At 48.4% G+C, this 72,089-nt stretch overlaps 1 protein-coding gene across 1 annotated transcript; it reads left to right on the top strand.

Annotated features, from left to right (window-relative positions):
• Positions 1–12,411: 12,411 nt before the first annotated feature.
• On the top strand, positions 12,412–59,579 carry MSANTD1 (Myb/SANT DNA binding domain containing 1). The gene is made up of 3 exons (XM_075570251.1): positions 12,412–12,842; positions 50,419–50,691; positions 58,834–59,579. Exons 1-3 carry the CDS (start codon positions 12,589–12,591, stop codon positions 59,072–59,074), a joined length of 768 nt encoding a protein of 255 aa, XP_075426366.1. The 5' UTR covers positions 12,412–12,588; the 3' UTR covers positions 59,075–59,579.
• Positions 59,580–72,089: the final 12,510 nt, after the last annotated feature.

Raw genomic sequence — 72,089 nt, 5'->3', positions numbered from 1 at the left:
CAGGTCGGCAGTCAACAACTCCAGGCAACCGAGAGAGCGCGGTGCCGCTAGAACAGGCTGTGTTTCTACTGTACCTCTTCGGAACATCGTCTCCAGAATTGTCCCTTGAAGCCGGGAAACGGGCGCACCCAGTAAAGGTAGAGGGGCTTCTATTGGGTACTGTCTCTCCTTGCCCCTCTCCTTCAGAAGCTCTCCCAAAGAAGTTTCTGCTTCCAGCCACATTGGAGGGTCCAAACCTTTTCGTAAAGGTTGAAGCTTTCGTCGATTCAGGATCGGGTGGTAATTTCCTGGACCAGAAGTTCGCATTTGAGAATCAAATTCCCATGTGGGCCTCGAGGCCATCGACGGACTACCCCTCCAGCCGGCATTCATCATTTGGGAGTCTATTCCTCTTACCTTGACCCTGACTGATGGTCATAAGGAGGTAATTATCTTTGATGTTTTTCAATCTCCTACTGTGCAAATTATATTAGGATTGCCTTGGCTTCAACTCCACAATCCGCGCATTGATTGGTCTGGCACTCTGCCTCTCCAGTGGCCTTCGTCCACAGATGCCGTTCCAGCAGGGTCTCCCGTGGCTGTGCTTGCCGGTTTGGACTCCGTTCCTTCCAATCTATTGATCCTGCCTGCTGTGTACCATGAGTACTTGGATGTGGTTCAACAAGGTACAAGCGGAAGTTCTTCCTCCTCATCGTCCGTATGATTGTCCTGTCGACCTCATCCCTGGGACTGTCCTGCCGAAGTCCAAGTCTTATCCACTCTCCATCCCGGAGACCGAGGCCATGACTACCTCATTCAGGAAAATTTGGAGAAGGGGTTCATCCGCAATTCTACCTCCCCTGCCGGGGCTGGCTTCTTCTTTGTGAAGAAGAAGGATGGATCACTGAGGCCATGCATTGACTTCCGAGGTCTCAATAAGATCACGGTGAAGAACCGGTATCCTCTCCCGCTCATTTCTGAACTGTTCGACCGTCTTCAAGGGGCCTCTATCTTCTCAAAACTTGACCTAAGGCGTGCCTATAATCTCATTCGTATTAGAGAAGAAGACGAGTGGAAAACAGCATTTAACACACGTTCTGGACACTATGAATATCTTGTTATGCCCTTTGGATTGTGTAACGCTCCTGCCGTGTTTCAGGAGTTCATGAACGACATCTTCCGTGATGTATTGGGAACCTTTGTTATAGTCTACCTAGACGACATCCTTATCTTCTCTACAAATCTGGAGGAACATATTCAACATACCAAACTTGTGCTGTCCAGGCTTCGTTCTAATCGCCTTTATGCCAAAATGGAGAAATGTCTGTTCCACAAGGCTTCTACTGCCTTCCTGGGTTATATCATCTCCAGCCAAGGTTTTTCCATGGACCCAGAGAAGCTGAAGGCGGTCCTCGACTTGCCGCTCCCTAATTCACTCAAGGCCGTGCAACGTTTTCTTGGCTTTGACAATTATTACAGGAAGTTCATCAAAAAAATTTCTTCCATTGCTCTTCCCATCACTGCTTTGACCAAGAAGGGCGCCGACGTCTCATCCTGGTCACCTGAGGCCATCTCCGCCTTTGAGATTCTCAAAAAGGCGTTCGTGTCTGCTCCCATCCTTCGTCATCCGGATACCTCCCTCCCCTTCACTTTGGAGGTCGACGCCTCGTACGTAGGAGCGGGCGCAGTTCTTTCCCAGAGGACCTTCCCCCAAGAGAAACTTCACCCTTGTGGTTTTTTTTCACGGAAGTTCTCAACGGCCGAAAGGAATTATGATGTCGGTAACCGTGAACTTTTGGCCATTAAACTGGCTCTTCAAGGATGGAGACACCTTTTGGAAGGTTCCAAAGAACCAATCGCTATTTTCACTGACCACAAAAATTTGTTATATATTGAGGGGGCTCGTCGCCTGGGTTCCCGCCAAACTCGCTGGTCACTCTTCTTTTCCCGCTTCAACTACACCATCTCATAAATTCCTGGTACCAAAAATGTTAAAGCGGACGCCCTCTCTCATCAGTTCGCCACTGAGACTGAAGCTAAGGAAGTCTCGGAGCCTATTCTTCCTGCCAAGTGCATAATTTCTGCTAACAACTTCGATGTGTTGGACGAGATCAACAAGGATCAGGCCCATATTCCCAGCAGGTTCAGGGTACCAGAAGGACGTCTATACGCAGCTCCACGTTTTCGCCATAAAGTGTTACTTTGGGGTCATTCCTCTAGAGCAGTTGGTCATCCAGGCTTCAAAAGGGCGGCAGATCTCATTAAGCGGACGTTTTGGTGGCCTAAGATGAATCAAGACATTCTTGAATTTACCACCGCCTGTCCTGTATGTGCCCAGAGCAAGACACTCCATCATAAACCTTCCGGACTTCTTTTACCACTCCCCATTCCGGAACAACCCTGGAAGCACATTTCAATGGACTTCATTGTTGAACTGCCCATTTCCCAAGGGATGAACACCATTCTGGTCGTAGTAGACAGGTTCTCTAAACAGGCACACTTTATCCCCCTCAAGGGTCTTCTCAACTCTGCTACACTGGCTGACGTCTTCTCCAGAGAAATTTTCAGGTTACATGGCGTTCCCATTTCAATCGTCTAGGACCGTGGGTCTCAGTACATCTCAAAATTCTGGCGGGCTTTCTCCCAAAGATTGGGTGTATCTCTCTTGTTTTCCTCTGGATACCATCCACAAACCAACGGTCAAACGGAAAGGATGAACTAAACCCTTGAACAGTATTTAAGATGCTTAATTTCAGACTCACAAGATAACTGGGTGTTAGGAATGTGAGCACACAGTGCCTCAGGCGGGTTCACGGCTCTCTCCTTACACTGCTCAGACCCTTCCACTACAACCACGCAAGCCCCCTTCAACTTCAGCACTTACCCTTCGGCATGGTGGGACACTCCACGAGGTACTTCCTCCACGCTCTACGCCGCAGCCGTCGGCGCAGAATCGTCACCCCGCACGCACGTGCACACCCCACGTTGCTTCCTCTCATGCGCACGTCGGACTTACAGTGCACACACAAAAGCCCTTGAACTTATCCCCACAGGCTCCACCCCCAAACACCGCACGGTTACAATCTGGCTCTTGCTGAGTGTCACCTGAACTCTAAGAACAGCATCCAATGCACTGAAGCTCCATGGGCTCCTCCAGGCATGCCCCCTCTCCTGGTTGGCTGTTCCAGCTTTATATACCCTCTCTGTTCTGTGCTTCCTCGCTCGTTATAGTTTTTGTATGGGTGTTTCACAGTGCTTGTTCTTTGATTCTCTCAGTTTTGACGCGGCTTGGCAGACTACCCCCTTTGGCTCTCGACTTCGGATTGTTCCTGTTTACGTACCTTCTGGCTCCCTCCGACCACGGCACTCATCTCGATCCTTCCATACATCTCCTACCCCTGATCTCAGCAACGGCAACAACCATTCTTCTGGGAAAACGGTATCGGCAAGTATTCACGCAATACACCCCATCTGGCCTGGTACCATCTAATACCACAACCTGGACACGTCCCTCGCTCTATCGGTGTGTGTATTCATACCTGCCACCTCAGTTCTAGGGACAGGTCTGGTCTGCGGGCAACTCCGGCGTAACACTGGCTGGATCTTCTGCCATGGGCCGAATTCGCCATAAATTCCCTGAAGAACGAGTCTACTCAGGAGTCACCCTTCTTTATGAACTTTGGTTTTCATCCCACTAGTCTTCGTCTCTCACCTTCCCCTTCAGGTGTTCCTGCAGCTGACTCTCATATCACCAACTTACAAGAATCCTGGAAGAAGATCCTCAAGACCTTACAGACTGCGGTTGCCAAACAAAAAACCAAGGCAGACCGTCACCGTCAAAAGGGTCCTTCCTTCAAGCCTGGCGATCTGGTGTGGCTGTCCTCCAAAAATATTAAGCTAAAGACTCCATCACCCAAATTATCTCCTAGATTCTTGGGACCATTAAAAATTTTGGAGAAAGTGAATCCGGTAGCCTATCGTCTCGATTTACCTCCCACAATGAAGGTTCCGTCCGTGTTCCATGTGTCCCTCCTTAAAAGCTATATCCCCAGTCGTCATTTTTCTAACCCCTCTCGGAAACCCAAGCCAGTGTCCACCTTGGGAAACAGGAGTACAAATACAGTCCATCGACTCTCACTGGTCTAAAAATAGACTGCAGTTTTTGGTACACTGGAAGGGCTACGGCCCTGAGGAACGTTCCTGGGTACCTGCACGTGACATCCATGCCCCAAGACTACTTTCACAGTTCCACCAGAAATTCCCCCTCAAGCCGTGGTTGGATCATTCGGAGATTGATCCTCAATTGGGGGATACTGTGACGACTCAGGGGATTCCTTCCCCTCCTTGTCCCTCTCTCCCATCTCCTGTCACTTCCTCTGCTCCTTCCCACTCCTCTCCTTTGCCTTCTACCTCTCTCCCATTGCCACAGTGCATCCCCCGCAGGTCTCGCATACCCACGTGGTCCCCGACCCCCTGCTATGATGCTCCCCGCTCCCTAACTCCCGCGGTGCCCGCGTTACCTTCCCCAGCTGTTTCCTCCACTCCTTTACCTTCTTCCAGCATGGTAACCGCGGCACGGCGCTCCACGCGCCTGGTGACGCGGCCGGTGCGTGCGCCCTCGCAACTCACGGAGGGCGCGCGCACACTCCTCCTCTGGGTGCCGTGAACCGTCTGTCCCCTCCTCTCGGTCCCTCCGGGATGTCTCCTTGGTGCAGCCGGTGCGTGCATCTCCTCTGCCCATGGAGGGCGTACGCGCACGCCTCTCCTCTGAGCTATGTTCCCCTGCTGTTTGTCCCCCTCACTCATTGCGGGCCATCTCTGTGCTGCAGCCTGTGGGCGCGCACCCCAACCTTACAGAGGGTGCGCGCACACGCTCCTCTTATCCAGGTTGTCATGTCTCCGCCTCCCAAACCCTGCAGGCCATTCCCCTGACTGCCCCTTCTATCTCCTCCTCTTCTCTCCCTGACCTATCCCTATTGTCTCCCACTTCGCTCTCTACTCCTCCCCTCTTTCCTATTGGTGTTCCCTCCTTTATTACCCCTGTCTGTCCACTTCTTCCTCGCTCTGCATAGTTCCTGTTTCCCTGTGTGTACCTGACCTATGCTGTGCTCCCTCTGTGTCTCTGCTGTTTCCTGCTCCTGTGTTATCTTGGATTTCCCTGGCTTTGACCCCTGCTTGTCCTGGACTACTCTGCTCTCTGGTACCCCTGTGAACCTTGCTACGTATACTACTTCGCTTACCTCTGGCTTCCTAGGACCTGGCTTGTACTCTGACGATTCTACCCTCTGGACTCCTGGACATTGGCACACGGACACGACTATTCTTACGGACATCCCCAAGCATTGCAAGTATCATACTAACTCTCTTCCAACAGGCCCAGCAACGCTATACCACACTCCGGGCTTGCTCCCACTGCTGTGGGTGTGTGGTGTCATACCATTCCCACCTCAATTCTGGGGTCCTGCCAGGTCTGCGGGCATACAGGCGTGACACACTGGCCTCCTCCGTCTGCCCACTCTGGCCTCCATCATCGCCCACTCTGGCCTCCTGAATCCACCCACTCTGGCCTCCTCCATATGCCCACTCTGGCCTCCTGAATCCACCCACTCTGGCCCCCTCCATACGCCCACACTGGCCCCTTCATAAGCCCACTCTGGCATCCTCCATACGTCCACTCCGGCCCCCTCCATATGCCCACTCTGGCCTCCTCCATCTGCACACTCTGGCCCCCTCCATACGCCCACTTTGGCTTTCTCCATACACCCCCTCTGGCCTCCTGCATCCACCTACTCTGGCTTGCTCCATATGCCCACTCTAGCCTCCTCCATATGCCCACTCTGGCCCCCACCATACGCCCATTCTGGCCCCCTTCATACGCCCATTCTGACCCCTCCAAATGCCCACTCTGGCCACTTCCCTATGCCCACTCTGGCCCCCTCCATACGTAAACTCTGGCCTCCTCCATACGCCCACTCTGGCCCCCTCCATACAACCACAATGGCCTCCTCCATCTGCCCACTCTGGCCTCCAACATCTGCCCACTCTGGCCCCCTCCATACGCCCACTCTGGCCCCCTCCATACACCTACTCTGGCCCCCTCGATATGCCCAATTTTGCCCCCCCATACGCCCTTCTGGCCCCTCAATATGCCCATTGTGGCCTCCTCCATACATCCACTCTGGCCCCTTCCATACACCCACTCTGGCCCCTTCCATGCACCCACTGTGGCTCCCTCTATATGCCCACTCTGGCCCCCTCCATATGCCAACTCTGGCCCCCTCCATAAGCCAACTCTGGCCTCCTCCATATGCCCACTCTGGCCCCCCCCCATACGCCAATTTTGGCCCTTCATATGCCCACTGTGGCCTGCTCCATACATCCACACTGGCCCCTTCCATACACCCACTCTGGCCCCTTCCATACACCCACTCTGGCCCCCTCCATATGCCCACTCTGGCCCCCTCCATACGCCAATTCTGGCCCCCTCCATACGCCAAATCTGGCCTCCTCCATATGCCAACTCTGGCCTCCTCCATACACCAACTCTGGCCTCCTCCATACGTCAACTCTGGCCTCCTCCATACGTCAACTCTGGCCCCCTCCATACGCCAACTCTGGCCTCCTCCATACACCCACTCTGCCCACTTCCATACGCCCACTCCAGCATCTCCAATATGCCCATTCCAGCCCCCTCCATACGTCTACTCCAACCCCCTCCATACACCCAGTCTCGCCCCCTCCATATTCTCACTCCGGCCTCCTCCATATGATCACTCCAGCCCACTCCTTACGCCCATTCCAGCCAACTCCATATGATACTTTGACCACCTCCATTCGCCCACTCCGGCCCCCTCCATACGCCCACTCTGGCCCCCTCCATATGCCCACTCTGGCCCCCTCCATACGCCCACTCTGGCTCCCTCCATACGCCCACTCTGGCTCCCTCCATACGTCCACTCGGGCCTCCTACATCCACCAACCCTGGCCTGCTCCATACGCCCACTCTAGCCTCCTCCATACGCCCACTCTGTCCCCCTCCATACGCCCATTCTGACCCCTCCAAATGCCCACTCTGGCCCCCTCCATATGCCCACTCTGGCCCCCTCCATATGCCTACTCTGGCCCCCTCCATACACCCACTCTGGCCCCCTCCATACATCAACTCTGGCCCACTCTGGCCCCTCTATATGCCCACTCTAGCCCCCCCCATATGCCCACTCTGGCCTCCAGCATCCGCCCACTCTGGCCTCCTCCATACACCCACTCTGGCCCCCTCCATACGCCCACCCTGGCCCCCTCCATATGCCCACTCTGGCCCCCTCCATACACCCACTCTAGCCCCCTCCATATGCCCATTCTGGCCCCCTCCATACGTCAACTCTGGCCCCCTCCATACGCCCACTCTGGCCCCCTCTATATGCCCACACTGGCCTCTTCCATATGCCCACACTGGCCTCCTCTATCTGCCCACTCTGGCCTCCAGCATCTGCACACTATGTCCTCCTCCGTATGCCCACTCTGGCCCCCTTCATATGCCCACTCTGCCCCCCCCCCATATGCCTACTCTGGCTTCTCCATACGCCCACTCTGGCCCCCTCTATATGCCCACTCTAGCCCCCTCCATATGCCCACACTAGCCCCCTCCATATGCCCACTCGATCCCCCTCCATATGCCTACTCTGGCCCCCTCCATACGCCCACTCTGGCCCCCTCCATATGACGACTCTGGCCCCCTCCATACTCCCACTCTGGCCCCCTCCATATGCCCATTCTGGCCCCCTCCATATGCCCACTCTGGCCCCCTCCATACGCCCACTCTGGCCCCCTCCATACACCCACTCTGGCCCCCTCCATATGCCCACTCTGGCCCCCTCCATAAGCCCACAATGGCCCCCTCCATACGCCCACTCTGGCCCCCTCCATATGCCCACTTTGGCCCCCTCCATACGCCTACTCTGGCCCCCTCCATATGCCCACTCTGGCCCCCTCCATACGCCCACTCTGGCCCCCTCCATACGCCCACTCTGGCCCCCTCCATACTCCCACTCTGGCCCCCTCCATACGACCACTCTAGCCCCCTCCATATGCCTACTCTGGCCCCCTCCATATGCACACTCTGGCCCCTCCATACGCCCACTCTGGCCCCTCCATATGCCCTCTCTGGCCCCTCCATATGCCCACTCTGGCCCCCTCCATATGCCCACTCTGGCCCCCTCCATACTCCCACTCTGGCCCCCTCCATACTCCCACTCTGGCCCCCTCCATACGCCCACTCTGGTCTCCTCCATACGCCCACTCTGGCCCCCTCCATATGTCAGCTCTGGCCCCCTCCATACGCCCACCCAAGCCCCCTCCATACGCCCACCCTCGCCCCCTCCATACGCCCACTCTGGCCTCCTCCATACGCCCACTCTTGCCTCCTCCATCTGCCCACTCTGGCCTCCAGCATCCGCCCATTCTGGCATCCAGCATCCACACACTCTGACCTCCTCTGTATACCCACCCTGGCCCCCTTCATTTGCGCACTCTGGCCCCCTCCATATGCCTACTCTGGCCCCCTCCATATGCCTACTCTGGCCCCCTCCATACGCCCACTCTGGCCCCTCCATACGCCCACTCTGGCCCCTCCATACGCCCACTCTGGCCCCTCCACATGCCCACTCTGGCCCCTCCATATGCCCACTCTCTCCCCCTCCATACGCCCACTCTGGCCCCCTCCATATGCCCACTCTGGCCCCCTCCATACGCCCACTCTGGCCCCCTCCATATGCCCACTCTGGCCCCCTCCATACGCTCACTCTGGCCTCCTCCATACGCCCACTCTTTCCTCCTCCATACACCCACTCTTTCCTCCTCCATACACCCACACTGGCCTCCTCCATCAGCCCACTCTGGCCTCCAGCATCCGCCCACTCTGGCCTCCAGCATCCGCACACTCTGGCTTCCTCCGTATGCCCACTCTGGCCCCCTTCATTCGCCCACTCTGGCCCCTTCCATATGCCTACTCTGTCCCCCTCCATACACCCACTCTAGCCCCCTCCATATGCCCACTCTAGCCCCCTCCATACGCCTACCCTGGCCCCCTCCATACGCCCACCCTGGCCCCTCCATACGCCCACTCTGGCCCCTCCTTATGCCCACTCTGGCCCCCTCCATATGCCCACTCTGGTCCCCTCCATATGCCCACTCTGGCCCCCTCCATACGCCCACTCTGGCCCGCTCCATACGCCCACTCTGGCCCCCTCCATACGCCCACTCTGGCCCCCTCCATACGCCCACTCTGGCCCCCTCCATACGCCCACTCTGTTCCCCTCCATACGCCCACTCTGGCCCCCTCCATACGCCCACTCTGGCCCCCTCCATACGCCCACTCTGGCCCCCTCCATACGCCCACTCTGGTCCCCTCCATACGCAAACTCTGGCCTCCTCCATATGCCCACTCTAGCTCCCTCCATACGCCCACTCTGGCTCCCTCCATACGCCCAGTCTGGTCCCCTCCATATGCCCACTCCGGCCCCTTCCGTACGCCCATTCCAGCACCCCCGGTACACCCACTACGCCTCCTACATCCACCAACTCTGGCCTCCTCCATATGCCCACTTTGTCCCCCTCCATACGCCAACTCTGGCCCCCTCCATATGCCCACTCTGGCCCCCTCCATACGCCCACTATGGCCCCCTCCATATGCCCACTCTGGCCCCCTCCATACGTCAACTCTGGCCCCCTCCATACGTCAACTCTGGCCCCCTCCATATGTCAACTCTGGCCCCCTCCATATGCCCACTCTGGCCCCCTCCATACGCCCACTCTAGCCCCCTCCATACGCCCACTCTGGCCTCCAGCATCCGCCCACTCTGGCCCCCTCCATACGCCCACTCTGGCCCCCTCCATATGCCCACTCTGGCCCCCTCCGTACACCCACTCTGGCCCCCTCCATACGCCCACTCTGGCCCCGTCCATACGCCCACTCCAGCCCCCTCCATACGCCCACTCCAGCCCCCTCCATACGCCCACTCTGGCCTCCTCCATATGCCCACACTGGCCTCCTCCATATGCCCACACTGGCCTCCTCCATATGCCCACATTTGCCACCTCCATATTCCCACACTGGCCTCCTCCATCTGCCCACTCTGGCCTCCAGCATCCGCCCACTCTTGCCTCCAGCATCCGCACACTCTGGCCTGCTCCTCTGGCCTCCTCTGGCCCCTTCATACACCCACTCTGGCCCCCTCCATACGCCCACTCTAGCCCCCTCCATACGCTCACTCTGGCCCCCTCCATACGCCTACTCTGGCCCCCTCCATACACCCACTCTGGCCCCTCCATAGCCCACTCTGGCCCCTCCATACGCCCACTTTGGCCCCCTCCATATGCCCACTCTGGCCCCCTCCATACGCCCACTCTGTCCTCCTCCATACACCCACCCTGGCCCCCTCCATACGCCCACCCTGGCCCCCTCCATATGCCCACTCTGGCCCCCTCCATACGCCCACTCTGTCCTACTCCATCTGCCCACTCCGGCCTCTTCCGTACGCCCACTCCGGCACCCTCCGGTACGCCCACTCTGGCCCCCTCCGTACGCAAACTCCGACCCCCTCCGTATGTCCATTCCGGCCCCCTCCGTACGTCCACTCCGGCCCCCTCCGTACGCCCACTCTGGCCCCCTCCGTACGCCCACTCTGGTCTTCTCCGTATGCGCACCCCAGCCCCCTCCATACGCCCACTCTGGCCCCTCCATACGCCCACTGTGACACCCTTTATACGCCCACTCTAGCCTCCTCCATATGCCCACTCTGGCCCCCTCCATATGCCCACTCTGGCCCCCTCCATATGCCATTTGAGCCCCCTCCATATGCCATTTGAGCCCCCTCCATATTCCCATTCGGGCCCCTTCCATAGGCACACTCTGACCCCTCCATATGCCCACTCTGACCCACTCCATACGCCCACTCTGACCCCCTCCATACGCCCACTCTGGCCTCCTCCATACACCCACTCTGGCCCCCTCCATACACCCACTCTGGCCCCCTCCATATGCCCACTCTGTCCTACTCCATATGCCCACTCCGGCACCTTCCGTACGCCCACTCCGGCACCCCCGGTACGCCCACTCCTGCCCTCTCCATACGCAAACTCCGACCCCCTCCGTACGCCCACTCCGGCCCCCTCCGTACGCCCACTCTGACCCCCTCTGTATGCCCTCTCTGGCCCCCTCTGTACACCCACTCTGGCCCCCTCCGTACGCCCAATCTGGCCCCCTCCGTACGCCCACTCCGGCCCCCTCCGTACGCCCACTCCGGCCCCCTCCGTACGCCCACTCTGGCCTTCTCCTATGCGCACCCCAGCCCACTCCGGCCCCCTCCATACGCCCACTGTGACACCCTCGATACGCCCACTGTGACACCCTCCATACGCCCACTCTAGCCTCCTCCATATGCCCACACTGGCCCCCTCCATATGCCCACTCTGGCCCCCTCCATATGCCATTTGGGCCCCATTCATATTCCCATTCGGGCCCCTTCCATAGGCACACTCTGACCCCTCCATATGCCCACTCTGACCCCCTCCAAACGCCCACTCCGACCCCCTCCAAACGCCCACTCCGACCCCCTCCATACGCCCATTTTGGCGCTGTAGATCCCTGCTTGGCAATGATTGGTAGCCGTCGAGCAATGAAAAGCCCCAGAATTCTTTGTGACGCATTGATGCCGCCCTCGAGGACCACCAGGGTTAACAAAGTGACACTTTAAAAAGCCATCAACATGGGCTCCTGTTTCTACAATCTAATCATCAGAATCATTTTCTTATTTCACAGCATCATATTGCGATTAAAAAAAATAATTAAAATTTCCCGAACAAAATTAATTGTCTGCCAATTCTGTATAACTCATTCTGCACTAAATATATTATCATTAGAGTGCTTAATTGCAATATTATAATTTTTTTAATGTATTTTTTTATTCCAAAATCAAATTTTAACGTTAAAAAAAACCCCATACAATTTATCCTGTCTGTGTTTCTGCAAGTGTACAATTGCATAAAATACACATTTATAGTATATTTCATTCACATCACTGTGCTTCTGTTGAATACAGACATTAACATTCTGTCTGAGAGGCTTCTTTCTCTGTCCATTTGGACTCTCTACTCTCTAGCTTCTAAGAAAATCTGTTATAAAGAATAACTTAAAAGCTCCTTTAAAAAACCATGACCCCCAAAGACTGTGCAGATCTTTTATTGCAAACCTTTTTTTTTTAAGTGTTTAAAAGCTTTAATATTGAAGGCCTGTCAACGTTGTCCTGATTATTTGGCTTTCAGTTAAAAGGTTTTTGTTGTTGTAGCTTATGCAGTTGCTCTGTTGCTATGGGGATGTGACATCAAAATGACGTTTCCCTGTTTAAAAGCTTTTAACTAAATTCCAGCCTGTCAGATGTAGGCCCCATTTTATGCTCTCAGACTTCAAGCTGTTGCAAAAGGGTTTCATATGTTCTCTTGTCATTCAAATTCTTCAGCCATACACATACGCATTGCCTGGCTGTGTAAGACAGCTCAACTTAAAAACCATTTCTAACGTGTCCTCTTTTAAAAACCCTTTCAGCAGAAATAGCAATGGCTGCAGCTGAAATCCCCAGCTATATCCTTTCTTCTCAGAGCGAAAAGCACAGGAGAGCCAGGAACTGGACGGAGGCAGAAATGAGAGGGCTGATGCTGGTCTGGGAGGAATTCTTTGATGAATTGAAACAAACTAAAAGGAACGCCAAAGTTTATGAGCGAATGGCTAACAAACTGTTCGAGATGACTGGAGAACATCGCCACGGGGAGGAAATAAAGATCAAAATTACAAACATGACGTTCCAGTACAGGTAAGCAAACGAAGCAGTTTTAATGTGTGCCTTTCCTGCTTAACCATTTCATATTCTCCCGGAGCCGCTCGTGTGCTGCAGTTAGTGGTTTGTGTATGGTCTGAGAGGCCTGCTAAAGGCTTTTAAGCAGCTGCATGTGGTTGAAATGCTCCCTGTCTTCAAGGCATTTATTTGATGCCAATCAAATTCTCATCAGCGCCCAAAGGCTACCAAGGTTTAAATAAACGCCGTGGATTTGAGAGTAGGTTGCCATGCCCCAAAGTGCCATAAAATACAGAGGCGTTTATGAACTTAAATCTTATTTGAATAAATATATTTTTGTCCGGTGACATTAAAGTAATCCAAACCTTCGTAAACTGTGCGACGTTTGTATGACGGTCGTAACGTGACTTCGTCCATATGACGTATAGGTTGCTGTTCATTTGACGCATTGCGTCATGTCGAATACCCGATTGACACAATTTCAATTAAAAACAGAATTCTGGGTATTTTTAAGTCCTAACTAATATTAGCAAATATAAATTATTAGTGTAATATGATTTCTAATATCCACACAGGTAGTCCTCGCTTTACGGCGTTTCGCTTTTTGTCGGATGCGGTTTCCGACGGCGCATAATTCAATCTATAAACTCATTATCCGCTGCGGTTTTCGCGCATCCCACGGAAACCGCCACCAATTAACATGGGTCTCAAACGCGGGTTTGTGGGACGCATTGTCGGAAAAGCGAGGACTGCCTGTACTGTGAAAATAATAAATATTGTTAACCCATGTAAAGAAATATCCGTGCTGCGTGATATACATTTAAGTGATACATAGCAACTTAATTTTGTGTTAACAATGTAAACAGGGTTCTTAGGATTTGTGCCAGGTTCCAGTCCGTGGACGGTTGTGACGCATGTTGAACAATTTTTTCGGCACACAGTTTTTTTTTTTTCAGTACACACCATTAACATCTGAGCTTCCCATTTGTTTGCGCCAATATACCTGCCCAAAAAATATTGTTGACGCGTAAGGCAAACAATTTAACCCCTCCGATGCCAGCGGGACCTGCCACCTCCCTGGCCATAGTCCCCTCTGACACTTCATGATCATGTGACCGGTGCTGAGCCATCACATCATTTTGACGTTTTCCTGGTGATGATGGAATGGGAAGGTTGTCCTCCTCCATGAAGATCGCGGTCAGCAGCTCCAATGGAGATCTAGCACAAGAGAACGGGCATATTGCCACGACGTACACGGTACGACCACTGTCTGCCTGTAGCTCATGATAGGCGATAATTTATGATTTCTGTGCAACTATTTTATGCTAACAATTTTATTTGAGACTCCATAGTACTTGTAGGCCCCAGAGTTTTGTGCCACTTAAACATCTGACTGATCACTTAATCCTTCTTTGTTATAATTAATTACTAGATGCAGCAGTATTTAATAGTATAATTACTATTTGTCACGTTGGATTTGAAGGAAGGTGTCGGCCTACTTATTTCATTCTGTATAACATATCCGCTGTGTCCGGTGCTTTGCTACAGGGCATGGGATACCCTTTTAAAAGGAGCAGTGCTCTATTAGTCCGCCCTTTTCTATATGGATAGCAAACATAGGATCCCCAGAGCTGAACCGCATTAATACTAGTTCTGAGGACCCTCTCGTTTCCGAGATACTTACACGAGAAGGTGCTGCGGGTTCCTTCCTGGTATTTAAATATATTTTCAAAAATAGAGATAAGGTTGTGTTAGAAACCAATCTCTAGCAAGAAGCACATTAATGGTGCACACCTAGGCTTGTTTAAAACATAACGTTTAATATACCTACAATTAATATAGATGTAGCCAGGTCTCCCTTTCTATTGCGGGACCCCCCCTCCTCCTCTTACTTGCTGCGGCCGTTCGCGGGGAGGTGTGGGGGCATGTGTGCGAACCGCACGCTGTTCCCTGAAGCGGCCGGTTGCCGGGGACGCACGCGGGCCGTTGTTAGGGCCGCATTGCGCATTGTCTCGCGCATGCGCAGTGAGAGCCAGGCGCCGGGAGGACCCCAAACAGCTCTCGCATGCGCAGGGATGAGCCCGCGAAACCCTAGCCTGCCAGGGAAGGCTCTGAGCAGGGACTACGAGTCCCATGAGCCTCTGCACACCCCACGTGACGCCAGGGAGCCAATAGGGCCTAGGATCTCCCTAGAGGGAGAGAATAGATACATTTTGCGCACTGAGCCCACGCTAGTCAGTTGGAGCTGGGAGCAAGAAGGGGAAGGAAGGGTGTAGGGAGAGAGTGAAGCTCCTGCACCAGGTAAGGTTCCCCAGGTCCCAGACAGGCCCAACTCCCCACCAGGCTAGTGGGTAATTAATAAGGGACGGCCCCAGGTTAGGGACACTGCCCTTAGGTGTGTGTGGTGTGCTGTCTTGTCAGGGTCACGGCTGTCAGTGCTGTGAGGTCTGACAAGAAGGCATCGTGTGTTTGTGCAGCACGTTTGCTGCAAGTACCCAGCAGGTTGCAGTGCGTTGCTGCAGGCGCTGGGAGTACTAGGTAGGAATTAGTAGTCAGGACCGGGAATAGCTAGGGGAACGGAGTAGGCCAGCAAACCCTTGACCCCAGATAAATCTCACTCCCCAGCTTGTGGTGCTACAGGGACAGGCCCTAGGTTAGCGACCCTGCCTTATTAGCCATTTGCTAGTTAGAGACACAGCGGACGCTGCGTTTCCTGCTGAGAGACTTGGGCTCAAGTCTCTGCCATTAAAGAGAGCTGGACTATCTTCAGGGTGGGATCGCCCCTGACGGATCACCACGCGGGTGGATCCTGGATGTCGTGTAGGAACTCGTCTGATCCTTTGTGAAGTCCCGTTGCAGGCCCGAGCACTGGAGTGCTCGGCAGGTAACCCTTATCAACAAGTGCACCAACGATCCTATTAGCTTCACTAGTGACTGCGCAGTCACACATATCCTCTCTCTGTAAGAGCGCGGGACATTGTGTGGGGATTGTTGGACACGGGGTGGGATCGCCCGGTGTAGGGGAAGGTAGCGTCCTGAGAGACTCGTTAGTTAGTGTCTCCTCTAGGGAGGGACACCTGTTGATTATTGAGTGTTATGCTTGAGTACGGTCACGATAGTAAAAGCATTATTGGTTATGATAATATGGTGTATTGGTTATTTGTATGTGTCCTGCGAGGAACAATTCCCGCTCCGCCGGGAACCATCGCAGGTGGAGGTGCTGCACCGAGTACAGGGTTACTCCTAATATAATTGCCCCAGGTTCCCCGTGGCGGAAGCTCAGCCCTCCTGTGAGCCTAACAGGTAAAGCACCACACCTGGTAACTGTAGGTTCTCCACACTCACACTATATCTGCTATTGGGTGAGGGGGAATACCCGTTACATAAGTTTACACGTGCAAATATTGTGTGGTTTGTCGGGAAAGCCAAGCCGCACCCTGCTCTCTAGAGCTGTACTACTGAATTACCAGAGGGAGGAGCTGAGGGTGCGTCTGCCTACTGCCATGCAGCGGATGTAGGGACTTAGCCACAGTCGCACGTATTAGTATCGCTGAGCAGACGCACGACTAACCACTCCCTCTCAGATAGCTGCCGACGATGGATGCGAAGCAAGGCATTCACTTTGCCCTCCCAGGAGGTCTGCTACTACTTCCCAATGATGGGGAGAACTCTCTCCACTTGGTCTGCCCGTTGTGCGATCGGGTGGGACCTGCACTAGGATCTGCTTCCCGGTGCTCTGAATGCAGTGTACCATACCTCTGCCTCCAGGGACCTGGAGCGGAGACCGTCAAGACTCTGCTGCACACTGAGAGACTGCCCAATATCACTGAGCTTCTTCAAGTGTTGATGGATATGGCTGGACAGCCATCTGAGACCTAGAGGGAGGGTGTAGCCAAGTAAGTCCCCGTAAAGAACAGGCAGTGTTAGGAGTAAATCCTTCTGGGCCTGGTTATGTTATTATACGTGTGTTACCTAATACAGTTCAGGAGTAGCCTGGTATTAAAGGGGGTCTATGCCTGATAGGAGGCCGGCTTACAAGTTAGAGTTAGATTTTGGGGAGTTAGTTCAGTGCTGATCTCACTGAGTGGAGGAAGCACCAGTAAAGCCTCTCTTGGATAGGAGTGGGTCTGAGGCCTTGCCCTGTTAGGGGGTAGGGTATGCTGTGGAGGGTTGCTTAGGGCCTCAAGCCCTGGGTACTGCCTTCAGGGAATGGAGCCTGTAATGCTATACTGGACCAATAAAACCCTGTTATATCATCTCTGGTGTGATGCTTGCTGTTTGAGCACATGAGAAGAGTTGCCTTTGACGACCATCCTGGCTGCCCCAGGATCCTCATAGGATGGATGCGCTGCGCTGACAGAAGAACCATCATGGAGAGCCTGTCCTGATGCCTCCCCATACCATCGCGGAGCTGTAAAGGCCTTCTGTTCCACCTAATAGGTATGCACCGCACCAGAGTAGATAATGGAAGCAGGCACACAGTCTTATGCTGAAAATATTTAATGTGCCATCAAAAGGTCCATAATCTTCCATAATCTACACTGTATTCCTCTGGGATGTCTGAACCTCCCTGGACCCAGTGCACCGGCAGATAAGTACCCCCCTCCAGCACCATACCACAGTGTGCATGTACTTCTCTCTATGAATGTACCGCACCAGAACACACTTGGTAGCGACATGATCTCTGTAAGAGACGTGTTCAGAGGTACGCAATGGAGACCGTTTAAAGTGAAACTAAAATTAGGCTTTATTGCACCTGTCCCTTTAACACAGCAAAAAGAAAACCTACTCCACTTTGGAGAATATCTACACATGTAGTCCAGCCCTCTCTAACTGGGGGGTTAGCTAAGCTAATTACCAGCCCCAAAAATATATATACATTTATACAACAGTCCCGTAAGAAAGTCTTATCTGTTTCTTGTAGCTGTAGGGGAAGGCTTCTGTGCTCTCCTGGGTCAGCACCCTTGTGTGCTAAGGCAATGTCTGTCCAGGTATAGAGAGGTCTGCTCCCCTTTGTCTTGCTGTCAGCCTGCAGTCTCTTTGCAGCTCAAGACATCTGTCTTTCCTTGGTTCAGCCCCCAATTGTGAGAATCAGAATATTTCTGAGAGCTCTAATCAGCCAGGTGGAGTTGGTTAATTGCTGGTATGCAATTAAATCAGCACACTGCTGGATTAGAGACAAGTTGCTTTAACAGGGATAAATCCCTGTTACATGCCTCCCGATTGTGGGAAGCTCGGGCTTACCATTGCCGAAGCCCATCCCTCCACTCTTATTCGAGATATCACTATGACTCGAATGAGAGTGGATGGTGGAAGAGAACCCTCAGTCCCGCTGGGATTGGAGCCCTTTCTCCAGTTTATTCGTGTCTCCTCCCGAAGGTGCTTGAGATCAGCACTCAGTTGCTCGAGGAGGACTTTTTCCAAGTATAGCCTTTTTACTGGGTGTGTGGACATGAGATTTCCTCTCGTCGGGCGCTCCTCTTTTTGTGGGCAGACTGTATGGCGACCGTTGCAGAGCGTTTAAGAATAGCCCTTTGAGTTTTCTGCTCTTGAAGCTGTCTTTCTACACTTTTTCCACTCAATGTAGTTGCCAGTTCAGCTTCTTTGGGATTGAGTTGCAATTCCACATCCACTTCCAGAGAATGTCCTATCTTTTTAGCTTCATCAGCTAAGGATTCTTCTGGTTTTGATTCTGCACGCATACCTTTTTTTGTTGCCTGTTGGGTGGCTGAAGGTTTAGCTGGTGCTTGTTTAGGTGGTTCAAACTTTGCAACCTTGTTTTTCAGATGAGCGGTGTTCCCAGCTCTCGCTGTACCCTTATCTTCATGGGTATTAGTTGCTGTGGGATACTGACGCTTGGGCAGGGTCAATACCTTTTCTTGTAGTACTGTAATCTCATCTGCGAGAGATCCCTGTTTCTTGAGTGCATCCTGTAATTCTCCTCTCAGGATATTCATCTCCTCACTGTGCTTTCTCTGAGCTTGCTTCCATGTCTCCTTCATTATATTGTTAAGCACTGTGAATTTCTTTGCTCGGGCCGCAGCTACAGTACGTGTCTCAATTTCTGGACCTTCTTGTGCTCCCTCTTGTACCGAGTCACCTGGCCTCTAAGCTTGGCCTCTAGCGATGCTTTGGTGATGGTCAGGGTAGCCTTCAGTTTCTCATGCTGCTTTGCAGGGGACACACAGGGTAATGAGACGTTCCTGCAGGACTTGTACTTCTTTAGCAGCCTGCAGATTTTCTTCCTGCAGAGTTTGCTGCTTCTCCTTAGCATTCTGGGAGGTGCATACGCAGACCCTGCAGTTGGATCTGCAGTCGGTGTTCTGCTTCAAACTTCTCATCTTCCAAAAGTTTCTTTATTTTTTCAAGCTCGTGCAGCTTTTCATTCTTTTCATTGACGTGGTCTGTCAAATCAGAATTTTCTTCTTTCAGTCTTAAATTTTCTCTTTTTGCAGTCTCTGTAATATTCAGGGCCTCCTTGTTGTCTTCCTTCCATTTACGCAATTCTGCTTTGAGATTCCCGGTCTCCTGGCGTGAGACTTCCATCTCTAGGTTGAGGGTCTGAAGCTCCTTCTGAGAGACTTTGAGATCCATATTAAGACTGAGGATAGTTTTTTGAGAGATGTTCAGCTCCTTAGTGAAAGTGTGAAGTTCCTTTTTAGAGACTTCCAGTTCTGTGTGGCAACTGTTGATCTCTTGGTGTGAGGCATCCAGTGCTATGCGGAGAGTATGAACCTCCTTCTGGGATATGTCCACCTCTGTCCGGACACTGTTGACCTCCCTGTGTGAGGCATTCAGTTCTATGCGGAGAGTGTGAACCTCATTCTGAGAGACTTCCACCTCTCTATGGCACTTGCGAACCTCTTGCTGAAAGACTGTAATCACCTTCAGTGCTTCCTCATACTTCTGCTTCAGATAGCAATCATTCTATCCGATTGACTCTGCTTTTCCACCATGGTGGCATTAGTAGTGTTTGTAGTGGCTAGCTCAGTCTTGAGATCCTCCAATTAAGTCTTGGCCGCAGAGTAATTTGCAAGCACAGTCTTCTGTAGTTCATCATTATTTTCTCTCTCCATTTCCAATTCTTCACGGAGCAGATCACAGTTATGCCTGGCGGCTTGCAGTGCATCTTCAGGACTGGTCAAGGGATCGTCACTCACTGGTTCCAGCTCCGCTTCCCTGGGATGGTTGGTTGTGGGTTCCTCACTGTTGGCACCGGACAGACACTGCTTTGGGTTACATGACTTCTGCCTTGGGCTCTCTGGATATTCTGTCATCCACATGACGAATCCTCCACTTTCTCTAGGCTGCAGGGCATCTCGGTCCCCCTTTTTCTCAGTGGGATCTGCGGACGTGTCTGTTCCTTCCACGGTAAGTGAAAACCCGTTTTTCTTTTTCCGCCTTTTTGTTTTGGATGACTCCGTCTCATCAGGAATACTGGGGTCTCTGTCTTTATTTGAAACTTCAGCAGTTTCACTGTATTTGTCATGTTTTCCTTGCAGTTGCGTTAGTTGGCATAGATATTCAGTGCTCTGCTGCTCCCGCTCTTGCTCCTGCCGATCACATTCATCATCATAGAGAGTGGTCTTTTCGGTACGTACCGAGTTCAGGCAGCCCACCATTCTTGGGGTGTTTTGTGGGTGTGACTCAGTTCGGGTTCCCCATAAGAGATGTCTTCCTCCTTATCGGACCGGAAGGGTCACTCTTCCATGGGGTAGGGTTCATTACAGGAACACCACATCTTGTCCTCCATTTTGGGGCTATCAGGTGTATTTTTCTTTCTGACCTCAGGAGGTGCTATTGCAGCTGTCGTCACTGTATTCGCTAGAACCCCAAATTGTGTTAGTCCTACAAGTGGGCAGACTTTGCTTCTAGAATTCGTAGCTCTCACAGGCGTCTCTGTAGACTTTTTCTTCTTCTTTACTTTGGTATGTTTTACAAGTAGCCCTGGGTAGTTTTGGGGCTATAGGTCGGCCCTCCTCCTGGCTAAATACCTGGTAAGGGCAGGTTGCCAGGAGCAATCATGGGTTTTCCCCACTTCATGCAGTGCAGTGAGTCAGTGAAGGTAGTGTCATCAGGCCGTGTGTCCAATTAGAGACACAGGGGTGGTGCCTGCTGGAGCTTACTTAATGTACTGCAACTTCCTATTTAGTCAGTCTGTCCGGGCTCTGGCAGGCTTGAGGCCCTCCCTCAGGGGAGCAGTGAGGAAACCTATACCTCCTACCTTAAAAGGGGGTAAGGGAAGAGCAAGGACCACTCTCGGTGCCCTTTGGCTGGGAGTAGGATCCAGGGACATCTTGAAGGTGAAGACCTTCAATTGCTGTGATTGAGACTGCTGCTGAATAAGGAAGACCAAATAAAGAGCTGCTGCATTTTACCTATACCTTCCTGGCCTGAGACTGAAGTATATTCGGAGGAAGGGGGAGAGTTCTTTTGCAGAGACTTCACCCCATACAGCTGGGGGCTGCACAAGATGGAGGCTCTGCATCTGTAAGTAGAATTCGGGCACAACCCCAGAAGCCTGTCCTGTTATTCCCCTCTACCATCCGGCGGAAGACTCAGGGCCCCCTGTTACCAGCAGGTATGCACCACCCAGACCGAGCAGTATTTCCCTAGAGAGGCCCAAGATGAGATTGGATGGGGGAAGCAGGGTTACATACAACATCAGCAGTACTGTGCACACATTCTTTCTCATCAGTGATACTGGATGTGCACTTGCTAAGTAAAACTTCTGTACCTTCCTTGGGTCCACAGCGCACTGCTTGCTGCTGCAGTTCCTTGGCTCATTGAAAAAAATTGTCCTCTGGCTGCTGTCCTTTTTCTGGGGCCATGTAGGGGCCATCCTCACCGTCTGAATAAGGCCTGAAGGGACATTGCTCAGTTTGACTGGGCTCTTTACACCAGGAACACATTTTCTTCCCCATTCCTGCAGAGTCTGTATTTGACTTCAGCTGGGCAGCCATTTTAAATTCCCAGTTTTTTTCCCCACCAGTGGTGGGGTAGAACCTGGTCAGAGCATCAGTCCCTTGTGTGGGTCACAGTCTGTCGCAGTCCTCCCAGTCCAACGGTGGCATTGTGGCTTTCTTCAGTGCAGTGTAGTTTTCCTGTCTGGATGTGTAGCCCTTTAATTCTGGTCACTGCTGCATGTGATTCTTTGGTTTTGTTGCTCAGACTGTTTGCAGGAACTGTATGCAGGCAAAAGCACAAAAATGTTCACAGGCAGTCTCCGGGGCCCCTTTGAACTTCAAGGGCCACCTCTCACCCCAACTTCTGACACCATATGTAAGAGACATGTTCAGAGGTACGCAATGGAGACCGTTTAAAGTGAAACTAAAATTAGGCTTTATTGCACCTGTCCCTTTAACACAGCAAAAAGAAAACGTAATCCACTTTGGAGAATATCTACACATGTAGTCCAGCCCTCTCTAACTGTGGGGTTAGCTAAGCTAATTACCTGCCCCAAATATATATATATATATATATATATATATATATATATATATATATATATATATATATATATATATATATATATATATATATATAAAACGGGTATTCCACCCCACCCAATCGCATTTATAGTGTGGGTGAGTAGAACATGCGGTGTTACCGGTGTGGTGCGTATACCTGTCAGGCTCACAGGAGGTCTGAGCCTCCGCTAGTGAGAGCCTGGGGTGAATCCTCTGGAACGTTTCTTCTTTCAGCGCCTCCACCTATGTAGGATTCTATAGAAATGTAGAATGACCCTAACATAGGAACCCACTCAGAAACCACACACACAGTGATTATATAAACTAATGAGTTTACTAACATGTAATAATAACCTGTATCCCTCTCACGAGGAGACACTAACAGTGACGTCTCGCAGGACGATTCCCCAACACTAGGTGATCCCACCCAGTGTCCCAAGAACCCCACCCAATGTCCCGTACTCCTACAGAGATAGTCAATGGGTGACTGCGCAGTCACTAAGAACCTCTAGGCCTGTTGGTGCACATATGATGGTATAATACCTGCCGAGCACTCCGGTGCTCGGGTCAGCAACAATCTTCTCAAAGGGTCAGACGTGTGATGAATCCGTCTGATCCTCCAACCGAACTCCTTGCACGTGCGGACCGCCAGGGGCGATCCTATTCGTACGAAAGTACCTGTGGACCCCAACGTGGGTCCAACCGCTCCACAGGAACAGCAGCAGCCGCTGTGTCCCTATCTATATAAGTGGTACTAACGTGACAGGAACCCTAACCTAGGGCCTGTCCCTGTAGTACAGCAACCTGTAGTGGCTTGGGGAACTCCTATGGCCGGTAGGGGGTAATGACCTGTCCCACTCCCCTAACTACCCAAGTCCCTTCAGCCTCACTACTTTCTAACTAGTCCCAGCGCCTACAGCAGCACTACAGCTCACTGGAGGCTGCAGCCAACGTGCTGCGCAACAAGGTGCCTGCCTGTCAGCCCTCACCGCACTAACAGCCGTGACTCTGACAAGGCAGCACTCTATGCTAAGTGCAGCGTCCCATTCTTGGGCCTCCCTAAGCACTTACCCACTAAGCTAGTGGGGAGTTGGGGCCTACCTGGGGTGTGGGTACCTATATGGGACAGGAGCTGCACTCGCTCCCCGCACCCTTCCTTCCCTCACAGCTCCCTGAATCCAACTCTTTGTAACCTTCCTTTTCCTGCTCCCACTAATGTAAGTGGCAGGGTCCCTAACCTGAGGGCTGCCCCTGGCAACACTCACCTTACTGGGGAGCTGAGCTATCTCTGGCCCTGGGGGTACTGGCCTAGTACAGGGAGTCCCCGACTCCTGTACCCTACCTCCTTCCCTGGGCTGCTTCGGTCTCTGACTGAATTAACGTGCTCTAAGCCCGCCAAATGTATCCACTTGCTCCAGGACAATCCTTCAGCCCTATTGGCTCCTATGAGGCACCTGATGCCTCCCTCGCTATGCTCCATGGGAGTTGTAGTCCCATAGAGCCTATCCTGGCATTGGGGCCGCGTGCGCACTTGCCCTGCGCATGCGCGAGTCTTTGGGGGCCGCCTCAACCTTTCCCTACTCTGCTCTGGCACTCGCGCGACTCTCCCTGACTCTGGGGTTCCTCCCGCACCTGCGCGATCACGGCGCATGCGCGAGTGGCTAGGCAATGGCGGCGCCCTCTTCGCCGGCTGCCGGGACCTTAGAGACGCGACCGCGGCCTTAGCGACGGCCCGATCGCGTCCCTGGCAACCGGCCCGCTCGCGGAGAAGAGGCGCTGCTCCCTCCTTGGCCCCCACCCTCCGGAATGGCCGTCGGGTCTGCCGCTGGCCTCTGGCAGTACCCGACATCAGTCCTGGCCACGGAGGCTCCCTGGGAGGTCGCAGGGGGCAACAGGTGACCTGGCTACATATATATATATACAGTGCTCGACAAACCCGGTCGCCAGCTCGCCAGCTGCGATCGGATATTGGCTCGTGGCCAGTAACTTTTCCCCTGCTCTGCAAAAAAAAAAAAAGCCCTGCTCGAAAAAAAAAAAAATCCCTTTATCTGATAGCTGATTGGCTGTGACGCGGGATGGAGTTTACCAGGACTTCAAACCGCCCTTCCTTCTCTGCACGGGTAAAGTAATGATGGGGGGGGGGGGGGGGGGGGGAGGGGGTGTGCGCGTGTGTCTGCTACTGCTGCTGCTGCTGCTGATCCGGTCATGGAGGATTTTGAACAGATGCTCGAGGTGGGGGGAATTTAATGCACTTTAAAATATTTATATATACACTGATACATCCTGCCCCCGGTCCCTGGCGCTCCCGCTGTCCGCGCGGGTCGGGAGATACCCCCCACCTCCAGCACTCTCCCGCTGTGTGCGCGTTTATCACTTGTGTTTATCACTTTAATTATTTTCTCTTTCATGCTGTATTGAGGCAGCTTCTCTCGAAGTCTCTGCATTTCAAGATATCGATAATCTGTTCTTTTTTTGCGCAGATCTTCTCTGAGTTGTTGAGCCAAATCAGTGTCTGCCTCATTTCTTCCGCGTGCACTCTCCCGCTGTGCGCGCGGGTCGGGAGATACCCCCCCACCTCTGGCACTCTCCCGCTGTGCGCGCGGGTCGGGAGATACCCCCCCCCCACCTCCGGCACTCTCCCGCTGTGCGCGCGGGTCGGGAGATACCCCCCCCACCTCCGGCACTCTCCCGCTGTGCGCGCGGGTCGGGAGATACCCCCACCACCTCCGGCACTCTCCCGCTGTGCGCGCGGGTCGGGAGATACCCCCCCCACCTCCGGCACTCTCCCGCTGTGCACGCGGGTCTGGAGATACCCCCCCCACCTCCGGCACTCTCCCGCTGTGCGCGCGGGTCGGGAGATACCCCCCCACCTCCGGCACTCTCCCGCTGTGCGCGCGGGTCGGGAGATAATGGGCACTCTCCCGCTGTGCGCGCGGGTCGGGAGACACAACCCCCCCCCCGGTGCTCTCCCGCTGTCCTCGCGGGGCGGGAGATAGTAGCCGAGTGTTTCTCCCCTCCCCTCTCTCCCCTCCAGCGCTCCTGAGATACTGTGAGGTACTGAGAGAGTGTGTGTGTATGTGTATGTGAGAGAGAGATTGAGAGAGAGAGAGTGTGTGTGTATATATATGGGGGAGAGATTGAGTGTGTGTATGTGTATGGGGGAGAGCGACTGAGACTGTGTGTGTGTGTGTGTGTGTGTGTGTGTGTGTGTGTGTGTGTGTGTGTGTGTGTGTGTGTTGAGAGAGTGTGTGTGTGTATGTATGGGGGAGAGAGAGAACGTGTGTGTGCAGGACACCAGAGGTAACCCACCCAGTCACCCACCCAGTCAGTCATCCCACCCCCCACCCAGTCAGTCATCCCACCCAGTCACCCATCCCACCCCCCACCCAGTCAGTCATCCCATCTCCCACCCAGTCACCCAGTCAGTAATCCCACCCCCACCCAGTCACCCAGTCAGTAATCCCATCTCCCACCCAGTCACCCAGTCAGTAATCCCACCCTCCACCCAGTCACCCAGTCAGTAATCCCACCCTCCACCCAGTCACCCAGTCAGTAATCCCACCCTCCACCCAGTCACCCAGTCAGTAATCCCACCCTCCACCCAGTCACCCAGTCAGTAATCCCACCCTCCACCCAGTCACCCAGTCAGTAATCCCACCCTCCACCCAGTCACCCAGTCACCCAGTCACCCAGTCACCCAGTCACCCAGTCAGTAATCCCACCCAGTCACCCAATCACCCAATCACCCAATCAGTAATCCCACCCCCCTCCCAGTCACCCAATCAGTAATCCCACCCCCCTCCCAGTCACCCAATCAGTAATCCCACCCCCCTCCCAGTCACCCAATCAGTAATCCCACCCCCCTCCCAGTCACCCAATCAGTAATCCCACCCCCTCCCAGTCACCCAATCAGTAATCCCACCCCCCTCCCAGTCACCCAATCAGTAATCCCACCCCCTCCCAGTCACCCAATCAGTAATCCCACCCCCCTCCCAGTCACCCAATCAGTAATCCCACCCCCCTCCCAGTCACCCAATCAGTAATCCCACCCCCCACCCAGTCACCCAATCAGTAATCCCACCCCCCACCCAGTCACCCAATCAGTAATCCCACCCCCCACCCAGTCACCCAATCAGTAATCCCACCCCCCACCCAGTCACCCAATCAGTAATCCCACCCCCCACCCAGTCACCCAGTCAGTAATCCCACCCCCCACCCAGTCACCCAGTCAGTAATCCCACCCCCCACCCAGTCACCCAGTCAGTAATAAAGTCACCCAGTAAGTAATCCCACCACCACCCAGTCACCCAGTCAGTAATCCCACCACCACCCAGTCACCCAGTCAGTAATCCCACCCAGTCACCAGTCAGTAATCCCACCCAGTCACCCAGTCAGTAATTCCATCCCCACCCAGTCAGTAATCCCACCCAGTCACCCAGTCAGTAATCCCACCCCCCACACAGTCACCCAGTCAGTAATCCCACCCCCACCCAGTCAGTAATCCCACCCCCACCCAGTAATCCCACCCACCCAGTCACCCAGTCAGTAATCCCACCCAGTCACCCAGTCAGTAATCCCACCCAGTCAGTAATCCCCACCAAGTCAGATAACACCCCCCCACCCAATCCCCCAGACAGTCATCCCCGCGTCAGTCGGTCATTGAGGGACTGCGGATCAGGTAAGATCCCAGTCGGGATTGCTGCTTTAGATATTGTGAAGAGGGGGCGTCCAGACACTGGTTAATGGGTGCAGGAAAATAGTCACACACACACGTAACAAGGACTAATTGTAGTAAAGTATAAATGTAATACAATAAATAAACTTATGTCAAAAAAGAATGTGTTTTACTAGGAATTTACGTAAAAAAAATTTAAGCGGGGCTGGGGGCGGAGCTAGGGGAGGGGCTGGGGGCGGGGCCTGAGAGGGGCTGGGGGCGGGGCTAGGTGGCGAGTAGATTTTTTGGTTTGGCGAGTAGATTTTTGGGTGATTTGTCAAGCACTGTATATATATATATATATATATATATATATATATATATATATATATATATATATATATATTGTATTGTATTGTATTGTATGTCTTTATTTATATAGCGCCATTAGTGTACATAGCGCTTCACAGTAGTAATACATGTGGTAATCAAATAAATAACAGATAATATAAATAACAGATCATGGGAATAAGTGCTTTAGACATAAAAGTAACATTTCGGAAGATGAGTCCCTGCCCCGAGGAGCTTACAGTCTAATTGGTAGGTAGGTAGAACGTACAGAGACAGTAGGAGGGAGTTCTGGTAAGTGCGTCTGCAGGGGGCCAATCTTTATGTATCCTGTGTTCAGAATATCCACAGTGCTATTCATATGCTTCTTTAAGCAAGTGTGTCTTAAGGTGGGTCTTAAAGGTGGATAGAGAGGGTGCTAGTCGGGTACTGAGGGGAAGGGCATTCTAGAGGTGTGGGGCAGTCAGTGAAAAAGGTTTAAGGCGGGAGAGGGCTTTAGATACAAAGGGGGTAGAAAGAAGACATCCTTGAGAAGAACGCAAGAGTCTGGATGGTGCATAGCGAGAAATTAGGGATGAGATGTAAGGAGGGGCAGAAGAATGTAAAGCTTTAAAAGTGAGGAGAAGAATGGAGTGTGAGATGCGGGATTTGTTCGGAAGCCAGGAGAGGGATTTCAGGAGGGGAGATGCTGAGACAGATCTAGGAAAGAGTAGAGTGATTCTGGCAGCAGCATTTAGGATAGATTGTAGGGGAGACAGGTGAGAGGCAGGAAGGCCAGACTGCAGGAGGTTACAGTAATCAAGACGGGAGAGAATGAGGGCCTAAGTCAGAGTTTTAGCAGTTGAACAACAGAGGAAAGGGCGTATCTTAGTTATATTGCGGAGGAAAAAGCGACAAGTTTTAGAAATGTTTTGAATGTGAGGGGCGAATGTGAGAGAGGAGTAGAGTGTGACCCCTAGGCAGCGTGCTTGGGCTACTGGGTGAATGATTGTAGTTCCAACAGTAATGTGGAAGGAGGTAGTAGGGCCAGGTTTGGGAGGAAGTATGAGGAGCTCTGTTTTAGCCATGTTGAGTTTAAGGCGTCGGAGGGCCATCCAGGATGATATAGCAGAGAGACATTCAGAAACTTTGGTTTGTACAGCAGGTGTAAGGTCAGGTGTTGAAAAGTATATTTGTGTGTCGTCGGCATAGAGGTGATAATTAAACCCAAAAGATGTTATTAGGTCACCTAGAGAGAGTGTGTACAGAGAAAAGAGAAGAGGTCCCAGGACAGAGCCCTGGGGTACCCCCACAGAGAGATCAATAGAGGAGGAGGAGGTGTTAGCAGAAGAGACACTAAAAGTACGATGGGAGAGGTAGGATGAGATCCAGGATAGAGCTTTGTTCCGAATACCTAGAGTATGGAGAATGTGGAGGAGAAGAGGGTGGTCCACTGTGTCAAATGCTGCAGAGAGGTTGAGTAATATGAGCAGAGTGTAATGACCTCTGTCTTTGGCAGCATGGAGATCGTCAGTTATTTTAGTGAGGGCTGTTTCGGTGGAGTGAGCAGTGCGGAAGCCAGATTGTAGAGGGTCTAGGAGAGAATAGGTGTTGAGAAAATGGAGCAAGCGAGAGAATACAAGACGTTCAAGGAGTTTAGAGGCAAAAGGCAGGAGGGAGACAGGTCGATAGTTAGAAAGACAGGTAGGGTCAAGCTTGCTGTTTTTGAGTAATGGTATGACTGTTGCATGTTTGAAGGAGGATGGAAAGGTCCCAGAGCAGAGGGAGGAGTTAAAAATGTGTGTAAGCGTAGGGATTATAGTAGGAGCTAGAGGTTTTAGGAGATGGGAGGGAATGGGGTCAAGAGGGCAAGTGGTAGAGGGAGAAGAGGCGATCAACAGCGACACATCCTCCTCTGAGACAGTGGAAAAAGAGTCAAGGAAGGCAGGAGGAGAGTTAGGAAGAGGTGTAGGATGGGGGGAAGAAACAGAGGGGATGTTCTTCCGTATGTATATGTAACTGGTTTTCCACCCCACCCAATCGCAGATATAGTGTGGGTGCGGAGAACATACAGTGTTACCAGGTGTGGTGCTTTACCTGCTTGGCTCACAGGAGGGCTGAGCTTCCGCCACGGGGAACCTGGGGCAATTATAGTACTAATAAGAGTAACCTTGTACTCTGTGCAGCGCCTCCACCTGCGATGGTTCCTAGCAGAGCAGGAATTGTTCCTCGCAGGACACATACAAATACTCGCACACCTTAAATATGATAACCAATAACGTTTACTTAGGAAACAACATACCACACAAATACTGTCAACATAAAATAACAGGTGTCCCTCTCTAGTGGCGACATTGACTACGGCGTCGCGCAGGACGCTTCCCCAACACAGGATGATCCCACCCCGTGTCCATAGGATCCCCACCCAATGTCCCCCACTCTTGCAGAGAGAGAATATGGGTGACTGCGCAGTCACTATTAAAGCTAATGGCCAGTTGGTGCACTTGTGGCTTTAAAGTACCTGCCCGAGCACTCCAGTGCTCGGATCAGCAATGGCTTCGCAAAGGATCTGTCGACCGGTGATCCCGTCTGATCCGGTGATTCCTTGCCTGGGGTCCGCCAGGGGCGATCCCACACTGAAGATAGTCTTTGTCTCTGGTGCGCAGACTTGAACACAAGTCTCCTTTCAGGAAGCGCAGTGTCCGCTGTGTCCTTATCTATCACTGGCACTAATGTGACAAGTCCCTAACCTAGGGCCTGTCCCTGTAGCACCACAAACTGGGGAGTGAGGACCTACCTGGGACCTAAGGGGTTAATAGCCTTCTCCGCTCCCCTAACCCTTCCCGGTCCTGACTCTAACTGAGAACTAGCACTGCCTGCAGCAACGCACTGCAACCTAACACTAAGCCCGCTTGTCCGCCCTCACAGCACTGACCGCTGTGACCGGACAATAAGGCACCTCACGACCCTTCGGGCAGCGTCCCTAACCTAGGGCTGTCCCTGGTCAATTACCCACTAACCTGGTGGGGAGTTGGGGCCTACCTGGGATGTGGGGGACCTTACACGGTGCAGGAGCTTCACTCGCTCCCTGCAACCTTCCTTCCCCTTCTGCACCCCAGCTCCAACTAACGTTCACAGCGCGCAAAATGTATCTTATTCTAGCTGTCTGGGAATCCTTGGCCCTATTGGCCACTATCAGGCACCTGGTAGGCTGGGCCCTAAGCCTCATGGGAGTTGTAGTCCCGTGGAGGCTGTAAATACATTGGGGCCACGTGCGTGCCTTCCCTGCGCATGCGCGAGTCCCTAATGGCTGCTGCAACCTCTCCTGGGCTGTTCCTACACTCGCGCGACTCTCTAAGGGCTGCCGTAACTTTCTAGCTAGCCCGACCGAGTCGCGCATGCGCGAACCGGCGCGACATGGCGGCGCCCTGCACAGGAGTCGCCGGAGATCTCCAGTGCACCGGAGTGCTCCCCTCTCGGCCCCCACCCTCCAGAATGGCCATCGGGTCTGCCGCTTGCCTCTGTCAGCACCCGCCATCGTGCGGCCACGGAGGTGATGGGGGTCGCAGCGCCGGAGGGGTGACATGGCTACATACTCCCCCTGGTGAAAAATCCAACGTCCCCGCTTGGGGAACGACATCACTCAACATGAGGTTATACAATGAAAATGCAGTGCATAATATGTACAACTTATCACGTGTGGCTTTAAACAATAGGGTACAATGCAGTTCACATACGATACCCAAGGCCAGCTGAGCGTCAGCTGCTTGCTGAGACCATTTGTGGGGTGCCCCTAACTGATCAGGTGGGGGTACCTCACTTTTGCGTCCATGAGCCTCCCCTTGGTGAATTTCCTGTAGAGCACGCTCTGGGGTAACAGTCACCGGTTCTGTACTACTTCCTCCCCCTGGTGGAAGGAATAGCACAGTGTCTCTTGGCCAGACCTTTATCCGGCCATCCGTGGCATGGATGCAGTAGGCCACTACATGGTGAATGGAGCACTCCTTTTTGGGCTTAAAGGAGGCAGCTTTCCCTGAATCCCTCTCCACACAGTCTTTGTCCCTACATACTTGCGAGGCTTCCACTGGGAAGCGAACAATTAACAATGTCTCTGTTTCACCTGACAGGGAGTAAGGGGTAGATACTTTACCACTGCAGTGATTCACGGTGGCCAACAGGTCCTCGGGGACGCTGTCAGTTGCCACCTTGGCTGTCTTGGGATCTGCCCCCGGCACTTCTGGGGCAGTCCACTTACTCGCTGGAAACTCAGGAGCGTGGGATCCCAGTCCTGGGACTATTTGGGTCGGAGCACACGGGCTCACACTCGGTTCAGTTGTGATGACACACGGAGGTCCAGCTACGTTCTTCTGCTCAGCATGAACTTTAGTTGGAGCATTTTTCACGGCCACCTCCACCGGAGCCTGTAGGGAGTAAGGAGGTTCCTCACCACTCCGCTGGCTTGCGATGGATTCCTCTTCCTCTGGAACACGGTCAGGTACCATCTGTGCTTCACTGGACACCACGATGGAACTGACTGTTCTCTTCACCTGGACAATAGGCGATAGGTACTGGTCCACTCACACCACTGGACAGCTATCTTCTAAAGGAGACACCTCCGCAAGGACGCGATGCCGAGTGGAGCCATTCACCCTGGTGGCCATACTTAAGGAGCTATCGTGCTCCGCGGTCACCTGGAGGCTCACACCCAACACCCCTGGGGCAGTCAACTCACCCTTGACTTTGTTAGGTACTGGTCCCAAGCATAGGACCGGTGGTACCATCGTAGTAGGCCGGACTGACCATTGTAGGGCCCACGGGCCCACAGCAGGGTCCGCAACATCTGGATACACCTCCTCTAGGGCCCACGGGCCCACAGCAGGCTTTGTATCCGCCGAGATAGTTGGTTCGATGATTTCACTAGAGTGGTCCACCGGCAGGCGCATCACCACAGCTGGTTATTGGTCGCTGGAATCACTATGAGGGGATGGGGGTACAGACACCTTACCCTGTGATTCCGGAATCTGCGGTTCAAGAATCTGCAGTCCTGAGTGTGAAACCGAATCTGGAACCGTGGTTAGGGCACACGGGCCCTCTGTAGCTGAGGTGGGCTGGTTAGCCGCATCTTCCTCTGCGGGTTCCATAGCACACAGCAGCATGGGTTTTAGGAACTGTGCCTTGCAGCAGGCACACTGGGGACCCCAGGTCTGTTTGCCACCTGGGAAGTCACACTGATTACAAACATATCTTATACACCCTTCGTCATCCACCACCACCACCCGGTATTCTATTGGTAGCCTAAAGTGGTTAAAGTCCATACCACCAGATACAGTAGATTCAAGTCCTTTTGTAGGCACGGGCACACAAGAAAGGATACTTTCCCTCCTTTTGACCACCATGCTCCATACAACTGAGGGTGTGTTTCTCTACATTCTGTACTGTCTTTAGTGGGAACAGCGGTTGCCGATTGCGGTTCACTGCGCTTGCTCCCCCTGGTGGAATTTAAAGGAGGGGCACGCTCTATCACTGATTGGTTCTGGCTCTGCACTGAGTCACTCTCATTGCAGGGGCGGAGATCTGGTTTTCCCGCCAGTCCCGGACGGATTTCTGCAACACAATTTAGTGCAGGCTTGCAGTCAGCAGCACATGTGCTCTCCTGCTTTGGCGGGAGACAACATTTTAAGTGTGACTCACTGGATGAGGGAGCCTCCATTTTGATCACAGTTCTGTTAATCTCACTAGGGCTCTCTGCGTATCTAAGAGGATAGCCTTCTGGTGGGGCCTCTGGGAAATGTAAGGTCAGAGGGACATTTTCCCGGCATATTTCCAGATCCGCTACTAGCCATAGTCTACTGCACTGGTCAGTGGGGTCGTACTGGTGCTCTATCCTCTTCCACCTTTGGTCTATGCCCAGGAGTCCCTCTAGGGCCTCACAAATTTCCTTCAACTTCACCGCACTACTGGGAACATTCCCTACTACTATCACATGTCGCGGGGATACTTTTGTCCTCTTGGTCCGTTCGTGGTCCTCATGGCTTGCGGGCCCAAACATGGTGAAAAATATAAATTGGACAGTTTGGAAAAAAATTGGAACAGGGTACCCCAGGTCGATCTCAGCAACGCCTCCAAATGTAACGGGTTTTCCACCCCACCCAATCGCAGATATAGTGTGGGTGCGGAGAACATACAGTGTTACCAGGTGTGGTGCTTTACCTGCTTGGCTCACAGGAGGGCTGAGCTTCCGCCATGGGGAACCTGGGGCAATTATAGTACTAATAAAAGTAACCTTGTACTCATGCAGTGCCTCCACCTGCGATGGTTCCTAGTAGAGCAGGAATTGTTTCTCGCAGGACACATACAAATACTCGCACACCTTAAGTATGATAACCAATAACGTTTACTTAGGAAACAACATACCACACAAATACTGTCAACATAAAATAACAGGTGTCCCTCTCTAGAGGCGACACTGACTACGGCGTCTCGCAGGACGCTTCCCCAACACAGGATGATCCCACCCCGTGTCCATAGGATCCCCACCCAATGTCCCCCACTCTTGCAGAGAGAGAATATGGGTGACTGCGCCGTTACTATTAAAGCTAATGGCCAGTTGGTGCACTTGTGGCTTTAAAGTACCTGCCCGAGCACTCCAGTGCTCGGATCAGCAATGGCTTCGCAAAGGATCTGTCGACCGGTGATCCCGTCTGATCCGGTGATTCCTTGCCTGGGGTCCACCAGGGGCGATCCCACCCTGAAGATAGTCTTTGTCTCTGGGGCGCAGACTTGAACCCAAGTCTCCTTTCAGGAAGCGCAGCGTCCGCTGTGTCCCTATCTATCACTGGCACTAACGTGACAAGTCCCTAACCTAGGGCCTGTCCCTGTAGCACCACAAACTGGGGAGTGAGGACCTACCTGGGACTTAAGGGGTTAATAGCCTGCTCAGCTCCCCTAACCCTTCCCGGTCCTGACTCTAACTGAGAACTAGCACTGCCTGCAGCAACGCACTGCAACTTAACACTAAGCCCGCTTGTCCACCCTCACAGCACTGACCGCTGTGACCGGACAATAAGGCACCTCACGACCCTTTGGGCAGCGTCCCTAACCTAGGGCCGTCCCTGGTCAATTACCCACTAACCTGGTGGGGAGTTGGGGCCTACCTGGGATGTGGGGGACCTTACGCGGTGCAGGAGCTTCACTCGCTCCCTGCAACCTTCCTTCCCCTTCTGCTCCCCAGCTCCAACTAACGTTCACAGCGCGCGAAATGTATCTTATTCTGGCTGTCTGGGAATCCTTGGCCCTATTGGCCACTATCAGGCACCTGGTAGGCTGGGCGCTAAGCCTCATGGGAGTTGTAGTCCCGTGGAGGCTGTAAATACATTGGGGCCGCGTGCACGCCTTCCCTGGGCATGCGCGAATCCCTAATGGCTGCTGCAACCTCTCCTGGGCTGTTCCTACACTCGCGCGACTCTCTAAGGGCTGCTGTAACTTTCTAGCTAGTCATGCGCGACTCGGTCGGGCCGCCGGGGGCTTACGGCGCATGCGCGAACTGGCGCGAGATGGCGGCGCCCTGCACAGGAGCCGCCGGAGATCTCCAGCACACGGGAGCGCTCCCCTCTCGGCCCCCACCCTCCGGCAGCACCCGCCATCGATCCTGGCCACGGAGGTGATGGGGGTCGCAGCGCCAGAGGGGTGACCTGGCTACATTTATATATATATATATATATATAACAAAAACAAGGAACAAAGAGTAGCTCTATAAGTGTGATAAGTGAGTTCTAATGTTATGGTGAATAGGGATAAATTATTAAATAATAAAATAGTGCTTATATAATATTACTAAATAAAAATTAAAGCAATAAGAAAATTAGAATAATAAAACCATATAACGTGAATATCATAGAACAAACCAGTCCAGATGATGGAAACAGATGAGAAAAAAAGTCCAGATGCAGAGATTAATTGTCAGTCACAATGTGCTGCTCCTTGGTTGATCTAGCCAGATCAGAAGAATCTAAAAAACAAAGACAAAAAGGAGTGCCAGCTCCATGGCATAATATTTTTTGTAAAATTGACAATTTATTAAAAAGCAGAAAGTGGCCCTCACTTCAAATAGTGAAAAAGCATTCAAGGGAGACAATCTGTAAACCAGCTGATACTGTAGGAGGGTAGAAAGCCAGATATTGCTGTAGATATACACAAGCAGTATATGAGGATACTTATCCGTGGATGGATGGAAGATGGTAGTCTGTGTAAGCAGGAGGGGTGGTGGTGTTAGGTAGGTAGCTGAAACACCATCCAAGTTAAAACCCAGATATCCAGTTGTCAGCTACTTCAGATATCCAGTTGTCAGCTACTTCACTCCATGTGCCTGACGTAAAATCATAGTCCCAGCATTCAGACCTTAGAGCACCCAACTCTGCAATAACAACTCTGTTTTGCCCGGAAGTATCCTCTACCTTTCTTCGTGACGAAACTTTTCTCACGTGACGAAACTAGTCAGGATGTCATAGACGTAGTGACGCACTGACGTCATCACGCAGGTTGAGGCTGTGTCGAGGTCTGCCAATTTCCTATTACACACGAAGTTGGTGCTACATATTTATTACCAAATTCCTACAAAAGGAATTGCAAAACCAACCCAAAGACCACCTTAAAAAATTCCCGAGTGATGCATTAAAACAGCCTCCAGTACTGCATAGTATATAATAGGACAGCGGATCCTAACCTTGTTTATACTGTGCACCCCTGCTAGAAGAATTTGTCCCACGAACTCTTAATTAATAAATTGTTTTGCCTGCTCATCAGACATACTAAAAAAACAGTGTGACCGATCCCAGGCAGTATAGTGTCCTGAGCTTGTGGGGGGAACACACGCTTAATAAGGCCCCAAACTGCACCTCAGTGTGTGCAGACAGCATTTGGGGCACAGCTGTCAATCACTGCTGGAGCTTCCAAAGTCACGCCCCATAACGCTTTGCCTTTGTGTATGCAAAGCATTGTGTGGAGCGACTTTGGAAGCTCCTCCTATAATTGACAACTATATCACCCACACTAAGTGCAGTTTTGGGTCTTACTACCTCCCCACACGGGCTCAGGAACATCCTGGGTTCCGCCATTAGATTTTTAGGGGGGGTGTCAAGACTTTGTAAATACCTCACGAAACCCCCTGTTGTGAATCACTACAATAGTGCTTAGTATTTATAGACCTAAAGATAAAACATGTTCCCCCTTAGTCTTAGTCGGTAACCAGGGCACCGATATTCAAGAACAAATTGTGTTACGTATATAATTATTCATGACTTCATAATATACATTCCAAACAATATAAGTCACATAAAGAGACTATCACATTCACCAATAAGTTCAAGTTCAAATATCTTGCAAAACCATCTTTCTTGAGTTTGATGAGTTAAAAGGTTAAAGACAGGGACTTTCAACCTCATTTGATGAGTAGTGCAGTTCCGAATGGTATGTCAGAGGTGGCCCTTCAGGTCTATAGTACTACGTCCTATTATATGCTGTGCAATGTGGGTTGTTGTTATTAATGTATCTCTAGGGAATGTTGTAATTAAGCCTTTGGGTTGGTTTGGCAGAGAATTCGGTAATAAATATATATTTGTAGAGTGCACCCTCTTTCTGAGTGTGTACTTTTTTGGGTTGTCTTTAGATTTGGTTAGATGGTTATTCTCTTGGGTAGCACCGTGGCCATTGAGATCTGCTTGATACCACATTATATTACCATTTACTATTACAGAGGGCAGGGTTTCAAGTTCACAGATACTGGCTTACAATTACTGTGTATGTGACATTACTACTTTCAAAGGGGGTTGTTTATTAAGCTTTGATAGAGCCAATTGGGGCATTATTGCAAGTGAACTCCAAAGCAGTTTCTGTGCGATGGTTCAGCGCATGGCACTATCCCAGCTATGTAAATAACCCCCAAAGTGTCAGTTATTATTTGAATGGTATAATTGAGCCCTTTTGCAGATAGGAAGTATTTTGCCTCTGAATAATACAATAGCTTACAGCAGCATCAAACCAGAAGGCTTGTTTATAAGAACAGCCTGGTTTTGCTTAGGGGACCATGGTTCAGGTAAGATTAAAGATATATATATATATATATATATAAAAAACAGAAAAGACGGTGCAAAACAGCGCTGAAACACACAATAACAATAAAATATAATAAATTGCCAGCCAGACAAAAACTGACTGTACAGTCAGTAACTAGGCAAAGGAAAAAAGATAAGCCGGCGCCAGTTCAAACCGTGACGTGTAAAGTCCAAATCAAGTCCTTTAGTGATGGTGATGAGCAAAGTGCAGATTTCCTCCAAAACGTGACGTGATATGTGAAAAAATAAAGAGAAAATGATGGTGCAGTATGTCAAATGGGGACATAAAAACATATAACACTAACAACATGAAACAAACAAGACAAACTCACAACATCAACTAGCCAGACAGAATTTAAAAAAAGCTATTTAATGACAACTAATGTAGGATTCTGGATAATTACACACACTAATCCGGGGGGGCAAAATCGTTGCCCTACTCACAGGATGCAGGATATTTGAAAGCAGCAGGACTTGAAGCACTTTCTGTGGATCCAAGATGGCGACCGGAGCTCACTCTCTGGCGTCCCCACGTGTGGCAGATGCTGTCTGGAGCTCCAGGGGGTCTGGATCAGTGGTGCTGCTACGCGTGTCTCCCTCCTCCTGCCGGTTTCCAATTCTCCTATTCTCCTCCTCTCCTGTTGCCCAGCCGTGCGGTATATTCTCCACGAATAATTTGCTTCTAAAAACGAGTCCTCCCAACGCATTTCGTGCGCATGCGCGCACTTCTTCAAGGGATGTAGCTACCCCTGAGTCTGGATAGTTTATATACACAGTCCACTATTCCAATTGGTCCAGGTTATAATTGGCTATATGTTAACTGTGTGACTACCAGAACAGAGGTAGAAACAGTGACAGCCTGGCTAAACATACATACTACAAATAAGACAAAACAATACAACATTAAAACATTAAAAGACTTAAAATTACTAAAATATTAAATAATAAATAATAAAAGGAGCTCAAGGAAAGGGATTATGTTATAGAAAAGCCTTCAATTCAAAGTCTATATTTAACCCCCTTGGTGAGAGTGTCTTTAATTCATAAATCCAGTATGCTTCCCGCATACTGGCATGATTGAGTCTATTCCCACCTCGGGGGCCGGCTTGAACCTCCTCAATGGCCTGACATCTTAAGCCTATAGGGTTCTTATTATGGCATAAAAGAAAATGATGGGAAACGCTATGTGTGACTAGAGCCGTGTCTCGCAAGTTGGAACAGGTGGACAAATATTCATCTGACAAAAGGGATTTTTTGGTAGATGGTATTAGGTTTATTTTAACACACAATTATTTCACATTCAACTCACATTATTACATTCAGAAATGTGGCACCGCCATGGGCGCGCGGTTTGCTCCTAGTTATGCTAATCTATTCATGGACAGTTGGGAGGAGGAGTTCATTTGGAACAACTGTCCACTAGGAGCGAGCCTTGTGCTGTGGCGGCGCTACATTGATGATGTGGTTTTTGTTTGGTCGGGCAGCCAAGCTTCACTTGATGATTTTTGCACTTATCTTAATCACAACCAATATAATCTTAAATTCACTTGTAATTATAGCACGGAATGTATTGATTTTTTGGATCTTCACATTTATATTAGAAATAACACTATATGCACTAAGACATTCTTCAAGCCAGTACAGGCGAACAATTATGTACATGCAGACAGCCACCACAATCCACAGTGGCTACGGAATATCCCAAAGGGCCAGCTAGTACGTCTTAAACGAAACTGCACTGATGACGAAACATTCAGGACACAGGCACGGGATCTGAAAAATAAATTTATTATGAGAAAATACCCAGAAGACCTTATTGATAAAGCATTCGATCAGGTCAATAACCTTCAAAGAGACACCTTACTTAATTATAATATAAAGAAAAAAGAGAGGACTGAGAAATACAATAATCAAGTTTAATTTATTACTCAGTATAACGAAATGGCCCCAAAAATTAAACACACTTTGAATAAATATTGGCCCATTTTACTTAAAGATGAAGATTTGGTGGATATTTTGCCCAATAAACCAAATATAATTTTTACAAGGGCCAATAATTTAAAATCAAAACTAGCTCCAAGCTGTCCTATCAAACAGCACAATTCAAAACATACAGGGAATATCACGGGGTTCTTCACTTGCGCAAAATGTGTGGCTTGTTCCTTTAGTAAAAATGCTAGGCGATTTACAACTATGGTCACCTCTAAGACCTACCCGATAAAAACATTTATTAACTGCCACTCAACTTTTGTGATCTATCTGCTGCAATGCCCTTGTGGCTTGCAATATGTAGGCAGGACGGGGAGATCCTATCAGAGACGTGTCTATGAACACGTATACAATATAAGAAAAGGACTAGTCACACATAGCGTTTCCCATCACTTTCTTTTATGCCATAATAAGAACCCTATAGGCTTAAGATGTCAGGCCATTGAGGAGGTTCAAGCCGGCCCCCGAGGTGGGAATAGACTCAATCATGCCAGTATGCGGGAAGCATACTGGATTTATGAATTAAAGACACTCTCACCAAGGGGGTTAAATATAGACTTTGAATTGAAGGCTTTTCTATAACATAATCCCTTTCCTTGAGCTCCTTTTATTATTTATTATTTAATATTTTAGTAATTTTAAGTCTTTTAATGTTTTAATGTTGTATTGTTTTGTCTTATTTGTAGTATGTATGTTTAGCCAGGCTGTCACTGTTTCTACCTCTGTTCTGGTAGTCACACAGTTAACATATAGCCAATTATAACCTGGACCAATTGGAATAGTGGACTGTGTATATAAACTATCCAGACTCAGGGGTAGCTACATCCCTTGAAGAAGTGCGCGCATGCGCACGAAATGCGTTGGGAGGACTCGTTTTTAGAAGCAAATTATTCGTGGAGAATATACCGCACGGCTGGGCAACAGGAGAGGAGGAGAATAGGAGAATTGGAAACCGGCAGGAGGAGGGAGACACGCGTAGCAGCACCACTGATCCAGACCCCCTGGAGCTCCAGACAGCATCTGCCACACGTGGGGACGCCAGAGAGTGAGCTCCGGTCGCCATCTTGGATCCACAAAAAGTGCTTCAAGTCCTGCTGCTTTCAAATATCCTGCATCCTGTGAGTAGGGCAACGATTTTGCCCCCCGGATTAGTGTGTGTAATTATCCAGAATCCTACATTAGTTGTCATTAAATAGCTTTTTTTAAATTCTGTCTGGCTAGTTGATGTTGTGAGTTTGTCTTGTTTGTTTCATGTTGTTAGTGTTATATGTTTTTATGTCCCCATTTGACATACTGCACCATAATTTTCTCTTTATTTTTTCACATATCACGTCACGTTTTGGAGGAAATCTGCACTTTGCTCATCACCATCACTAAAGGACTTGATTTGGACTTTACACGTCACGGTTTGAACTGGCACCGGCTTATCTTTTTTCCTTTATATATATATATATATATATATAGATATATATATATATATATATATATCTATATATATATATATATATGCAAATATAGCTGTATGCTCATCTGCATGTCTTAGGCAGGTCTGCAACCCCGCCTTTCCCCATTATCACCCAGCATACAGCACTTCCACTGCAGCAAAGGATTCTGGGAAATGACATGCAAATGAGCACACAGTGTCACTTTTTGCCTCAATAACCATTTTTAACATGGTTCCCTATATATATATATATATATATATATATATATATATATATGTATATGTATATGTATATATATATATATATATATATATATATATATATATATATATATATATATATATATATGTATACCGGTATATATATATGTATATATATGTATGTATATGTATATATATATATATATATATATATATATATATATATATATATATATAACACACAAAAGGAGAAGTTGCTCAACACATAATATATAAGGTTAACTCAAGCCCTTTAATAAAACTAACTATAAGGGTAAAATAAAATATATACCCCAATTAAAGTCAGTATATAAATTAAATAGGACCTGATGGTGCTAGGGGATAGTGAAAACTATATAAGACACACAGATGAAAAGAACAAAGACAATCCCCTTAGTAGCACTCTAAATTACACCTAAACTAATCTATAAGATAAAGATGGTTAAAAAGAAACAGATGCTCTGCCAATTCAGAAAAAATGAACAAGATTTTATTGATTAAACAACAAGACACACTAACTTAAAAACTTAAAAATACTAAAGACAGCCTATGAAAATATATATGTATCAAAAATATAAAGAGAGGACTACTAATCAAACACTATTAGTATTACAAAAAGAAAAAAAAAAAAAACTAAAATGTGTCTAAATAAAGTTTAAATAATGACAACAAAGTAGTTTAGTCTAACATAATAGGCAATACAAAATATATTCCCACTGACATATGCATGAAAGAATAATAAATCATTGCGTTGGAAAAAGTATATAGTCAATGACCCAGTATATAGCCAGGAAAAATTAGTATGTATACCAAAAACAGAGGGGAAAAAAAGAGATAAAGCAACCAGGGAAAAATAATATAACAATAATAATAGTTATACCCTGAACAGCATTTCCCCAAAATGAAATCAATGAGAACTGATGCAGCAAATAAAGAAAAATATGACTAATAAAGACATATTAGCAAACAGTCATACATATTGAAAACACCACAAAGCGCAGCACTGCAAGGACAGGTAATGCCCAAACAGTAAGGAGGGTAATACTCAGCTGCAGCTAGATTGTGTAGAGTTTGTGTCCATATTGATTGTGCAGGATGTGTTTCCAAAGTCTGCTTATAACAGGAACAAAAAATAAAGTCCAAAATGCTGCATCAGATCCATCATAAGTCCCTCAGAATAGAAGATTACATAAAGGCTGTATTAAAGTAAACACTCAACATGTTTCGCCCGTCAGTGGGCTTCTTCCTGGAGGAAGCCCACTGACGGGTGAAACATGTTGAGTGTTTACTTTACTACAGCCTTTATGTAATCTTCTATTCTGAGGGACTTATGATGGATCTGATGCAGCATTTTGGACTTTATTTTTTGTTCCTGTTATAAGCAGACTTTGGAAACACATCCTGTACAATCAATATGGACACAAACTCTACACAATCTAGCTGCAGCTGAGTATTACCCTCCTTACTGTTTGGGCATTACGTGTCCTTGCAGTGCTGCGCTTTGTGGTGTTTTCAATATGTATGACTCTGTTTGCTAATATGTCTTTATTAGTCATATTTTTCTTTATTTGCTGCATCAGTTCTCATTGATTTCATTTTGGGGAAATGCTGTTCAGGGTATAACTATTATTATTGTTATATTATTTTTCCCTGGTTGCTTTATCTCTTTTTCCCCCCTCTGTTTTTGGTATACATACTAATTTTTCCTGGCTATATACTGGGTCATTGACTATATACTTTTTCCAACGCAATGATTTATTATTCTTTCATGCATATGTCAGTGGGAATATATTTTGTATTGCCTATTATGTTAGACTAAACTACTTTGTTGTCATTATTTAAACTTTATTCAGACACATTTTAGTTTTTTTTCCTTTTCTTTTTGTAATACTGATAGTGTTTGATTAGTAGTCCTCTCTTTATATTTTTGATACATATATATTTTCATAGGCTGTCTTTAGTATTTTTATGTTTTTAAGTTAGTGTGTCTTGTTGTTTAATCAATAAAATCTTGTTCATTTTTTCTGAATTGGCAGAGCATCTGTTTCTTTTTAACCATCTTTATCTTATAGATTAGTTTAGGTGTAATTTAGAGTGCTACTAAGGGGATTGTCTTTGTTCTTTTCATCTGTGTGTCTTATATATATATATATATATATATATATATATATATATATATATATATATATATATATATATATATATATATATATATATATATATATAATTTGACAGGTGCTGCTTCTTTTAGTAGATGTCAATTAACCAATCTACCCATAATGCCATACCTCTAAGACTGCGTTCATAGACATTTCGCGAGCGCGGAGGCTGAGGGAAAGCGGGTGCTTTCCCTGGACATGGTACACGCGCCGTCAGTGGGCGTGTCTAGGGGGTGTGCCAGTGACATCACGGAGCTGGTTCACCCTCATTGGGCGAACCACTCACGTGACCGGCCCGTCGCGCCAAGAAATCAGTTGTAACTGATTTCTTGCGCAACGCGCGTCCCCTCCCACTTCCGCACGCCGTATAGACGTGATCACTGCCTTTAGGCAGTCTGATTGCTCAGCGTGCGGAAGAGTCCGTGCGGTCGTCCATGCCATGGACGCTGCCTAAGAGATTTTGTGTGTGAGCTGTAAACAATATATATATATTTTTTAAGTTGTTTATATGTATATATATTTGTAGCACAAGTGTACATTCTAATGGATTCCATGTGCTACTTACAGTACTGTAGGTCTATAAAGCAATGCATTGTAGGGCGAGAGTTTGAGATTCTGTGGATCTTGTTGCAGACGGAGTACATCCTGTTCTAATTATGAGCAGCATTAGTGAGAGCTTTCCTGGTGTACAGGGAGAAATGTGCCTGCAGAGAAAATCTCCTAAAATGAGTCCATTATGGAGAATTAGGTCGCTAAAAAAAAAAAAAGTCACGCTGCAGACTTCTCAGAGAACCCAGAGCCTTTATATGTATTTTTCTGCTAAATAAAAGGCGTAAAACGGCTTCTATACTTGTGTAAGGGGCGAGGAGAAAGAAGGACAGCTAAATGTCTGGTGTATATCAAAAAGCCTCACACTGGCTATGTTCAGTGTCATGTATTTTCAACACCATTACAAAGAAGCCCATTACTTTGCTGGCCCCTCTAGTAGCAAAAATGTTGCATCCAGCTGGAGGAACCCAGAACCCAACTTCTCCAGCACTCCGTGGGTTACAGGAGACTTATTAGACCCAACCACCTCAGTCCTCTTAAGAAATTAAAGCAATGCTGATTGTTTTCTATTGTTGTTGAAACACTGTGCATCTTGCCAGTGTTGCAGCAACTGTATATTACAATAACGTATGATTTTCTAAGATTAAAAGAAAACCAAAAAAAGATACCATTTAAATAATAGGCCCTTAGCCAATTGAGGCCCAGTTCCACAAAGTCCTGTAAAGTGACTTAACGTGACATTAAACCAAACTAACGCCACATAAAAGGCTAATAAAGTAACTTTAGATCAGGTTTTATTCTGGAAAGAACATTGCGTTAACGATAACGAGTATTAGTTATAATGAGATGCAAAAGAGGCGTTTACCTGAACATCGCATATTCACTAAAGTCCGTTAAGGTTAACGCACGGGTGTAACGTTACGTTGTTAAAGCAGCAGCACAGGCTGCATTGCGTTTAAACTATGTTAATGCCCCCTCCCCCACCCCCTGCTTCCAGAGACACAGAGTGGCTGCCGGTATCCCTGTGAAGTTTAAATGTCCCGGTCATGCTGGCAAACAGGAAGCCACAATGGATGATGTCACAACTTCCTATTGGCCCGCGTAACATGGGACATTTAAAGCCGCCATTATGTTAGGCACACAGTTTCTCTGACTGCAGAAAAAACGGTACCACTACGGAGGTAAGAATCTCTGGAAGCAAGGGGCTCCCGGAGCTGAAATTAACACAGTTCAGCTCCGGAGACCCCCTGCTTCAATCCTGTAATAATAATATTAATAATACCAACAAAATTAATACAATAAAGTGACAGTCTGCCTATGCTAATGCGATGTATAACAACTGTTGTTTTTGCACATAATTAGCTCTCAGTGTACGTGTTATTCTCAGGGAAAACAACGCCGGCGAGGGCACTATAAGCGCAGCCTTACATCCACCCGCCCCCTCCAACCCTATTCAGACTGGCTGTGCGGCAGTACCAAACTCTATGCTATTCAAACATTCATTAATGGGTCCAGCTGTGCCACTGGACCATACACCACCCTGACGCATACTCCACCCTGACGCATACTCCACCCCACAACGAGCAGCCACTTTACCTTTTGTTTCAACATTGCCCCTTATTCCCTCTAGAGCAGGGGTGCGCAAACATTTGTTGCTGTGCCCCCCTGCCTTGTCTCCCCCAGTGCTCGTGCCTCCCCTTACCTTAGTGCAGCGTCAAATGACGCTGCGGGGTCATGAGATGTCACATGACCTGCGGCGTCATTTGATGCCAGGTTGCCATGGAGACGCGTCCTGAAGTCGGCTGAATCTCGGTAAGTTGAGGTTACAGAGGACTCGTGCGGTCCCCCGGCATTTCATTTAAATGGCTTGGGGAAGAACTCGGGGCCTCTGCAACCGCCGCGTCACTCAGTTTGTGCACTCCTGCTCTAGAGTGTAAGCTCTCTGGAGCAGGTCCCTCATTACCTTCTGTATGTTTGCGCTTGTCTGTCCTTATTTGTAGGTCATTCTGTTTATGTAATATGCATAACTCTGTACCTCCATTGTACCGCGCTGCGGAATATGTTGGTGCTTTACAAATAACCGATAATAATACTAATATATAGTAAAAAAGACAAAAAAACAATGCTTGATTTGGGGGAGAGATTGTTGCTTTAAAGAATTAGAAAAATTGTAAGGCCAACATTGGATGCATGAGCAGGACGACACATTAAAAAAATAGATTTGCATGTCATTTCCCAGAATCCCTTGCTGCAGTGGAAGTGCTGTATGCTGGGTGATAATGGTGAAAGGTGGGGTTGCAGACCTGCCAAAGACATGCAGATGAGCATACAGTTGTATTTGCATATATATATATATATATGCCTGCGGCTAAAATGCAATCACCCAAGGCGAGTGAGCGAGTGCATTTGTCAAGCATATATATATTATACAGGGCTTGACAAATGCACTCGCCCACTCGCCTTGGGTGATTGCATTTTAGCCGCAGGCGAGGCAGTCATTTCCCCCGAGCCAGTAGTAATGTTTTTATTGACTTCACCGCTCCTTGGTTGTACAGATGGAGGAGGTAAAAGTTATTGTGAGATTCCGAGGATAGTGTCGTCTATCAGTTTGTTGCGCGTGCAGCTCTTTTTGCCTGCGTCATCACATCACGAGATCGGATCCCGGAAGCATGCCAGGACGATGTGAAGCGGTGCGGCTCATAAACAACACGGCTCAGCACCCTTCGCCTCCCGTAACTTAAACATAACTGCGGCCAGAGGGCCGCTTGGGAGGCCGCACTAACGTTAGCCCGCGCACCCTGTGTATTGGTGGATCAGCTGTAACAGATTCTGTTTTACCGGGCTGTCAGTCTCGTGCCCCGCGTGAGTCGGGTGAGGAGTCAGAGCCCCGGAAGGTGTATATGTGAGAAGGAGGGGAAGACAGCGGCGCCAGCCTCCAGTCCTACCCCCTCACAGACCATGCAGGCGGAGCAGTGACAGCCTCGGTAAGGTACGAGGCAGATATTTACCTAACCAAAGCACCGAGGGGGCAGTGAGAGATAAGGAGTGTGGCAAGAGTGTTCAAGTACAAGACCAATGATAATGAGTTAGATCCAGATTATTGAAGGTATAGGTGAATCAATATTCAATGCAGTAAATGAGTATATCCATAAAGCACTTTCATATGACAGATAATCCCTGAAAACCAGGGGCAAGTGAAGTTATCACCAACCCTCAGTTTCATTGGGAATGTCCACTTAATATGGAAAATATAGTACTCCCAATCACCTCCTCCAGACTGGATAGACGTGCAGCTGCTGATGAAAGATCCAGGTAGAAAAGTAAGGAGTAGAGCACAGCCAAAGAGGAGCAAGGAGAGGATCCAATTGATGCAAAAATGTTTAATGGAGTAACCAAAGCATAGAGGATAACCTCCTATGCATTTCGAACTACACGTTCTTTATCAAGGGCAGTGAGAGAAACCTGAGGAATGGGGGTGGGGCATTGAGAGAGATCTGAGAGAGGGGGGGCAGTGAGAGAGATCTGAGAGAGGGGGGGGGCAGTGAGAGAGACCTGGGGATGTGGGGGGGTGACAGTGAGAGAGATGCAACAGAAGAGAGAAATCGCAGAGAACAACCGGAATCATCCAAAAAAGAGAATTAGGAGGAAAGTGCGTTATCCATAAAAAGATTTAATAGTCATGGAAGGAAAAAGGCAAGGCATTACCCTACCAACATGTTTCGTGCTACACAGAGCACTTTATCAATGCCTTGATACAGTGCTAAGAGATCCACAAGATCTCCAGCGATACCTTACAGTCCTACTGCTTTTTTATTGCCTGGCTGCTAACAAGTGTTAATGTTTTGCTAAGTTTCCTTAAATCTACCAGAAAAAAATACAATTTGCGCAAAAAAAGGTTCACCTAAGGCTGCGCTTATAGTGCCCGCGACGGCAGCAGCGACCGAAAACAAAACAATTGACTCCGTCGCCAGCGTTTATAGTAAGCGCGACGGAGCGACGTCTCATCTGGGAAATTGGTAGCAGGTTAAATTTGATTTTTCAGTGGCTCTCGCCACGTGACAGCCTCTGAACCAATCAATCACCCTGTTGCCAGTGACGTAGCTGAAAGTTAAAGTATAACTTTCGCTACCGGCGACGTCATCCGTCACGTCGCCGTCGCGGGTACTATAAGCGCGGATTAAGGGGAACAAAACCCCCCTGTGTGGCCAACAGAATCTAGTACTAAAAAAAGGTTACTCTCCTTGTAAAAATAAGTTGAGGTGATATTCAAAGGTCCTGTGTTGAACCTGAAACATTGTGTACTCCGATGTTTCTCAAATAAATACCAATGAAACTGCAACTGTAAGTGCAACTCAACTTATTTTTATAAGGAGAGTAACCTCGTTTCAACTTCTTTTAACCAACCGCAACCTTCAGCTCCAAAGAAATTGAAGCCCCTGCATCCCACTTAAAGCTGCAGTTCAGTCAATATCCTGCATGTGTTTTTTTTTTAATAAATCAGTTCTGTAGTAAGAAAAAATACTTTTAGCATTTTCTGTTTTTAAAAAAACAACTTTGAAAGACCAATTTTCTTGTATTCTATTTTAACAGCCATTTGCTAAGGCACTGCCCCTTCATGTCCTGTCACAAGCCCTGGCACACCCCTTTGTCAGCCCTGCCCTCCCTCTAGCACATGTCAGTGCAGGAGTGCTCATGAATATTCATGAGCTTCCACTGACAGACAAGCAGAATATAAACAGATCCCTTCACTAATTATGTCACCAAATTTCGACCTATCAATACATGGAGAATCGAATTGACCTGCAGCTATACAGTTCTTTAGGTAATTAGAGATTGCCCACATGAAACTATTGAAGTAAAAAAATAAATTGAAAAAAAAAAAAAGACTGAACTGCAGTTTTAAAGGAGCGAGCCAAGAATGGTCCTACCGTATGTGTGTGGTGTTTATAAATAAATCAGTTCTGTAGTATGAGAATACTCACTAAAAAAATGTATTTTAAAATGCAACTCTTAATGCCATTTTTAATGAGTTTTAATACACTGAGCACCCTTTGATTTCTATAACAGGCTTTTGCACACCTCAAGTGCAAGATCTTTGTAACACTTTCCTGTTTGTGATAATTTGTTGCCAATTTTCCCAGCAGTTTGAGCTGCAAACTGTAACCATTGATAATGTTACCGTAGTAATATAAGGATACATTGTAGCTGCTGAGTTACACTGACTGAAGGATTGATTTGAAACTGAAAGGCAGCCATTTAGTGAAACCCTGTGAACCATGATTTTGCTGATTGAACACGGGAGAACGAATCGATTGGCAGCTGAGGTAATTAGTTTTCAATAAAATGCTGCATGTATTAAATAAAAAAAAAGTTTTATTTTTTTTAAAGCCCCTTTTACAACATGTATAAGAGTTGTATTGAAACACCCAACTTCAAAAAGCACAAACCAATTATACTATATACATGAACATTTTCTTCCCATAGACGCTAGTTCCGGTGAGGAAAGAATGCAGCAGCAACTCCAAGGTGTGGAGATCAGGGCCGAGTTCTCAAGCAGTTTAACAACAAAAAAAAATCACAATTCAGGAAGACCACACACGTATTTCTACATCAATATTTTTCAGAACTTTAGGGTCATTTTACATCAAAGTACGTGATCAGTATAGAAAGTGCAAAGTAAAGGCAATGTGTATGAATATGTAGATAAATATTCATTCCAACAGCACAAACTGTAGACACAGCACTTTACTTGGATATTAACCATTTGAGAGCAGATGGCACTTGGCGACTGGCTGGCCGCTCTCCGGTCACATGGCCGCAGCGTCACTGATGACGGGACGGAAGAGATGGCGGCGTCCTCCGTTCCTCAGCTGGTCAGCTCGCATTCCGTGCTCCACAGGAGAGCAGAACACTACCTGTCCTAGAACTTGAGCACATAGAACATGATGCAGCTACTACGTCATGGCGCCCTTTGCCGTGACAGACCCAACAATCGCGGTAGCTACGTCATGGAGCACACAAAGGTGTTAACCCTTCGGGTGCCCCTTGCCGTTGCTACCCCTTCTTGAAGCCTGGCACGGCAAGGGTCCCCTGCCGTCATGGCCACTGCAATCGTTTTGCTATGTGTTGCAGGAAATAAATTCGCAGAGAAAGGGGGAGATTACAGTAACGAAAAGCATGTGGGCACGCAGAATAGTAACACTAGGCTGGAAAATCTATGGAAAACCCAGTTAACTTTGGGACACCGGCACACGTATAGTTTGGCTCGTGTTGTTTCAGGCAAACTAGAAAACTTGGCAGCCTCACCTGTAATGCATCTTTAAAAGCTGGCAACTGTTATTATATGTGAAATCAGAATGTCTCGCACCCGAGAAGTTCAGCGTAATGTAAGCATTTAAGACCGAAAAAAAAAAAGTTCAATATTTGTAAATATCTGATTTTTTTAAAGAATTGAATCTGTTTTGTTCTGGGTTTTTTTTTTAATGTAATTTTGCTTTTTAAAAGCATCAGGTTTACTGTATGTTTATTAAGCATGTCACGGTCATTAGTTCAGTTTTGTCCTTCATGAAACGACATCTTTAAAGTGAAATTGTTGAGGCTGGCCCGGCACTGAACGCCAATAGTTACTTCTTGTTGTTTTTACCCTTTAATAGGAAATTAAAATGCATGACTGACGTTGAATCTATTCCTCCTGACTGGCCATATTTTCAAACTATTGATCGGATACTGTCTAAATTACCGGAGCAGTGTGATGGGAAACTGCAGCCTGGACCCTCCACGTCTCAAACCGAGGCTTCCCAGTCTCCGTCGGCTAAGTCTACACCCCTCTACGCGCCATACAATCAATTTGCCTACGAGGGAAGCGAAGAGTGCTTTGAAGAAGACAATTCGGAGAGCTCGACCAGCTTACTGTCCTATAAACTGAGGTACATTTCAACATATAACCATTCGTTTGCACACAGTGCTGCTAATGCAGCTCACACGCTTTCATGGATCTTTGAGTTTTTCTAGTATGCCAAAGGACCCCATCACTGGTGCATCCACACTGTGTCTACAGCTTTACATTGCTGTGTGTTGTACCTAGTTTCTGTGGACTTCATAACGGCTTAGTGTGCCTACCACCGTGGTTTACTTACACCCCACCTAACAAACTGAGACGACACAGTTTTGTGGAAGTTAAAATGGTCACAGCTTTATTGTTTTAACAATACCTGAAAATAACTGTCAGCCATAATCTTAGTCCTTTGTCATCCCTATTCTCGGTATCTTCCGGCAGGGGGAGCCCTCCTCCACCCACCCTAATCTACCGTCCACCAGGAGAAACACTCTCCACCGCGAGAGACACTCTCCACGGCCCCTAGGTCCCCCTTATCAGAGCCGCCTGGGCCTACCCGCATAGGATAGAGCCCAGCTGCCTAAAATTGGTGCCAGGGGTACAGCACCTGACCGCCTGTGTCGGCGCCTCCAGACCGCACAATCTTTTCAGGGGGACCGTTACCTGGCAACCCATCCACATCGGGTGGAGCCCCATGTTGGGTATTCACGGTGTCCCTACGATGACTGGCCTGACAGTTCCGCCAAAGCTGTAACGATGGATCTGCTAACAGATTCATAAGATACGGTTAGACATAACACAACATTACATTCTCAATGGGATGGGTAGGTGGGAAAATAAAATCAATGAGCAGCTGCTGCAAGCGCAGGGTTTAAATAGCCCGCCCGAGTACCCCCCCTCCCCCTGTTGGTGCGCGCGCAAATCTCACAAACCTCGTGGTGGGGGGAGGGGGAAAGGAAGCCACAGTATGTACCCCCTGGAGGCATGGCAGCCATTATGGATGCGACTGACCCATTTTGGGACCTCTGCTTCTCTTTGCAGAGGTATTGCAGCCATGAAGGGTTCTTCTTAGAAGGCAGAGGGGGAAGCTGAATCCCATGCAAATCACGGAGAAGAAAGGCAATTCTTTAAAGAAGCAATCCATTGTTACTAACCTCCATTTTGTTTTTTTCACGATTGGGACTTGCAGTCCTCCAGAGCAAATAGAACACTATTTTCAGCTCCAGGATCCTTGGTTCCCTAGATTCTTACTGGTGAAGTTACTCGTATTACTTCCTGGTTTTTAAAGGGGATTTAAATGGCCCTCCAGCATGAAGACACAACTAATGATGTCGCAGCTTCCTATTGGCCTGAGATTTGGTCGCCATTTTGTTTCCCCTGAGGGAGACTTAACCCCAGTAACTTCACTGGTATCTCGGGAACCAGGTGGATACCAGGAGCTACAAATAGTGACGTGTGGCTCAGGGAGCCCCCGGGTCCCACCCTGCCAAATTAAATTGGGGGCTAAAAAAAAAACAGACTAGGAGGAACTGCTCCTTTAATAGGGTAGCACTGTTAACACCCCCCCCCCCCTAATCCCACCCTCCCCCACCCTCTGTGAGATTTTGCCTAGGCTACAGGACTGTGTGGTGCTGGTTACCTGTGAGGGCCCAGGAGAGATGAGCTTCTGCGATGTTGTGGGGAACAGGACAGGCTATAGGTGATCCTCAGGTTCTTTTCATTGGTGATAGCGCCACCAATCATAGCAGGCTACAGCAGAGCTGCAGGCCGTCCCTACCATGACAGTTCTTTTCTCCTATACTTCTGTCCAATAGACTGCGACTTAGTCAGAAGTATATAAAAAGGATCTTTATTTGATGCAGCCACTGCAGGTGGTATTACAGCGTTGCATATAGTGGAGAATGAGTTCCAGACCCCTGGATGGTACTGGCCAGCAGATAATGTTGAGGCCTTGTGCTATGCACAGATCTTGGTCCACTCAGCCCCAGAAGCTCCTCTCCCTTCCCTGGCTGGGAAGGAACACCAACTCACACTGACTCTGTACTTTGGAATACATCCTCCCTAATGCAAAAGGGAAGGGCATAGGGTCTGCACCATGATTGGCTGCAACACAAACCCAGTGTCACCTCCTCTCCTGCCACTCAGGGAGGTTGCGTGGGGGGTAAACCCCGTAAACCCCACAAACCCCACAGGATAGCCTGTCACTGTCTGTAGCTATCACAACTTACGTGACAGGAGGGCAGAAAGATAGTCTGGACCAGCCATGGCTATAATTGTATAGATGGTGGCGTGGTTGAAGGCAATGGTATTGGCCTTTTTTGTAATAAATGGAATTAAATTAAGCGGTTTTGTAGGCTCAGGAGCAGGGAAAAGGTGAGGCAGCCACGTTAAGGTCACTCTATTAAAAAAAAGAGACCTGTAGAAGTGGCTTGATTGTATTTGATAAAGCAGGAGTTTGCTGAATAACCCCATTGCTGAATACGACAGACTATGTCATGTCCAGCATCAGTGGCCTTGGACCATCAATGTCATCTAACTCAGGGCTGTGCAACTTTTCTGCTTGCGCCCCTCTGTCTGCCCTCCCCCTTGCCTGCGCCCCCCCTTCTTACCGACTCTGTGACATTGCGGTGTCATGTGACATCACAACGTCATGTGACGTCGCATTGCCATGGCAATGTGTTGCCATTTGGCCCCGCAACGTCATTTGACGCCACGTTTGTCATGGCGTCGCGTCGCCAAAGGGGCAGCCGAGACCAGGTAAGAGAGACTTACAAATGCCTTGGGGAAGAGCACGGGGCCTCTGTAAGCACCATGCCCCCCCCCTCCCTGAAAATCGCCCCCCCAGTTTGCGCACCCCTGATCTAACTCATTGAAACTATCGTGGGATGTATTCCATTAAGATGTGATATGTAGTGTGGACTAAGGGTTCTCACACTGCTCCCTCAGGATCACTGGCGCTGTGGCATTCCCTCAAGTGGTAATTCCAGAAACCTTTCAAATAGTTAAAGCCGCTTTCTCCAGCATACCAGGGGAAGAAGGCAGAGCTGTAAATCCAGGTTCATATTATTTCCCCCCCTGATTATTACAGTATGTGTGCTGGTAGTTGATATGCTATACTGTATATACAATATCTCAGAAACTAGGTGGTCCCCGGAGCTGGGAATAGCGCTGTTAAGCTCCTTGGGACACCTTGTTCTGCTTTAATAGTTTTTTTTTTCTTTCAGTTACAGGGTTGGTAACTTACCCCACAACTCTCAGTTGCCTTATGGTTTATTTCTCAGTTAAAACATTAGGAATAGAAATGTTGACCGCATGCAGGAATTAAAGATGGACATACCAGTGCTGACCAACATGTACACAAACGCTCTTCAGGCAGGTTTGGTAGGGAAGTGCGATAGATCTTTTTTCATTGACTTGCATTGGGCTGGCCCGCAAGCCTAACTCCGCTCAATAACTAATATCAACCAAAAGGCTGGACATGTGAATGAGGTCACAGCAATGCCAAAGGTGCAGTTATACTGAGCGTGTGTTATTCCAGGGGAGCGGAAACTTTTGCAGCTGCGCCCCCCTGCCTTTCCTCCTCTGCTTCTCGCGCCCACCCCCCTTACCTTGATGCGGCATCAATTGACGCCGCGGGGTCAAGTGATGTCACGTTGCCATGGAGACGAGTGACGCCGGCAGAGTCAAGGTAAGTTTTTAGAGTTGCAGAGGCCTCACGCGATCCCCCGGCATTTCATTTAAATGCCTCCAGGAAGAGCGCGGGGCCTCTGCAACCACCCGCGTCCCCCCCGCCCCCCCGAGACAAATTCAGCGCCCCCCGCGACCCCCACTTTGCGCACCGCTGTGTTATACGGCAGTAGTTGGAAAATTCAGAACGATTCCAATTTTTAATAACCCTGAAAAATATGTAAGTTTTAAGTATCGGATCTGGAGCTAAACGTAAAGGATTTGGACCATTTTTGAATATTTTAGTCATTTCCACAAAAATACAAAAAGTGGTGTACTCAAAAACAAATTACAACTTAAATAAAATACGTAATCATTCCCTCCTCCTGTCAAAGTGAACCCAACGCCTGTGACATGTTTATTAAAGACGCAATCCAAGCAAGATTATTATTATTTTTTTAACATAGGATTGAAGCAGCGGGTCCCCGGAGCCCATTAGTTTAAGCTTCGGGGACCCCCTGCTTCCGGAGATACAGACCTCCGTAGGGGGGGAAGGGGGGGGGGGTAGCGGTAGCTGCTCCGCTCGGCTAGCACGGATTACAAAATGGCCGCTTTTAAAGCTCCCGCGCCCTGCAGGCCAATAGGAAGCCGTGACATCATCCGGTGAGGCTTCCTATTGGCTCACGTGACTGGGAAGTTTAAACTTTGCTGAGATACCGACACCCCCTTTGGAGGTCTGTATCTTGGGAAGCAGGGGGTTCCCGGAGCGGAAATGAATGGAGTTCAGCTCCAGGGTCCCTCCCCCCCCCCCCCCCCTCTGCTTCAAACCTATGTTAAAAAATAATAGATAAAAAAAAGCACACAAATTTCTCCTTTAAGGGGTTACACCTGGGTAATTTATACATTGTTGCCCAAATCTGACACCTAAAAGTATTTACGGCATAACTGTATATAATTTATAGAAAGAGCAAATGTCTCAGAGCCTGCAGAGGAAGGATGAGGCCGCGTGGAGTCCCCAAATTAAATGCACTGAGCACACCTATGTAGTGACAGTCTGCTAAGCAGTGGGAGAGAAGTCCATCCTGGAACAGTGCACGCTGATATTGAATAGTACTGCCGGCTAGAGCTGAGATAGGAAGTATGCGTGTAAGTAATTATCGAGAAGCAAATGCCCCAACCGGTTGTGGAGGGTGGATAATTATAACGTTAAATGAAACTATTGTATTTGTTTATTACACAATAAAGCAAGGTTGGGGGGTAATCATACAGTGAGCATAATATAAAAGCTGATGAGCAGCACCAATTAGGTCAAACCGTAATGTGTTTGTGTAGCAGATGGCAGGTTGATCTATTAATTGCGGCAATTATAGTGCCCTAATTGCTATATTATCCATAAGCAACCACCAACGATTACCGATTAGGTTACATTTGTGTCACTTTGCTATAATCTGTCTTGAAGTAAAAAAAAAAAAAAAAACATTATTTGCAACATACAGTATATGGTTTAACGTTCTCATTTCTGTGTGTGCTTGAGTTACCGCTGCTTATTAATGTAACCATATGTAAACATGGTCAGCTGAGACATGCAAGGGGTTTTATTTCCTTTGTCTGGTGCTTGTGTGTGTTCAGCAAATGCTTATAGAGCCAGAGCAATTTGGTTTACAAGCAGGAATCAGGTAAATTGTTAATAAAACAATTATATAACTTACTATCTACTGTAACTCTGTATTCTGTCACATGTGACATTATCTCAACAACACCCATATCTTCTGAACAGAATTACAGAATGTAGACGGACGTTCACAGAGGTACACAATTGGAGACTTTATAAGGTGAAATTATAATAGGCTTTATTGTGCCTTTTCCATTTCATCAGGAAATCATCCAAACACAGGGTGGGGAACAAAGCTTCTATTCACTTGGGAGTATTTCTAGTGAAATCCTATGCAATTAATTCACATCTCCCTTAGTAAAGCATGTCTCGCAGCCCCAAAACATATAGCATGAAATAATCAGATATAAGCAGTCTCTTAATAATGAATGTCTTATCTGTTAGCTGCTGTAGAGTAAGCTTCTCTGCTCTCCTGGAACCGCACCGTGCGTGCACAGAAAATCAGCATCCAGGTTTAGAAGTCTTATTTGGTGTCTTGCAATCAGCTATGCTGGGCAGAGCTCAAGACCGGTCAGCTCCAGAGATGTGTGTTCTCTTGGTCAGTCTCTCCTGGGAGACTCAAGAACACTACTCTGTCTCCAAAGTTCAGCTCTCAGTCAGAGCTAAGGCGTTACTTCCTGTCTCAACAGACAGGCTTTTGTAAGCAATCTAGATCAGGCAGGTGGTGTTTATTAATTGACTACCAGCAGTTAACCACCACACTGCTAGATTAAAGGCACATTACTTGAACAGGGATTACTCCCCTGTTACACAGAACTTCTGATATGTATATACTTAAAAAAGGCTTTTGAACAGTATAAGTGTATATTTTGTTCACTATTTCATAATTAAAACAATTGAATGTTTAAATCTGTTTTGCACCAGCAAGCCACTTAGTATACATTAAGCTATCAAATATCAGTGTTTAGCCAGGATAGCCCCTCATTGCAAAGGTTTGTACAGAAACACGGTTAGGTTACGAATAACAGCAGACTGTAAAAGTTTGTTAAAATCACTGAACAACGTTTTATTTTAAGTAAAGCACAAAAGATGGCAAAGTTAGCGAGCCCTCTGCATATCTTCAATATATTGCCGGTTGTTACCGTATGCCCAAAGCCAAGTGTGGCCAACCCCAGTCCTCAAGGGCCACCAACAGGCCAGGTATAAGGGATATCCCAACTTCATTCTGACTGAGCCACTTGTGCTGAAGCAGGGATATCTTTGAAACCTGACCTGTTGGTGACCCTTGAAGACTGGAGTTTCCCTCTCTCTCTCTCTTCCCTCCCCCCCCCCCAGTGCTAAACATTAATTATACATCTGCTCCATCTTGAGGGGGGGGGAGAAAGTCCTTCAGTTAACCTTTTCATACAAGGTCCCTTGTCTTACCCGATCTTTGTGGTGTCCATGAGTGTTTCCCCCATAGAGTTTATACCCGGGCAGTAAGAGCATGTGCACCAAAGTTACTTATCTGACACATTTAGACTTGATTTCATGGTAAACATAAAAGGCATAAAAAGCACACTGTCAGTGAATGTGCGAAACAATCGTGTGGCTCATGAAAGTGCGTTTCTCTTTATCTATCTGGTTTCTCCTTAAAACCATTTAGTCTAAAAGTGCACACCGATCAGATCAAGTATTTCTTAGCAAAGCAGCACAAAAGAAATCTCCCCTGGGCAGCGCTGCCTGCGGTTCATTGTTGGAGGTTGGAAGGGAATTTCTCCATCAGTTGCATCTTAGGGAGTTCAGATCCAGCCCCTTCAGTGCTGAAAGGGACAATAACACATTGCTTGGTTGAGAAAGGAAATCCTACCTAGGACCAAATAATAATAATTGTAATAACAATATATATTTTTTCATGTAGCACTCCCAGTGTACAGTACATAACATTTTTCTGGAACAATGAGTCCCTGTCCCAAAGAGCTAACAATCTAATTGTGGTGCCTGGAGGACGGGAAGATAACGTGACTTGCACAAGGTCATAAGGAGCCGACACTGGGATTTGAACCAGTTTCTCCTGCTTCAAACGTCCGAACGTTAACCCTGAGAAAGGTCAACTTCTGGCAGTGATCTGTTCAGTGGATTACATGGATGTGATTGATGTGTCATTCTAAAATACCTACGTGTCTGACTTTTTGTTGTTGTTGCATTTTATTAAATATGTTTATGTTCCCCGGTAACCAACAAGGTTTTATACGATCTTTATATCCAGACAGAGCCTTTCATGATGAGAACATTTAAATAAAATCATCTTGTACAGGAAAAGTGTCACCCCCTAGTGTTTGCCTTTCTGCTGCAAAAGTGATGCTGAATGATGCCATCCTAATAAGCCAAAAAGTGTACAGTTACTGAAGATCCAGGTTTGCAGAACAGAGCAAATAAAGCAGTGCTAACTGTTAAAATCATTACAAATTGAATATAATTACAGCACCAAAGAATCGCATCGCACTATAAGCGGATCGCGTTAGAAATAATGTACAATTGTATGCATTGTACAACAAAGTATTTAAGATACCAATAATCATGCTGTAAAGTATTCATACATACGGAAATTGGGAGCCACGCTTGCACCGCGTTATAAGTGGATGCGCGTTATAACGGGGTTGAGCTGTATGTATAATGGATACCATTTTTTAAAGCAGCCCCTATACTGTATCCAATATCCTGGTGTATACCTGTCTATATGTATATTTCTTCCTTCCTGTTATTTCAGACCTTTCTGTAACATGGTATTTAATAACACTTTGCACAAATCGAAAGGCTCCCTTCCCTGACATGGTAACTGTTCATGTTTCCACGGCTCATCGCCCCTTTCACTTCTATGTGAATAGCACGTTCAAGCCTGGATGTCTGCCTTTAGCGTGCCGGTCTGCCCTTAGCATTCATTATCCAGCTTCATTTCATCCTTTCCCGTTTCAGGTCTGGCGAGAGGCCAGTCAAGAAAAGAAAATTGCAAAGCTGCAACTTCCAAAAAAAGAAATTAAAAATAATGGAGAGCATGTTGGAGGAGCAGAAAAAGCTGAGCCGGGCCATGGAGGAAACCTGCCGGGAGGTGCGCAGAATTCTCGACCAGCAAAACATCATTCAAGTACAAAGTCTTCAGCTACAGGAGAGAATGATGAATCTACTAGAGAAAATGATTTCAAAATCTACTGCGTAACTGACCTCGAGAAGTGTAAGGGTTAAGGTTGCCTGCGAACGAGGCATAATATGCTAATTTGCAACATAGATCCCATGAATGTGCGTGCGAGCCTTTTTTGCAGTATTTACATAGTAATCTAGATTTTATAGCTATATTAAAAAATACTTCTATGAAAGTTTAGGAATGTATATTATTTACTCTGAAGGAGCCAAGAGGACGAACGTGAAGGAGGGGAAAAAAAGGGTGTTTCTCCAGTTCTAACATGTTGAATATATTTGTATTTACTGTAGAACATAGTATTGAAAATCTGGAGGGAGAGAGAGAGAGAGAGAGAGAGAGAGAGAGAGAGAGAGAGAGAGAGAGAGAGAAAACCCCACTAGCGTCATTCCGCTATAGCAAATAGCATCTTTTAATTTGAGGAAAAACCTAAAATGGACGTTTTTTGTTAACAAGCTTAAAAAGGTGGAATATTTTTTCCTGTTACCTCAGTCTGTATTTGCCCGGTAGATACGAGAAGAGTAGAGCACCGTCAGAAACTGGAGTCAGGAGGGGATCCAAGTAACCAAAAACTCTTTATTGGAGTAAAATATGCACAGGTGTTTTCCTGTGCGTATTTTACTCCAATAAAGAGTTTTTTGATTATTTGGATCCCCTCCTGACTCCAGTTTCTGCCGGCGCTCTACTCTTCTCGTATCTACCTTGGACTTACCAGCAGCAGCACGTCATCCATACAAGGAGGTGTCCGTGAGTCTAATTGTTTTCATGCTTTATTATCGCCCCCAATGAAATTGACTGTGGTGAGTTTTCTCATACACTTTCGGTTTTCAGGGATTCATGGCTTTATTTTTGCTTTATGGACTAACTCACATTCATGTTATACACCTACCTGTATTTTGGGACTGATTATTCAATCTACAGCTGGGTATTTGAGCATTCTGACAACTCTGTTACAACTGTATTTGCCAGTTGCGGTGTGGCTAGTGTGGGCCACGCTTTGCTCATTTTGCGCTGTGGCTTTTTCACGTTGAGAAAAGAATAACACAGCCCCTCCCAAAAAACTACATTTAGTACTTATTTTCAATAAAACTTGAGATTATCACTGCTATAATGGCCCATATTTACTAAGGGGAAGGTGTTGCTATTCCAGGCGCAAGAAGAGACCTTACAGCATATCCAAAATGACAATGACATTTATAAGACGTTGAATCAAGCTTTTTGTTTTTGTTTTGTTTTTTTTTTTACAAAAAACAGCCACTTATAAGTATTTATATATATATATATATATATATATATATATATATATATATATATAAACATACACACACATACATACAATATATTATTTTTCATATTTTATTATCATAACATAAAAAAGAATTAAGTTACTTTGTGCACAGATAAGCTGAAACATGGGAGGGGTTGGCTTCCTTGCTACATACTCCCTTTTGTGTGATATAATTATATGCTGAATGGAAGTTTTCAGGTGTAGCTTTTCCACTCTCCTTCCTCGTTATCTGCACCGGGCCTCACACGAAATGTTAACTAAACACTTGATTGACTCCCTCATACAGAGACACAGATGAAAAGGAAACCAGCCAAATATTTACTTCAAGTTTGATTGTGTTTGCCAAAGGAAGAACGCAACATTGCGAAGTTGCATTCAATAGGTTGTGTAAATAATAAAATAAAACAATTTAATCTTTATATGTGTAAAGAAGGACTATTGCTAACAGGTGGTCCCCATTCCGATGATATATTCGTATACATCATCTTTTTTCCTTTTTTCGTCCTGGTCACTTAATTTGAAAACACATGCCAGCGGTTTGGACAAATGTTGATTAATAAAACAATATTTTTCAGGGAGTTGTGATAACCCTTTTACTGCCAGAGAGCCCAACAATACATTGCATTGTCATGCTTTTCTAACTACTTTACAATTCACCTCTGGCCACTGCATCTTTTAAACAGATGTTGCATTATTTCCTTAGTTACTGTAGCGCTGAACCGCTCACTATTTTATAATTAGCCTAACATGTTCCAAACAGGCACATTTAAATATTATTTTTTTACTTTTCAAAGTCTGTTTGTAAATACTGTACATTGAAACTTGTAAGGATGTCTCTAGCGTTTGCTTTATGTCACTTTAAGTTGAAACTTACTGAAAATGCTTAACATAGTAATGATACTGTGTATGTATATATATATATATATCTGGGTCAAACATGGCCCCATCCTTTGCCAATCGTTTATGGACGATTATAAACAGTTACATATTTTTTCCAATAAAGATTATTCAGGGTTCATTTAATTCTACTACAGGTGATACATTGATGGGGTCTTCCTTATTTGGCATGGCCCAGAGGGTTCTCTGACTCAATTCACTGATCATCTAAATTCATTGGCTTCAACTAAACGGTTTACGGCTTTCTTTTAGCAAAATGCAAATTAGTTTTCTCGATACTACTGTATTGTGAACAAATGTGATTACACTTTGGGGATGAGAATCTTTCATAAAGATACCAACAAGAGCACCCTCCTACTAGCCTCTAGTCATCACCCAAATGCCCTTAAGCGCACATTACCATATTCCCAGTTACTACGGAACACCAGTGATGTGGCTAATTTGGACCCTGCTTTACTACATATGGCTAATAGATTTATTGATAGACTATGGGGCTTATTCTGTAAGCTCCGTTAGCGCTGAACCATGCGATCTGCATAGACAGCCCATTCAAGTCAATGGGGCTTTCTGTACAGATTGCGTGGTTCAGCGCTAATGGAGCTTACAGAATAAGCACCTACTGTATGACTCTACTGGTTTTCTCCTCTTTGGAGAGGACGCGTGCCACCAATAGGGAGCATCTCCTGACGGAGCATGTTTATAGATCTACTTACTCACGTTTCTGTTTTATTAGTATGCACCACTGTTTCTAATCATATTAAAGCCAGTTTTTCTAAGCATTGGCACATATTGGTAAGCGACGCGACAATAGGTTATATTTTCTCCTCACCTCCACTTTTTTGTTTTAAAAGGGGAAGGAGCATACAGTAGGCTTTCAGTCCGACCCCACTGACAAGTATCGCACTGCAGGCCAATGACTTACCAATTCCTGATCACTGGCAAGACATTCACCCTTCCACACAATGGCACGAAGATCAAGATGAACCATTTCATGAACTGTGAAACAAAGTTCGCAGTGTACTTTAAGTGCCCCTGCGGTCTTTATTATATAGGCAAGTCTTCCTGTATGGCCAAAGCTCGGATCAATCTACATAGATCAGCCATTCGAAAGGCATTGACCAGTTCACTGGACTGTGAAGAATTCACATTTCCGTCAATAGCAAGACCCTTTCAGGAAAGGGGTCACTCTGGCAACTTTACACTTTAGGCCGATTGCTCATGTGTCTAGACCTAGGCGAGGTGGCGATAGAAATACACTCCTTCTACAACAAGAACCCCGTTTGATCTTCACCCTTAACACTGACGCCAAGATGACTAAATGAGGAATTAAAACTCTCCTGCTGTCTTTAATCTCTTGCTGATATGGCACGCTATGTCTTTACACTTTTGTGGTGGTTCTATGTGATCCAGCTGATCGTTGATATACCTTCTATATCCTAAAATTATTGTCTACCAGGGTATGGTTCCAGTCTCCTTGGTTAAAGTATCTATACTTCTGTCCCGTGATTTTGCTGGTCTTTATGATCTCTATACAGCGCACTGTGTTCTGCACTGGATGCAGATGCTGGAGTATTCAACTTCTGTATGGTTCGGAACGTTAATTGTACAGCAGAGGTTTTACATTATACTATTCATATCAGTATAATTGGGAGGATTCCAGTCTCCTTGCCATATTACATATACCTCTGTGTTGATCTTTCACTCTGTCTGAATGCCTCTAGTATACTAGTCAATTGATTTATTGTTGACCTGGTTCCGCTACCCCATTATATTTTACTCCATCTTGCTGGTCTAGATGAGCATAAAGCACTTACACACTTTATTTACCTTTTACTGAACTACATCAGTTTGAATTACAACTACTCCATATACCTGATATAGGTATTCTATACTGGATCTTTTTTTGATTATCGTGACTGTGGTTTGATTTGTCCAATTAATTATTTACCATTTTTGCATGGATATATTTATGTGATGAGACATTTTGATTATAGTTCATTCATTTAGCCTTTGTGTTACCAGCTAAATTTCTTTGCTACTTCTGTTTCCTACTGGTAGCTAGCTATTTAAGCCATTAATTGCTTTAGTACTGCTTTGATCTATTTGTCCTAGACAGCTAAGTTGCAAGAGCAGATAAGCACGATATATATATTGAACAGCAAGAGAAAAAAGAGACCCGCCCAGAGCACTCAGGTGTACCAACAATGAAAATAATAATTTATTAGTTGACACATAAACATTAAAAAGAAACAATGCAGAATAATTAAAATATGGCGTGGACCCGACACGAGCACTGCAGAAAACACTGATGTATAGGAAGGGTGAGCTAACACTGTAGTAACCAATTCTGTATAGTAACAATAAGGAATCACCTAGATCCACAGTTAGATGAATAACTGGCCAACATGACATAAATGGCACAAGATTGTACAATGCAATAAACAATATCCACAGTGCTAGAGTAGAAATATGTAGAACTCAGCACATAGAAAAAGCAGCTGTCTATAACATAATACTTTCAAATCAGTACTCAAAAATGAAGCCTGTGAGAGCAAGATATAAGCAACTCCCAGAATGAGAAATAAACTGTTGGTTAATGATTCTCTCAAGCTGTGAAAAATAACACTGAGCAGACAGCTAGCCTAATAAGGTGTGTGTACATAGGCACAACCTAATGCATATAATGTGCAAAGTCCAATGGCCAGCTCACTGAGTAAGTACTTCTCTCAAGCTGTAGAAAATACCACTGAGCAGACAGCTAGCCTAATAAGGTGTGTGTAAATAGGCACAACCTAAGGCCGGGGCCATAGAGGCTTCAGGAGAGCGGAGGCGCGCTGACGCTGAGGCTCGCCTGCTTAAGTCAGCGCGATTCCATGGACTTGCAGGCGAGCCAGCGGGCGCGAAGGGAGCCGGGGGGAGGTGGTTGGAGGCGGGGCAGTGACGTCACTGGGCCAATCGCTCGCGACGCACTGACGTCAACGTCACGGCGCCGACGTCACGGCGCCGTGACGTTGACGCTGCTTCAGGCTGATTGGATGTTTTCAGCCGACAGCGCGCTGAAAAACAGCTTGGATGTCGGCTGAAAATTCCAAAGCCTCAGCACGCCTGCGGACGCTCGCGTGAGCCCCCTCTCAAGGCATCCTCATTGAGGATGCAGGGGCTCAGCGCGGAGCGTCCGCATGGCTCAGCGCGGCCTGACCTTCTATGGACTCGGCCTAATGCATATAATGTGCAAAATCCAATGGCCAGCTCACTGAGAAAGTGCTTCTCTCAAGCTGTAGAAAATACCACTGAGCAGACAGCTAGCCTCACATGGTGTGTGTAAATAGGCACAACCTAATCATGTGCAAACACAGATACCCAGCAAGCTCAAACTCCCCCACCCACCACAAATTGAATATATATTTATGTCAACCAGAGAGCTACTGAGCGTGGCAATTGTATATAACAAGAGACAGGGGGTGCCCAATGCTGCATCCAATTGACAAAACATATAAAGTAAAATACTTCAATAATAATAATTGGTTATTTAGTTAACCCTTTGGCCAAAGGCGTCATAAGCCTGCATACCAACGTCAAGGTATAACCAAAATAATGCAGGTCCTACACTACACTGTGAAACCTTTCCTTTTACCTCTGTGAGAGGGGAAAAAACCATAATGGGTCTTGTTCCTGCAGCAAGTGAAATGACCTTCCAAGTTAAAAGGGTGAAGGAGGAGGAGTGAGCTCTGGGAGGAGGTGCCACAGCCTCCAAAGAGACATAGGTTAACACAGATACCCAGCAAACCTCAAACTCCCCCACCCACCACAAATTGAATATATATTTATGTCAACCAGAGAGCTACTGAGCGTGGCAATTGTATATAACAAGAGACAGGGGGTGCCCAATGCTGCATCCAATTGACAAAACATATAAAGTAAAATACTACAATAATAATAATTGGTTATTTAGTTAACCCTTTGGCCAAAGGCGTCATAAGCCTGCATACCAATGTCAAGGTATAACCAAAATAATGCAGGTCCTACACTACACTGTGAAACCTTTCCTTTTACCTCTGTGAGAGGGGAAAAAACCATAATGGGTCTTGTTCCTGCAGCAAGTGAAATGACCTTCCAAGTTAAAAGGGTGAAGGAGGAGGAGTGAGCTCTGGGAGGAGGTGCCACAGCCTCCAAAGAGACATAGGTTAACACAGATACCCAGCAAGCTCAAACTCCCCCACCCACCACAAATTGAATATATATTTATGTCAACCAGAGAGCTACTGAGCGTGGCAATTGTATATAACAAGAGACAGGGGGTGCCCAATGCTGCATCCAATTGACAAAACATATAAAGTAAAATACTTCAATAATAATAATTGGTTATTTAGTTAACCCTTTGGCCAAAGGCGTCATAAGCCTGCATACCAACGTCAAGGTATAACCAAAATAATGCAGGTCCTACACTACACTGTGAAACCTTTCCTTTTACCTCTGTGAGAGGGGAATCTATTTTGATCTGGTTTGAAACTGATTGGCCGGCGAAGCCGGCCAATTCAGTTGAACAGCAATTCTACTTGTTACCAAGTAGAACAAAGATAAACCAGTCAAACAAAAATGAAATGAACCCAACAACTGCACTGATGAAGTGCACTTAAAACAGAAGGGTTAAATCTGAAGAACCCTGATTGGTGGATACCGAGCAAAGCACCCCGCCTAACGCCCACTGGGAGGCAAACTCTGAAACCGTCCCAGTAGACTCGGCGTACGAGTACTCTGCCCGAATACGGGAGTGCACCAGCGCCCGGAACATGACCACGATGTTTGTCGGGACCCCCCCCTCCAAACACTGCTTCCTGGTTTTACAAATGGCTACCTTAGCCAATGCCAGGAGCAGGTTGACCAGGAGATCCCTAGGCTTATTGTCCCGGGACACTGGGCACCCAAAAATAAAAAGATGAGGTGAGAAGTGCAACCAGAACAGCAGGAGCAAGCTCCTCAAGAAGGAAAAGAGGGGTTGCAGTCTGGCACAACTCGAATAAATGTGATATACGGACTCCCGCTCGCCACAGAAGGGACAGGTGGCGGGGGAGTCCGTGAAGTGTGCCAAATACTCTCCTGTGCTCAGTGTTCCGTGGAGGACTCTCCAACTCAAATCCCCGGCGGGACGGGGAACCAAAGATGAATAGAGTTCCCTCCACCGGGGTCTCTCATCCTCGTTCGCTGGGAATACCCGCCTCCAGATGGTGTCTGGGCGGGTGACAAGGGCGAGGTAATGCACTATATGGAGCACCAGAGAATACAGGACTTTCCTCGGCATGCCGCGGAAACATGCCGGGGACATTTCCCCCAACTTGCTGAGGTTGGGGGAGAGAAGAGACCGAGGGGGTTGCCGTGACCTTGGTTCTACGCAAAGATTCGGAGAGCCGAAGTTGATAGGATGACAAGGCTTTCCGGTCTGCAATACCCCCTCAATGAAGGTGCGGGAGTCGGGGTGTATGGCATCTTTAATCTCCTGGATCAAACGACGAGGGACGCGGGCAGAACGCAGATCCATACGGGGCGCGAGCACCTCTGCCCCTACCCAATCCCGCCGCTCATAGTCCAGGAGATCCCCGACTCTGGTCACCTGCGCCAGGATTAGCCGGCGGCAAATAGAGGGTGAAGCCAACATCCGAGCCCCCACTGCCGGATTATACAGCAGGGGCTCGGCGAGGAAATCAATCCCCACAGCCTGTTTCTTCCTGGTCGCGGAGACCAGTTTCCAGGCCTTCAGTAAGTCCCGGTAGTATGCCGGCAGCTCCGAGAGGTTTCTACCTAAACCCTCGGGCCTGATGAAAAAGAGTTGCCGGTCATACCTCATATTGCGCAGCTGGCGAAAGAAAAAGGTTGCCAGCTGGCACCACTGCGGAGACGGATCTGCGAATAGGTATCTCTGCAGGTATTGGAGGCGGAAAGTGTGTAACTGGGAGCGGACACACACCACTCCCTGTCCACCCTCCTCCAAAGGGAGACACGCAACTCCCACAGAGACCCAATGCTTCCCCATCCAGAGAAAATCCATCAACTTCCTCTGGATCTTGTTAATAAATTCGGGGGTCGGACCCATGGCTATCAGCCGGTGCCAAAGCTGACTGGCCACTAGCTGATTAATCACCAGGGTTCTTCCCCTAAGGGAAAGCATTCGACAGATACACCCATGACCCCAGACGAGCAATGACCCGTTCTTCAAGATCACTGAAGTTTTCTGGGGCAGGGTCCTCTGCAGCAGACAGGTAGACTCCCAGATACTTGAGAGTATCGCTCCCACACGAGATATTACGAAACGTGGGGGGCAAAGAGTCCACCTTTAAGGGACCCACCAAGATGCCGGAGCACTTGGACCAGTTGATCCGAGCAGAAGAGGCCGCGGTGTAGACCTCTTGACACTCCTGTGCCCGCTCTAGATCATCTAGGTCCTGGGCCACGAGGAGCACATCATCGGCATAAGCCGACAGGACTACCCGCATGTCGGGCTCCCGCAGCACCAGCCCGGTAAGCCTCTTCCTCAGTAGGCAGAGGAAGGGCTCAATGGCCAGCGCGTACAGTTGCCCAGACAGGGGGCACCCTTGACGCACTCCCCGACCAAACACAAAAGGTGCCGTCAGGGACCAGTTAATCTTCACCAGACACTCTGCAGAAGCGTACAGCATCTGGAGAAAGCCCACAAATTGTGGGCCGAAGCCAAACGCCCGCAGGGTCTGCATAAGGTAACGGTGATCCACTCTGTCAAACGCCTTCTCCTGATCTAGGGACAGGAAGGCGAGTGATAGACCAGTCCTCTGTGCGTAATGCATCAGGTCCCGGACCAGAAAAATGTTGTCATGAATGCTCCGGCCCGGGACAGTATAGGACTGGTCAGGGTGAATCACCTCTGCCAGTACGGACTTGAGCCTCAGCGAAAGCGCTTTGGCTACGATCTTATAGTCCGTGCTGAGCAGTGAGACCGGTCGCCAATTAGAGATCTGACGGAGATCCCCCTTCGGCAGCAAAGACAGTATTGCCCGCCGACACGAAAGTGGCATCTCACCGATCTCCAGGGCTTCGGCTAGGACCTCGGTGAAATCAGGTCCCAGCATCTCCCAGAAAAACCGGAAGAACTCCACAGTCAGCCCGTCTAGCCCCGGCGCTTTTCCGCGGGACATGAGACTGAGGGCTTCAGAGAGCTCGGCCAGAGTCAAAGGTAACTCAAGCCGCTCCCTTCCATCCTCACCGACCGTGGGAAGCCCCTCCCATAAGACCCTGCATTTATCTGGCTGGATGGACTCCGGAGAGAAAAGATCTACATAGAATCTCCGGGTTCTGTCCCGGATGCTCTCCGGGTCAGTCAGAGGGGTACCGTCCTCTGCCAACAGGCATGTGATATGTCTACGGTTTCCCCTCTTTTTCTCCAGCGTGTAGAAGAGGCACGACCCGCGATCCATCTCTCGAAGGAAGTTGATGCGGGATCGCACATACGCCCCCCGAGCTCTCCGACCTTCCAATTCCCGGAGAGCACACATCCTCTCCATGTACATACTCTGCAGGTATTGGTCTCCCGCCACAGACAGCCGCTTCTCGAGATCGAGCACCTCCTCCCTGAGGGCCTCGATCTCAGCATCGCGCCGCCCGCTGGCACCTCTGGTGTACTCCTGACATATGAGGCGCAGATGAACCTTGCCCACGTCCCACCACTGCTCTAACGTGGCAAAGTCTGACCTGCAACCTCTCCAGGCCATCCAAAAGTCTCTGACCGACGTCGCAAACCCCTTGTCCTCCAACAACGAATTGTTGAAATGCCAATAAGCGGCCGAAGGTGCTGCAGGTAGCAGCATCAGCGTCACGGACGCACAATTGTGGTCCGAAAACGGCGCCAGCCTAATGGCACTGGACTGGGCTCGCGACAGGCTGTGGCTGGAAATATACAGTCTGTCGATCCGGGACCAGGACATCCGTTCACCCCTAAACACCCTAACATGGGTGAACTCAGTGGATGCCTCAGGATGTTGTTCTCGCCAGACGTCTACCAAGGAGTAGCGGGTGATGACCTCCCGCAAGGCCGACGCAGAACACGGGTGTGGCTCCTGACCATTCCGGTCCTTCCGAGCCTCGAGGGTACAGTTAAAATCACCCCCGAGCACCACGTATTCGTCCGCGTCGACTGTCTCCAGGTATTCAGACATTCTGACGAAGAACTGCCTTCTCAGGGGTCCGGTGGCAGGAGCATACACGTTCAGGAAATTAAACGTGTAGTCCTCGTGTCGGACCCTGATATGCAACAGGCGACCTGGAACAACAGCTTTGGCAAGCAGCAGCTCTGGTTGAAAGGACTCAGAGAACAGGGTCACCACCCCACTAGATGTTGAAGTGAGATGGCTGAAGAAGACACTGCCTCGCCACTCCAAATGCCAGCTGGCTTCAGCCTCTGGAGTGGTATGGGTTTCCTGCAGGAAACTCACAGAATACTTCCCCTTCTGCAAGAAGGAGAGTACCTGGAACCTGCGAAACCCATCCTTACAGCCGTTAACATTTAGCGTACCGATGCTTAACGCCATTGGTAATCAGGAGTTTTTTGGTTCCCCACAGGTGCTCAGGGTACTATACCCTGAGAAGCCTTTACGTGGTCTCGCATCACTTTTTCAAACTTCAGGGCCCGAATATGGATAGCCCCAGAGATTTTGGCCTTGTGGTTGGCCCTGATGTAAACTCCGAGAGAGTGGAGAATGACCGAGGCATCTTTCCACTTCTCAAGGGCCAACTTCACCTTAAAGTTTTTATGCTTGCAGAGGGTATCCTCTAGGAAAGCATCTAGCTCCTGGGCAGGGATAACAGGGGTCAAAGAGTCCACCGACTCCACGGTGCCAGAAGACTCCTCACTGAGCCCCAACTCCCTAAGCTCCTCTTGACTGAAAGGCTTAAGACCCTCACCCTCCCCTGTGGGGGTCTCTCTCAGTCCTAGAGTGGGTTCCCCCTTCGGTGTTTCCACGAGGGGGTCCACTAAAACCTCCACTTCCAACCCCGGGGTAGGATGTTCAGGGGTATCTGGTGGCGGCATGGCAGAGGCAGCGGTTTCTGGAGTGACCTTTTGAACAAAAAAGGTACCCATTACCCTCCTGGTCTCCTCTATCGCCGTGTAAGTAAATGGAATGTTAGGGGCATCTGCCTCAATCACGGGAGGGCACTCTTCTGTAGGCACCCCAAGGAGAGAGTCTAGCCTGGCAGTCATCTTTGACAAAGACCAAAACTCCCCACTAAGAGGGCTCACGTCAGATAGCCTCCAGTTGAAATCCGAAGTGCTCACTAAAGCATCCCTACCTACACCTGCCTCCCCCTCTCCATCCTCAACCATGGGGGTCAGCCCTAGCCCATCCCCTACTTCTGGTGACGCAAAACCTGACTCCGCCTCAGGTGCGACACTCGAAGACGGTACAGCCGTAGGGGGATCTTGGCTGGCTCCAAAGATAGGTGCATTCGGCAAGGCAAATTCACCGAAGCACAATTCTCCTGGGGATGCTCTCCAACCGGGAGGGGCGTTGAGAGGCACCCCAACGTCTATATCTATGGGCAAGGCCTCATGCTGCTGAGCATTTTGGCCTTCCACCCCAGAGACGCCGGGTACCTTCAGTTGTATTCCCTCCAGAAATTCGAGGGGGGGGGGCTGTACGTGTGTAGGATCCGATTTACACTGGCTAATCGTAACCAGTGGGCCGGACAGGACCACCTTTTGCGGAACTGATGTTACGTTCCGCTTCAGAGACTTCAGAAGGTAAACGTAATATGGTTCACCCTCCTCTACCTCCTCAATCACCCTCTTATTTGTTTTAAATTTCCTCTTTCTGGGAATTGATTCCCCAGGAGAGAGTGCTGCTACCTCCATAACAGGAGCTTCCTCCTGCTCCCCCACACTCTGTACGGTGCTTAAATTGGGGGTAAGGTGTTCTTGGGGGGGGACAGCGACAACAGAGGGTGACTGTTGTGGGGTGACTTTTCCTTTGTCCCTCTTTGTAGGGGGGAGAGGTTCAGATGTCACTGTTTGAGTTGAGGCAGTGACATCTTCTGTGATCCCAGTGGGGACCTGGGCCCTTGAGGTCTTTTCCTTCTCCCTCTGTTCTTTGGGGAGAGGTTCAGATGTCACTGTTTGAGATGGGCCAGTGACATCTTCTGTGGACCCAGGGGAGGGCTGGGCCCTCAAGGGCTCCGCCGCGGTGGGCGCAGCGGCACAGGGTATTTCCCCTCGGGGGGAGACAGTGATAATAGAGGGTGGTCGCTCCAGGGCGACCCCCTCTCCTTCTCTCCGCTCTCCAGGGAGAGGTGCAGAAGTCACTGTTCCAGATGGGAGAGCAACATCTCTTGTGGTCCCTGGAGGGACCTGGGCCCCTGAGGGCCCTGCTGTGGTGGGCACAGCGGTACGGGGTGTCTTGGCAGAGGGAGGGGCGGGTGTAGGAGTTGGGATAGGTCCTCTGTTCCCTTTGGGGCAACTCCTACGAGTGTGCCCCAGCTCCTTGCACAGATAACATCTGATTCCCTCCGTGCCATAGAACACTGTGTACATTATGCCCTCGTAGGGCACCCTAAAAGAACCCTCCACAGATTCTGTGTTCCCCGGCAGCAGCACTTGTACCTGCCGCCTAAATGAGAGCACGTGCCTCAGCGCTCTATCCCTGCAGCCCAGTGGAATTTTTGTTATGGGAGACTTAATGTCTCCCAGGACTTGCAGGTGCAGCCGCATGAGGCTATCTGGGATGAAGGGGGGCACATTGGAGAGAATAATTCTAGTGCCTAACCCCTCCATGGGTTCTACAAGGATGTAAGTCCCCCCTACACTGATGCCTTTCTGCACCAGGGTGTGCTTGG

Source organism: Ascaphus truei, chromosome 1, assembly GCF_040206685.1.
Source record: "Ascaphus truei isolate aAscTru1 chromosome 1, aAscTru1.hap1, whole genome shotgun sequence".
Taxonomy (NCBI): domain Eukaryota; kingdom Metazoa; phylum Chordata; class Amphibia; order Anura; family Ascaphidae; genus Ascaphus; species Ascaphus truei.
The sequence above is the reverse complement of the archived record's forward strand: the minus strand, read 5'-3'. Positions and strand labels throughout refer to the sequence as shown.

Coding starts and splice junctions, on each gene's coding strand:
- MSANTD1 (XM_075570251.1), top strand. CDS start 12,589: ATGGCTGCAGCTGAAATCCCCAGCTATATCCTTTCTTCTCAGAGCGAA. Junction 12,843..50,418: donor AACATGACGTTCCAGTACAG/GTAAGCAAACGA, acceptor ACCCTTTAATAG/GAAATTAAAATGCATGACTG. Junction 50,692..58,833: donor TTACTGTCCTATAAACTGAG/GTACATTTCAAC, acceptor TTCCCGTTTCAG/GTCTGGCGAGAGGCCAGTCA.